The sequence below is a fragment of the Ruditapes philippinarum genome, unplaced genomic scaffold (genome assembly GCF_026571515.1).
Source record: "Ruditapes philippinarum isolate M1 unplaced genomic scaffold, ASM2657151v2 ctg3670_1_1_1_1, whole genome shotgun sequence".
NCBI classification, from domain to species: domain Eukaryota; kingdom Metazoa; phylum Mollusca; class Bivalvia; order Venerida; family Veneridae; genus Ruditapes; species Ruditapes philippinarum.
Window position 1 is genome coordinate 1 of NW_026864417.1, and position 72,089 is coordinate 72,089.

General features: G+C 33.2%; 3 protein-coding genes and 1 pseudogene across 3 annotated transcripts; 1 reads left to right on the forward strand and 3 right to left on the reverse strand.

Moving 5' to 3' along the window:
* Positions 1–524: 524 nt before the first annotated feature.
* Positions 525–8,025, forward strand: LOC132725496 (DNA polymerase alpha catalytic subunit-like; the record flags this gene model as incomplete). Its single annotated transcript, XM_060710633.1, has 10 exons — positions 525–730; positions 1,157–1,289; positions 2,202–2,333; positions 2,926–3,001; positions 3,375–3,473; positions 4,396–4,580; positions 5,044–5,175; positions 5,873–5,989; positions 6,728–6,821; positions 7,532–8,025. Coding segments are annotated over 10 exons (1,320 nt in total), but the record flags the coding sequence as incomplete, so codon positions are not given.
* Positions 8,026–11,094: 3,069 nt separating this feature from the next.
* LOC132725495 (uncharacterized) lies at positions 11,095–13,567 on the reverse strand. Its single transcript, XM_060710632.1, has 3 exons — positions 13,545–13,567; positions 12,931–13,067; positions 11,095–11,899 (listed from the first exon to the last, which is right to left on the reverse strand). The coding sequence occupies exons 2-3, from the start codon at positions 13,044–13,046 to the stop codon at positions 11,638–11,640; spliced, it is 378 nt and encodes a 125-aa protein (XP_060566615.1). The 5' UTR covers positions 13,047–13,067; positions 13,545–13,567; the 3' UTR covers positions 11,095–11,637.
* A 2,941-nt stretch (positions 13,568–16,508) lies between these two features.
* On the reverse strand, positions 16,509–17,904 carry LOC132725493 (la-related protein 6-like; annotated as a pseudogene).
* Positions 17,905–22,490: 4,586 nt separating this feature from the next.
* On the reverse strand, positions 22,491–52,033 carry LOC132725494 (elongation factor G, mitochondrial-like). Its single transcript, XM_060710631.1, has 17 exons — positions 51,867–52,033; positions 50,493–50,537; positions 45,842–45,964; positions 45,322–45,454; positions 41,303–41,421; positions 38,558–38,715; positions 37,786–37,861; positions 35,739–35,876; positions 35,225–35,326; positions 34,243–34,437; positions 33,860–33,942; positions 33,137–33,206; positions 32,245–32,337; positions 30,581–30,656; positions 28,558–28,626; positions 27,835–27,995; positions 22,491–23,188 (listed from the first exon to the last, which is right to left on the reverse strand). The coding sequence occupies exons 1-17, from the start codon at positions 51,924–51,926 to the stop codon at positions 23,000–23,002; spliced, it is 1,890 nt and encodes a 629-aa protein (XP_060566614.1). The 5' UTR covers positions 51,927–52,033; the 3' UTR covers positions 22,491–22,999.
* Positions 52,034–72,089: the final 20,056 nt, after the last annotated feature.

Genomic DNA, 72,089 nt, shown 5'->3' on the forward strand with positions numbered 1-72,089 from the left:
AAATAAGGTATGTTACTTTTCGTTGGCTGCCAAATTCTTCATCTTGAAACTATAATTTCAGTACTGGTCTGTTCAATGAAATTTCAAGCTTTTTTTGCATTTCAATAATGAGTAAATTATAGTGATTTAATATTTTGTATGAAATTCAAAATACTACTTTATTTACATTATCCTACCTTTAGGACAAATTATTTCAACCCATTATTTAACTATGACCGGATGTTTAATTTTGAATCAATTTTAATTTAGATTTATCACACAATAATGGAATGACAAAATCAACATAATGGGTTTGCGACCAGCATGGATCCAGACCAGCCTGCCCATCCGCGCAGTCTGATCAGGATCCATGCTGTTCGCTTACAAACCCTATTACAAGTAGAGAAACTGATAGCGAACAGCATGGATCCTGATCAGACTGGGCGGATGCGCAGGCTGGTCTGGATCCATGCTGGTCGTAAACCCATTATGTTGGTTTTTGTCATGACGCGGCTCATTTTGAATGTATCTTTTTGCTATTATAGATAAAGACTGAAGTAAACAAACTGTACAAGTTATTAGAGATCGACATTGATGGTATATACAAGAGCATGTTACTGTTGAAGAAGAAGAAGTACGCAGCACTGAGTGTACACAAGACGTCAGATGGGAAATATGTGACACAGGAAGAGAAAAAAGGGTTGGATATTGTTCGTAGAGATTGGTCTGGACTGTCTAAAAATGTTGGAGAGTAAGTTGAATATGGTATCTTGTCCTTATTTTACCCCTGACAAACAAAGTATACCAGAGAGTCAGCTGGTGGTCTGTTGGTTGAGCGGTCTGTTGCAGGCTTCTTGTCTGGGACATAACTCGGGTCCGTTCGTGCCTGAAATAATGCACGGAAGGGCACCTTAGGTCTTCCTCCACCAGTAAAGCTGGAACGTCGCGATATGACCTATACTGTGTCGATGTGATGTAAAACCCAAAACAAACAAACATATCTTGGAATGTACAAGAGATATCAACATCAAATTTAGCATGTCAATAGATCTCATTGAGTAGAAGTAAAACATTATAAAAAGTGAACCACTCAGAGGTCAGTAAATGGATAAAAAATAAAAACAAAGTTTATATCATTTGTGATTTGTATGATAATATTGTTAATTCTTATTTTCAGTTTTGTTGTATCAACAATTTTGTCTGGTGAATCTAGAGAGACTGTTGTGGAGACGATACATGCTAAACTTAATGAGGTCGGTGACCAGGTCAGAGACTGCAAAATACCTCAAGAGCAATACCTCATTACTAAGGTAAATTTGATCAACTCTTTGAATTCATTTGGCAGTAATGACCTTTTTTGTACCATTGGTATGTAACTTGGCCAACCTTCACATCAACCTGTCTGATCACATATACCCAGAGTATGCCTGATAAAAAACCTTTTTGGTTTCAAACTAGTTGATCACCGTAATATTGATCCACAATTTTTTTATATATATACCTCTATGTTGTTGACTGGGTACTTAAGCTCCCCTAAGGGAGAGCATATATCGCTGCTTTGTCTGAATGTCCGTCTGCATTTTCTTGACCGGGACATAACTCTGAAAGTTCATGAGATATCAACAAGAAACTACTCTGTGTCCAAGACCTATTCAGGGAGCATCAGCCAGTTTGACCAGCTCTTATTATGTTTGATATTCAATCTCATTGCACTTGCAGAATGGAAAGCTTTAAAGCAGCATGCCTCCAGATTCATGATATTTTCTTGAAAATTTTGAAAATGTATTAAAAAGCATAATGCTTTGAGGTATTTTTACCAAAAGGAAGCAATTAACACATTATCGATTGCACTTGCAACCAACGTGAATTATCAAAAAAAAAGAGGTTACAATATGCAAAAATAATCCTTATTGTATGAATATTGTCGTAAAAATTAAAAAATTAGTCATTAATCGCACAAAACATGTAAATTTTACTTGAATCTTGAATTGTTTTATTTTTTTCTAAAATATAAGTACATTTTTCTCAAGTTTGATTTTGATCGACATACTTGGGCTCATCTGAAGGCATGCTGCTTTAATAATTATGATTTATTACATGATAGGTAAGTTATTTTAGGCGGAGAGATTCTACAAATGTCTACACATTCTGAACCCAGTTTGTTTTACTTTACAAACTTGCACTAAAACCAAAATCAAAGGAAGTAATTGATTTGATTTCAGCAATTGACAAAGAATCCGGAGGACTATCCGGACAAGAAGAGTTTACCACATGTACAGGTGGCTTTACGACTGAATAGTAAAGGTGGCAAGAGGTTAAAAGGTGGAGATACAGTCTCTTATATTGTCTGTGAGGTAAGATTTAAGCTATGTAGTGTAGTATTATTGTCGAGCTAGGTTAGGGTGGTTTGTGGTTCTACTCTGATGTCAGCACTTACCTGAAAATATGTACAGAGTGGCACTTTAGCTCTCCCTCCCATTTATAAATCTAGAAAATGTTCATTTGACATAAACAGTGTTGTTTGACATTACACTCAGGATTATTCATGTGAGGAAGCTATTCAGCTAGCTTATGGAATGTCAGTTGTTTGACTCGGGTGCCCATTCATTCCTGACAAAATGTACAGAAGGGCATCTGAGATCTTCTTACTTCAGTAAAGCTGGTAAGTTGCCATATGACCTAAAATGTGTTGGTGCAACCAATCCATCCGCCCCCCTAAAAAAATCAATTTCAGAGATTAACATAAGCTTCAATTTATGTTGAATACACATTGTTGCAAAGGAAACTTTAAACCAATAATTGGATATTGTACTTTATTTGAGTATAAGCCTCGTGTCTGTAAACTTACTATTGCATCAGAAATATATTTTAAAAGATTTTCACTACCCTAAAGTTGCATAATGGTGATGTATGACCAGAATTAAAGTCTATGGTTGTAAATTTTAGGATGGATCTAATCTACCAGCATCACAGCGAGCCTATCATCCAGACGAACTGGCTAAATCAGAGTCACTTGTTATAGGTATGATTATTATAATAAAATTATTATTTCAGTAAAATATTTGATTATTCCCATAGGTATGATTATTATTTTACCATTCAATAAAAATATTTGATTATTCTAATAGGTATGAATATCATTTGACCAATTAATAAAATAAATTATTTTGAACAATGGGTGAGTGTTTAAAGTTTTTCTGTCATGTGAGTCTATCGAGTCAGCTTGAAATATTTATTAAATCTAACCAGGAGCCTGTTCATGCCTAAACTAATGCATTGTGAGGTCTTAACATATATTTTTTAGAACTAACTAGGGAATATAAGACTGGTTTAGAAATGAATTTTCACCTTTTGAATTTAATTGACTTTCTATATAATTTGTGTTTGTTATACAGATGTGAAGTACTACCTGGCACATCAGATACATCCGGTAGTGTCAAGGTTGTGTGATCCCATAGAGGGAACAGATGCTGCCCATATTGCTGAATGTCTAGGTAAAATAATTCTATAATACATTTTAGTTACATGAAGTTAAAGTGAATTAGTCTTTAGTATAAGTTCCATTATAAAATTGATAATAATTGTAATGATAGTATTTAGTATCAGATATAAAACAAATAACGAAATAATTATATGTGGATGTTGTATGAGATACATAGTCCAATATGACATATATTTGTATAGAACAAAATATGAGCCGCATCACGACAAAAACAAAATAGTGGGTTTGCGACCAGCATGGATCCAGACCAGCCTGCGCATCCGCGTAGTCTGATCAGGATCCATGCTGTTCGCTTACCAACTCTATTACAAGTAGAGAAACTGATAGCGAACAGCATGGATCCTGATCAGACTGCGTGGATGCGCAGGCGGTTCTGGATCCATGCTGGTGGCAAACCCATTATGTTGGTTTTGTCGTGACGCGGCTCATATTACTTATCATCATATAAATATTCATACTAAATCACTTAGAATTTTTCAACATTTTTTTTTATGCCACCAAAGGGTGGCATATGGTAATCGCACTGTCCGTTCGATAATCATGACGCGCTTCGTCACCAAATCTGATGGGGGAAATTTCAGTGGAACTATACAGGATTGTTTGTCATCATGCCTAATTATGCATACTACCTTGATTTTCAGCTTGAATTTTTTTTGAAACCATATCTAAGCTTTCTTTCGTTGTCTTAAGTCACTTTCCAGTGACAGCTCTTGTTTTTCAAGAAATATTTTATGAGAATATTGTATTGATTTTTATAAATATTTGAAACACTTAGGGAAATATGTTACCATTTTAGACCAATCCACTTCAAATTATAGAATATGGCTTCTTTTTTTTTCTGAAATAGAATGTTGTTTTAAGGGGAAAGGGATAGAAAAAGTGTTCCGATGATTATGATAGATATTATTTTACAGGATTAGATGCATCCGGGTATCGTCATGCCGCACAACAACGAGACGAGAATGATGACGACGCCCTGTTGGGGGGAGTTAGCATCACAGATGAGGAGAAATACAAAGATTGTGAAAGACTGAAGATTATCTGCCCGTCAGAAACATGTGGAAGGGAAGTTGTCCTCGATGCTCCATTGACTGGTGCTGTAAGTTGTTTTACTATTCTTACTTTCTGAAAATCTTCACACTTTAGGTAGACACAGTATGATTACATTGTGTCATTTAAAAAAAAAACTAGCAGTTGTTTTAAGAAAGGATCACATTAAGTCCACCAATAATAGGGAATGCAGCTTCGAAAACATAGTTTGTGCATTCTCCTGTTTAAAATTAGAATCTCCTAGATTTAAATAAATTTCTGCAGTAAAAGTAGTTTACCCAAAGGTGAGCATAGTATATCTTTAAATACTCCACAGAAGGGGATTTTTGTGATTTTTAAAATTACTGACCCAGGAATAGAAAAGATAGTTAATTTTTGAGAGAGAAAAATAGGGAATAATGTCTTTGGTAAATGTGATTTAATGCAAAACAGGCTCCAATAGTTTGCTTTATAGCAAATCCTCAAGTTTGAATCAGTGCTGTTGATTTTCATTCAAATTTATATTGTAACAGGACATATATATGGAGGCTGCTCTTGGAAAATGCCCCAACAACCAGTGTAATTACAAATTGTATGAGAACAGTGCTGCTATAGCCAATAAAGTCACGTCAGAAATTCGACAGAAAATTAAAACATACTATCAGGTAGGTGTTGCTCTGATACATCCTGGCTTGTTGTCTTGTTACGATGCAAGCAGCATCACAACAGCACCAGTATAGAGCCAGGCCAGCCTGTATTTCCTTGTAGTCTGATAAGGTGCCGTACTGTTGTCTGATTTATATCTATATATTTGCACTGTGTTTTCCGATGATCATGTTCTAGCAATAAGATCATTATCAATTGCTGTTTTAATGAAAAAATGTGAAAATTTACAGCAAATTTGAAATTTCTTACTGAAATTTATTTGAAATGTCTTACTATGAACATTATTGTATGGTGAAATTTCAGGCTAACAATGTTGATTTATTTAGATTTAAAGATAATATGATAATTTCAAGGTGATTTTCATTAATTTGAGAGCCTTATGCCTTACCCTTACGAATATGTAGTATTAAATGCTCTGCTCTGAAGTTGAAATACTTTATTATACAACAGAACCTGAGCATCAGACACTTGAATGTTTAATAGAATGTTCAGACTGGATTGACTCAACACTGGTGGCCTTTGCTTTCATAATTGTAGCTTACACTTCTCCATAAGATGGGACTTATTTGGAAAATGCCCATTTTGAAGTAAATGTATTTGTAAGTGTAGTTGTATTTTCTTATCTATTGCTCACATATTAGCATAATTATTTTCAAAGAAATTTTTTATAAAATGTTCAATGTATTTCATTTACAGGGTTGGTTAAAATGTGAAGACTCAGCTTGCCATGCACGATTACAGAAGCTTCCATTGATGTTTCAGAGAGGGCGACCCATGTGTCCTATATGTAATAGAGGGTTTATGCAACTAGAGGTATGTACATTTAGTTTGCTATTATAATACTGATTATTTGTACATTTAGCTGGCATATTCAATATTGTATTGAACTGTTATAAGGGCCGAATGACTGAAGCTGGTTTACACCGCTTACAGGAATGTCAGGGTTCTTTGTTAGAAAACCAGCTAATGTTAGGCTGGTTGTTCTACCTAGTTAATTCAAATAGGGTATCTACCTGCAACAACAACTTAAGTTGCTATATTGATAAATGTGGCTGTCACTGAAAACCCACCCCTCAATAAAAAATACTGGATATGTTGAAATAAAAATGCATTACGTTAATCTGTACAGTCTTTATCTGTATACATTTGAATTAAATTTTCATACTAAATTTTGAAGTACACATCTTTCTCTTCATGTCCCCACTTGGAGGGAGTGGAAATATAAATTTGCTGTTGTTCATTTGTCATGCTTTCCATCCATAGTCTTGACAAAATAGTTGAATGTTTGGACATCTGTGTTCTTTGGACACATCTGAGATGCGCCATGACAAAACCAACATAATGGGTTTGCGACCAGCATGGATGCAGACCAGACTGCACGGATGCGCAGGCTGGTCTGGATCTATGCTGGTCGCAAAGGCATTATGTTGGTTTTGTCGTGACACGGCTCATTTCTATTTTCATAAATATTATACTTATTGAAAACTTCATTGAACTGTTTTGTTGCAGCACATAATGTTTTACTGATATTTTTGTTGTTTATTATTTCAGTATACAGACAATATGTTGTACACACAGATGTGTTTCTACCAGTATCTCTTTGATCTTGATAGAGCTACCCAACAACTCACTGGAAAGGAAAAAGGTTGCTATTTTTCTTCAAGAAATTTCTAGCTTAAATTTTGACATAGTTGAGCTTGAAGAAACAAATTCTTCAAGAGAGTTAAATGGGATACTAACTGAAGCTTTAGATTAAAACATGCCCACTTTATGTTTAGAGGACTATCAAACTAGATTTGTAAAAAAATACATATTTGCCTTAGAAATATTTGGGTTAAATATGATTTTATTAATAGAAGTCAACTTGACCAAGTGCTCTAGATTTTGGGTAAGTTCGAGATATCAGATTATTCATGTGGTCGAGGGGTTAGAGTCGATGACTTCTAATCCAGTTACCTCTCTGACGTGGGTTGGGTTGGTTGGGTCTCCCCAGGAGATGCTTTGGTAGTTTAGCGCGGGGAAGGTAGTCTAGAACTGGTGTAACTCTCCAGGAACGATGGTTAGGAAACTACCAGCCTATATGACTGAAATACTGTTAGGTAAAGGCTTAAAATGAAACAAAGAAACAAACAAATCATGTGGATGAATTATATTCAGAGGCCAAAGTAGAAAATTCTTGCATTTAATTGTCAAAATGTTTAAATTTGAAAATTTAATTTAATTTTACTTTTTCATATAAATCAAGTCTTATAGTCACTTTTATATAGCTGTGCAAAATATGATTGATGTTTTGATTGATTTTGGGATACCCAAGATTCTTTCAGGAATATATGTTATTTTTATTGTCATCTGCAGAGAAAATGTTTGAAGTGAGGAGAGATACAGAACTATGCAATGCTTACTCTAATCTGAAAAAAGTAGTCGACAGATGGGTGAAGAAAAATGCCTACTCTGAGGTCAACTTGGACAAACTGTTTGAGGGACTTTTTACACTCAAGTAACCCAGAGTTTGGAGGGAAAATATTGTGTCTAAATGGATTTATAGGACTTCAAATTTAAGCTGCTATTTTTCCTTGTGACTTAAAAATGATGCTCACGGAGATGACCGGAGAGTGTTTGAATTAATACTTTTCTGATCAATACTTATTTATTAGTGCTAAATTTATATGGGATTATATTCTGGTACTGAAGTTAACTTGTACATATATTGTATAGAAAATGTAATCCCTGTCTTATTCTTATGTATACTGTATATCAGTATGGTCTTCTCTAGAGAATATATAAGAGCCGCGTCATGACAAAACATAATGGGTTTGCGACCAGCATGGATCCAGACCAGCCTGCGCATCCGCGCAGTCTGATCAGGATCCATGCTGTGCGCTATCAGGTTTTATACTTGTTATAGGGTTTGTAAGCGAACAGCATGAATCCTGATCATGATCTGGATTCATGCTGGTCGCAAACGCATTATGTTGGTTTTGTCATTGCGTGGCTCATGTATTTCTAAGACAACACACGTGTCTTTAGTATTGTTAACGTTTTTAGTCTCTGTCATATGACTTGTTGATAAATCTGTATTTTGGAATTAGGTCCCTTTCATGTTCTGACTGGTATATGCTTGAAAATTATGTTTAAAGATATATATGAATTGATATATACTCTTTGTGGGGGTGGGGGCGATGAACACCTTGGTATGTGCTACCTTTTGTGTTCAAATATAAATGTATCAATTACATGTACATTGTATCATGTAAATTCATTTAATTGTGAGTACGAAATTTCGAGGTTTTGTCACAAATGACACATTTATGGGTTCTTGAGTTCATAGATTGTCTATTTTTGCACACAAAAAAAGTAAAATGATAACCAAAATAATGTTACAGCAGATAGAAATGAAATTGTGTTGGATCCACAAAAACCATGAAAATAAGTGCAACACGAATTATAATGATTTTACAGTAATTATATTCATGGTGTGATTACTAGAAAGTGATATTTAATTTTGTAACATTTACCTTGAATTCTTACAAGCATGGTAACAGATGGAAGTGAAGTATTTTATAGTGTTTGAGTGATGAACTGTTTCTGTATTTATTAAAATCTTTAATAACTCTGTCATACACTTGTGTATGCATGAAATGTTTAAATTTTTACTTTGTTTTCTATGCAATAATTTGAAATAATGGGCTTATACATAGTTATTATGTAATTGCAGGAAGAAAATGTATATTCTTTTCTGTACAAATTGATATTTTGACATGATTTTGAAGTATACATGAGAGTTCTAAAGGGAGTGGAGGTATTGATGTACATTGTCATTTCAAATACATGTAAACAGAAAATAATATCTTGTTATTTATTATTAAAGCATCCATTACATAAAGCAGATCATAATGAAACTTCACAGGGATGTTCCTTGTGTGAAGCCTTAACTAAGTTGTTCAAAGAATTCCATTCCATGCAGAACTCTGGTTGCCATGGCAACCAAAAGAAAAAACTTTAAACATCTTCTAAAATGTCCAAAGGGCTAGAGCTTAGATTTTTGGCATGAAACATCTTCTAGTGAGTGTCTACCAAAATTGTTCAAATAAAAGCCCTGGGGTCAAAATTGGCCCAGCCCGAGGGGGTCATTGATTTCCCTATATGCATGTAGTAAAAACTTAAAAAGATCTTCTTTTAAAGAACCCAAAGAGCTAGAGCTAAGATGTTAAGCATGAAACATCTTCTAATGAGTGTCTACCAAGATTGTTCAAATAAAAGCCCTGGGGTCAAAATTGGCCCGGCCCCAGGGGGTCATTGATTTTCCCTATATGCATATAGTAAAAACTTTAAAAATCTTATTATAAAGAACCCAAGGAGCTAGAGCTAAGATATTTTGCATGAAACATCTTCTAATGGGTTTCTACCAAGTTTGTTCTAATAAAAGCCCTGGGATCAAAATTGGCCCTGCCCCAGGGGGTCATTGATTTTCTCTATATGCATATAGTAAAAACTTTAAAAAAATCTTTTAAAGAACCCAAAGAGCTAGAGCTAAGATATTTAGCATGAAACATCTTCTAATGGGTGTCTACCAAGTTTGTTCAAATAAAAGCCCTGGGGTCAAAATTGGCCCCGCCCCAGGGGGTCATTGATTTTTCCTATATGCATATAGTTAAAACTTAAAAAATCTTTTAAAGAGCTAGAGCTAAGATATTTAGCATGAAACATCTTCTAATGGATGATTACCAAGTTTGCTCAAATAAGTGCCGTGGGGTCAAAATTGGCCCGGGGGGGGGGGTCATTGATTTTCCTTGTATGTGTATAGCAAAAACTTAAAAAATCTATGAAAAAAAACAAATAGCTAGAGTTTAGATACTAAGCATGAAACATCTTCTAGTGAGTGTCTACCAAGTTTGTTCAAATAAAAGCCCTGTGGTCAAAATAGGCCCGCCCTAGGGGTCATTCCTTTCCTTATATGTGTTATACAAAAACTTTAAAAATCTTCTTTGAAAATATTTGAATATTTTTAGTTCAGATATTAAACACGAAGCATCTTCTAGTGTGTTTCTAGACTTTGGATGTTAAGCATGAAATATCTTCTAATGGGTGTCTACCAAGTTTGTTCAAATCAAAGCCCTAGGGTTTAAACTGGCCCCGCTCCGGGGGCCTATATACAGGTGAGCGACTTCAGGGCCATCATGACCCTCTTGTTTACCTCGACTTTTCGATAAGAATATAAAGTAAAAAGCTATTGTAGTCACCCGAGCGTCCGCGTCGGCATTACCACTTATATTTAAGTTTTTGTAATACCTCAAATATTTTCAAAGTCCATTGACATATGGCTTTGAAACTTTGCACACTTGTTCACCATCATGACCCAAACCTGCATCAAGCATTTTAAGAGAAATATGCCCCTTTTTCGACATAAAATTTACGTTAAAGTTGTTGTACTACCTAAAAAAAGTCCATTGACATACGGCTTTGAAACAAGATGAAATTTTATACTCTTTGAGAGCATAATAGGACTCTGTCCAAGGCTTATAACTGTAACATGGATTTAAAGAAAAAGAATTCCCTCTTGTTAATTGAAGAAATTTTACATTATCAAGGCTTACTTACTATCAAGCACTAAGAATAGTCGAGCGTTGCTGTCCTACTGACAGCTCTTGTTTAACTGCACAGTCACGTAACCCCTTGCCACGTTTGCGACAAATAAAATTGTAATGTGAATTATGTGATTAACATTTCTGGCATTTGGGTCCGTACTGTGCCTCTGTGCCTGAATGGGTGGATTGATTCCTATTTAGCTTAGAAAACACATTTCTGTCATTATAAAATGCTCGACTCTGCAGATACTAGCATTGTGGTCTCTATGTTACAAAAACAATAATTTCAAAATAAAAATAACATTAAACACAATAAAAAATGACAAATGCACATCTTGATGCAGTATATTTATTTCAAACGAAAACGTCGATTAATAAACTATTAAGGGAAAATTTAACAAACTTGCATACTTCAAAGAAAAAGATACATGTAAGCACCACTATTATGTGTAGATTTAATAAAAAGAAACAAAAAGGGGTTCATGGTGAACAAAGTTCAAAATGTGCAAGAATGTATCATTTACCTTAACAAAATCATGTGACTTTAGTACTTAAAAATTTTAGAGTTTTTTTTTCAAACACGGATAGATATATATATATATTTTTATTTATCAGCCAGGTTTTCAGCCACCAATAGCTCGTACATATTCGGTCATTTTCGTTAATATCCGTATCTTATGATGAAGCTTTTAGATGATAAGATTTCTTTGTTGCTTCCTGTAATTCAGTCTTTTATGTTTTATCAGATACGGAAAGTCACGAAATATACCGAATTTTCACGAGTTAATGGTGGATGAAAATCTTTAAAAAATCATGTCCGTAACTTAAATGTGTTATCTCTAAGCTATAGTAGGTTGACTTTTCATGTCCGTATTTTTAATGTGTTGTTTTAAAGCTGTAGTAGATTGATCTATGGATGAGGTCGTAAGTCTTGCATCGCATCTTTGGCGTCTGTAGATTATCACCTACCCATTGCAGATCAGCAGAGCTCCAGCTGTTCCGCCCACATCCTATATATCTCATGTTGCACGAATATCTAGTGCACGTGAGAGCCTCGCAACAGATCTCCCCGGGTCCTTGTACTTTTATCAGATACTGTAGGGTAGCCCCTGGACGTGGAACACTGCTCGTATCGGAGCTTATGTAAATAAAATGTAAAATAAGTTTAAATTGATATTAGCAAGAGCATCGAAACGCGGGGCTACCTGGTTTGTACAATGGGCCGTAGCCTCCGCGAGTTCAAATCAGATTGCCTAGTGTTTGATATTCTCTTTCTCTTTTGTATAATAGGCTAAAATAAAAACATGCTCCCTGTCGTCACAATATAAAACCCCAGAAAAAAGTAACCAATGTACGAGTATCTGAATATGACTTTTCTAATCGTTATCCCTTTCCTTGTCGTCACAATAAACAAAACCCAGAAAATTATGAGCCAATCAACGAGCATTCTCTATTTTTGTCTCCAACAGACAGCGCTGTATTTGGAGTGCAGGTAACTAGAAAAGTCTTAAAACTATCATTCAATTACTATAAAAACTTAAGTGTTAAAGCAATAGTGTTAACATTTTGGTTAAAGAAAATATAGAATTATGCTACATTTTATCAAAACATGACTGCATTTGGTTCCCTGGACATGTAATCTTTAGCCATTCGTAAATGCGCAGTTAATATGCCACGACTAGGAATGACATATTCATAAATTTTACATGATTCTTTACCATCAAATGAGCGATAGAAAAAAAAATGCAAAAGATATCAAAACTGAAAAAAACACTATATGTTATTGTTAAATACATCTGTAGTTTATTACACTATAATTTATATCGCGCTTCAATAAATGCCTCGAAAGTTCATCCAGTTGCAACTACTGTCACTAAAAAAGGTTGGTAATTCAAATTAATGGCTAGGTGTTCCAATGGTATTAATTTTAGCAACCAATGTCCTATCTGTCGCTCCACTACCCTTATCGAAGAGTAACGGAGCGAAAATGATTATCTGATTTTAATGAGATTGATTTTGTAACCAATTAGCAATTTTTCGGTCATTTGTGGCACTTATGGGGTGGAAAGAACAAAACGTTTCGACAGCAGGAGAATAAAGGTTGGTTTAAGCAAGTATATCGCCGACGTGAAACAATGGTACCAGATACTGAAAAAACTGACTACTTACTAACAGAGGTTTCCGTATCTCCTATAATATGCAACACAACCAGTGCCTCCTTTTAATTTCGCTTCAGACACAGATAGCACTGCCGCCATCAGGAATACCAACCACAACTTTGCCATGGTAACGATAGAACTCGATCACTGCAATTCGATGAAATATTCAATATCTATTGCCAAGGAAAATAAATCCCAAAACGATCTAAAACATAAACATGATAAAATGAGCTTATTCTACAATAGAAATAACATTTCTGTACTGTTCATAATCATCAAATTATAAACAAATTAAAAACAAACAAAAATAAGGAAAATTGAATTCAGTTTTCAATTACATGTATGCCATCTCTATATATATACTTAATATTTTCAAACAATATAATGTGAAAAATCTGTGTTTTTAACAACATAAATTTTTTACACTACATTGATAAAGAATCACACATGACAATAAATACACAATAAGTTTTTTAATTTGTCGTCGCAGCAGCCAATTTTGTAGATGGCTTAACCAATTAATATTTGGAAAGTAATCACCGATTTTATTAAATAAAATAAATATTGATAAATCAGCAAGCATTTTACTGAGCGTAGAGTAAATTCAACAAAACTTGGACTTACCTGCTTAGAAATTAAAGCACCGTATGAATTTTAATTTTGGGCATGTTCATTTGAACCCTTATATACTTTCCGTAACAGGATTTGCCGACGAAAAAAAGAGAGAGGTTTTTTTGTGTGTTGAGATACTTGTACCGTTTTTTTTTAATTTGTAATATTTTTAATGCGCGTTTCTAGCGTGTTTGCGCATGTCAACTTCATTTGAAGGTGACATTGCGTTAATATTTGTTTTTTCCTCGGAGATATACAGTATTTTTGGACAACATTTGCGCTTGTAACTAATACTACATGAAGCAATATACGAGAAATTTGGCCTTTCAATTTGCATTTTATTTCTTCTATTTTTTAAGTAATAATTACGAACATGTAGCTAGCTTACGGAACGTCGGTGGTTCTACTCAGGTGCCCGTTCGTTCCAGAAATAATGCTTGGAAGGACACCTGAGGTCTTCGTCCACCAGTAAAGTTGGAACGTCACCATATGACCTATACTGTGTCGGTGTGACGTAAACCCCAAACAAACAAACGTGTGTCTGATTTCATTATATACCTATAAATGAAATAGTGTGATTTTTTTTTTTATTTTCACTGTAAAAATTTGTTGTTGTTTTTTTTTACTGCAGTGAAACGTATTTTCCGTATTTTCACTAGTATCTTGCTGAACTACTTTGTTCTGCCAGCACAAAAAATTAAAGGAGGAGTCTTTCGAATCTTAGGGTCAAAAATGGAGGAGAAAAAGTATATAATGAACCGAAAATACAAGTTTTTTATATACAATGTAGATGCTGGATTTATTTTCACCTCGTGCAGGTACGTATATTATTTTTTTTTATATTTTTTTAATTTTTATAGAAAAAATGAATATCCTTTATAAATAATACAACCATAAATTTATCAAAAAATTCAATACAGAATTGAGTGAACTAAAATGTATTGACCAATTATTAATAGCAGACTTATGGTACCAGTATAGACACAGGCCGGTTTGGAAGTTCATGCAGTAAGAGTAGTCACTTAAATTATATTCTTGTATATTAGCCTGGTGTCCCCGTTTGTTTCACGCATGTTTGACATTGTGGTACAAGATGAAATGAGTTGCTTGGTCCAAAATGACTCGATTTCGACGGCTCCACATGTTAACATTTTGAGTTTGAAAATTGACCTGTTTCAAGTTCTTATCACAGTAAGTTTTATGTACAAAGGAAAGTGCTTCTACGGACCAACTTGATATAAATTCACTGTGATAATCTTGTAGGGCCTACAATATTTGACTGACACGATTTTCAAAGAAATCAAATCTTTGCTTTATATAACAAACAAAAAATGATAATAAAATCACTAAGACGAAAGATAAACATAACTATCTTTAAAGTTTTCAACGATGGCCTGTTTTATTGAAATGAACATTTCACAAGATGTGACCATGAACCTTTTGTTCAAATTTCGTCATAATACACACTGTCCTTCACAATCAAATGTGGTAGGTTAAAAAATCCCTTACATCCTGGTAAAATCGCCTTGAAAATAACACTTGTATAATGTCCAACAGCCAGAAGCTTATTATTTTGATTAATTGTGGTTATTTTACATTTTTTTTATTTGTTAATAGCATTGTAAAATATATAGCATGTTATAATTTCACGTATTTCGTAATGCATGTTCCTTGTTTGTTTTCCTGGACATTGCATTCTTTGTGCCGTGGTGTGACTTGCACAATTTCATAATAAATGACCGTTGTTGTTGACAAAGTTTTTTCTCTCTGAATGTTGACGTAATTTCTGTGTGCAAATTAGTAAACATGTTATGTTTGTGTGTGTTTGAATAACGTATTTTTCATGTTATCTGTAATCGGCAAGTTTCTAATTGTTGGTGATATTTTTTTTCTCCATAATGTACGGTCAAAACGAAGAACGCTTTTTACAACAACATTTCAATAAAGATAAGCAAAGGGTGTAAAATCACACTAGTTTATTATAATCACAATTCACAGCCTTGTTAAGATGGCAACTAATTGGTGATCAGTGTGGGGTTTTAGGATGGAATTCTTAATGCAAAATTTGCCTTAACTACCGAATTTCATAAAAAAAAAATCTCGAAAGCAGAGGGACTTCAAACCTATCTATGTAAAAAAACAATGATACATTTTGGCAAATGACGAGTGATGTGCCAAATACTCAAAATCATTGTGACAAAAAACCCACAAAATATGATAACATTCATTTTTCTGTTACGCTTAAAAAACAACATAAAACAATTGAGCCTTATTTTTAATAGGTAACTGAATTTAGATTTAAACAATTCAATATACAATTCTGTTTATGAAATTGCTATAAAATGTCAAAAAAATTAACTGGTGCCATTTCACAGGCAACTTTAATAATTAGTAATTGATGATCCAAATACTTTTAAAAAAATTATTATTATTATCTCATACAGCCTGACCATGCCCCTGTTCATTAGGGGGAAAACCAACAGGAAAATATTGCTGTCAAAACAAAACAGTCATGATCTGTGGCTATCAAAATTTTCATTTACAACTTATGTCCTTCATATAAGGATACTGTAACTATATTACTATAAGCTTTAAATCGCTTTAAAATGGCACAACAACTATTTTTCAGGAAATTGAATCAAACAAATTTACTTTAATCATTTAAGGAAATAAAAATAATTCTTTTTTGAAAAATATGTTGCGTTGAGACGCTGCACGACATAACCAACAAAGTGCGTTTGCGACCAGCATGGATCCAGAACAGCCTGAGCATCCGCGCAGTCTGATCAGGATCCATGCTGTTCGCTATCAATTTCTCTACTTGTTATAAGGTTGGTAAGCGAACAGCATGGATCCTGATGCGCAGGCTGGTCTGGATCCATGCTGGTCGCAAACCCATTATGTTGGTTTTGTCATGACGTGGATCATATATTTTGAGATAACAAACTAAAGCCATCATGTCAATAATAGAATGATTCAAGAGAAAGTACTTGCTCATGGGTTTTTCCCACGTCCAAGATAGAAACCTCGAGTACTATCAGGTCCTTTTGGCTGCCTTATCACACCGTCTAACTCCGCCTTCTTCTTCGTTCCTGATGATGGGCTACCGACTGGACTGTTACCTAATAAGGGGCTCTTACTAATTTCCTGGGCAGCATTCAAGCGTCTCCAAGGATTTGATGGTGTACTATCACCACCTGAAGAATAGTCATCACGTCTCCTGCTGCTTTCGGCACTACTTCTAGGACTTGGTTTCGGACTACTTCCAGGGCTATGCTCTGCCAAAGGTGACTTTCCGTGAGGACCTAATCTTCTACATTGACTTCTTGGACTGGTCATAGGACTTGAACTTGGATTAGATCTGGGGCTATTTGTAGGACTCAATACATTTTCATCAAAATGATTCGGACTCAGTGAAGCATTTTGCCTACTTGGCGGATCATGTTCTGAACCACTGCTATAACTTGCAGAATCCTCACGATGGGCATAATTTAAATGTCTATTTTCATTCCTTCTACCACCTCTTCCTTGATGAACATCACGTTTTTTATTCTGATATTTATCTTTCACTTTCTCAGCCTTTTTCTTGTTTTCAGATAACAGCACAACTCGCAAACCTTTCCTCCAATCACACATTGCATCTACAGCTTTCTTAGCATGCTCGTGTTTTTCAAACTCAATTACAGCACAAGTAGTTGTACCAATTTCAGGATGTTTATTAGAATACTTTTTAATATCTTGAGGAACAGACTTATTTGGTTTAAGAATGCGTATCATTGCTACTTCACCACATTTCGAAAACATTTCAGCAATATTATCAAACGATGGGGTCTCCATTGGCAAGTTTATTGCGAGCACTGTTCCTGATGGCGTTGTTTCATCATATTTTAGTACTGGGTTTTTCCTTCTAACTGTCTTGCCTTCCTCATTTACTTCAGGCTGATCTGACTGCCTCAGACTGGTAGCTACTACACGATCTTTAGTCCAACTTTTCATTTTCTTGAATGATGTGATCAATTTTATACTCACATAACCAAGTTTATTTCGTCTCACATGTTTATGCAACAAAGAATCTTTTAAGATATTCGCATCAGAGAAGTCAAACTCCACCTGTTGGATTATTTTATCTTTAAGTTTATCAGTTGGAGGAACAAAATCTTCCTCCTGGTTGTCTTTCCTCTCTGGGTCATCTGACACGTTTGGACTGTGGTCCTCTTCAATTTATAACTACACGATTTTTCAAGTTTTATTTTAAAAAACAGGTTTTGATTCTAAGGAGTCAATTTGAATATTACAATCCACTTACACTCAACTTTTCTGCATTTCTTCTACAACAGTACATACTACATGGAATATCTTCTAAAACTTCCATAGATAAATACCTATAACTTATGAAAATAGGCAGACATAACTTTGAACACTCCTTCTTTTAAGATAAGTATGTGTTTGAAGTGTTTTCTTTTCCCTTTCTTCTTTTCTTTTTAATAATTTACTTACTGAAGGAAAACCACTTTAAAATTGCATTATTTATATGAGAAGGTATTTTGTTTTTATTTTCCTTGCTAATAAGGAGTAGTATGAAAGACTGTGTTCAATGGACACAAGTCTTTGAAGTTCAAAGTCTTCCTTTTACACTTAAATGATGATTCTTATGTTTTAGTATTATGTGGCAATGCCTGGGTAGAATCTAATCTTATCACTGTCAAGCTGTCAGTGTTTATTTAACCGATTAGGTGCTTGTATATCACCTTTTGGCAACTTACACCATGGACATTTGGGAAAGTCATAACCTAAAATACTAGCAAAATTGTTTAATATACAAACGGCTCATCAAATTATTTTATGATTTCAAAAGGGGTGGCGTCCGTGGCCAAGTGGTTAAGGTCGTAACTTCAAACCACTTGCCCCTCACCGCTGTGGGTTCGAATCCCGATAGGAACTTTGGATTCTTTCATGTGAGGAAGCTATCCAGCTAGCTTAAGGAAAGTCGGTGGTTCTACTCAGGTGCCGACAGGAACTTTGGATTTTTTCATGTGAGGAAGCTATCCAGCTAGCTTACGGAACGTCGGTGGTTCTACTCAGGTGCCCGTTCGTGCCTGAAAAAATGCACGGAAGGACACCTGAGGTCTTCCTCCACCAGTTAAAGCTGGAACGTCGCCAAATGACCTATACTGTGATGCTGTAACGTAAAACCTCAGCAAAAAGAAAATGATTGCAAAAAAGAAACAAAATCGTTTTTATCCTACCATTAACATATATCTAATATGTCATTGTCAATCTCAGTTAATTATCTATAGTTATCAAGTATTGTAATTTAAAAAGTAAAGGACCAACTATTAAAATGTAATTACCAGAACAGAATAGAACATTCTTTTATTTGTACATAGCACATCATCATTATTTTCCATACACTTTCCAAGCACATAATGATCATACTAAATATTTTCTAAAATTATTGTTAACTATTTTCACTTTATTCATAAAAAGTAGATCAACAATTTTGTAAAATAAGTTAAAATATTTACTACTGTCCATTAGTATTTCAGTTAATTTACCTGGTTATTATAATAACATCAATGAAATATTTTTATTTCTAACATTTTCAACGTAAAACGAATAATGATATTAAATTGATAGAAATAATTATTTTTACAAAGTACAAAAAGTAAAAATAAAACATTAATAATTAAATTAATAAAATGCTATTTAAATCATTCCTAAAAAAGCCTACACAATGATATTATCAACAGAAATTATAAACAGTAACAAAATCTGATATACATTACATCTTTTTTCTTGGTGAATCTATTTTTGAGTCATAAAGATATTTGTTGAAATTAAAGGTAACTGCTATACAAATTGAAACATTGCCCAGTGCATAACTGGTCTAGTGCACAAGGAGTGAACTTGAAGTGCCTTTCTTGTAACCTTTAGTGTGAACTCAACTGTATTTGTTTTTTTTCTTTACTATAAACTATGGTATGGGTACTTTTTTTGCTAATATGATGTTTTTTTTTATCAGATATAACTTTAAGGACAACAAAGACACGTATCCTTCCATTTTTTACAATGTTTTATGCTCCCCGAAAAATTTCGGGGGAGCAGAAAGTCGCCGCCTTGTCCGTCCGTCCATCCGTCCGTCCCCTTTTCATGTCCGGGACATAACTTTGAAACAACAAGAGGTATCAACATGAAACTTTGTAGGTAGATAGATCTCATTGAGTAGGTGTGCAGTGCACAAGAACCGTAACTCTGCCTTGCCTATTTTTTTTAATAACCCCCTTTGTTTATGTTTACACTTTGAACTTTTTTCAGGACATAACTGTAAAACTATAAGAGGTATCAACATGAAACTTTGTAGGTAGATAGATCTCATTAAGTAGGTTTGCAGTGCACAAGAACTGTAACACTGTCTTGTCTACTTTTGGAGTCATTGCCCTTTGTTCATTTTGACACTTTGAACTTTGTCCGGGACATTACTCTAAAATTGTAAGAGATATCAACATAAAAACTTTGTAGATAGATAGGTCTCATTGGGCGGAAGTGCAGTGCTTAAGAATCATTACTCTGCCTTGCCTTATTTTGAAGTTATTGCCCTTTGTTTATTTCTACTTTTTGACTTTTGTCTGGGACATAACTTTAAAACTATTAGAGATATCAACATGAAACTTTGTAGGTAGCTAGATATAATTGGATAGAACTGCAATGCTTAAAGAACCAAACAAAGCCTGGTATAATTTTGGAGTTATTGCCCTTTGTTCATTTTTACACTTTGAACTTTACCCGGGACATAACTCTGATATCATCAGGAAACTTTATAGATAGATAGATCTCATTGAATAGAAGTGCAGTGCAAAAAACATAACTCCGCCTTGCCAAATTTTGGAGCTTTTGCCCTTTGTTCATTTTTTTATACTTTCCTGTGTCCAGAACCTTCTCGGGGAGCATCACCCGGTTCAACCGGTTCTTGTTTGTCATTGTCATTCAAGGAAAAAATACACAACAATTCAGATAAGTTTTAAAATAATTTAATTTTATACAACTGTACATTTTGACAAGGAAAATACTCGTATTACAATGCATCAACTGTACTACAAGCCTCAGCAATGTAACTACCTAATTTGTTATTTTAAATTACATGCTAAAATTACAGATAATTCAAAGACCTGTAGCAGTAACAATAGAGTAAATTTCGTGTTTCCCTGCTCCCCCTATACCCTTTAATTATGTTTATGATTCGAGCATAACTGAGGCTCCCTGATATGTCTTTCAAACTTCTATATGCCACTTGAATAGCTCTCTCATATCGGAAAGTCCTTTCACTTCAACAGGAATTGAATAACAGTGGCTACATGTTTTCAGTTTGACTGACTGAGCCATCCTGGTTAAATCTAATGATAGAGTCTGACATCAATTAATGATATAATCATTAAAATATTGTTTCAAATCATGATCAGTAAAAAAGTTAACAAGAGCTGTCGGTAGGACAGCATGCTCGACTATTCTAAGTGCTTGATAGTAAAAGAGCCTTGATATTGTTATATTTTTTAAGTTCACAAAAGGGCTAATTTTTTTTTATAAATTCATGTTATAGGCCTTAGAGAGAGTCTAATTATACAGAATTGGCTTGACTATTCGGAAGGTAATGTCACAAGGGTTTTTTATTGAGTATAATAATACTAATTACCTATGAATACATAAATTTGACAGAAAAGGTACAAAGGTTTGTTATTAAGATGTTTTATCAAGTAAATCACTGCTTTATTATTATGAATGCATAAAATTGTCCCAAAAAAGGCACAAACCCTTCAGTAGTTATTGAGATAAAAGCTTACAAGCAAAACTTTACCATGAATTTCTAAGTTGAAAAAGGGGAGAAAAATCAGCCTAAATGCAAAATAGAATTATGGATCTTTGTCAGTGACCTACAATTATGACCCTAAATGCATATATGAAGTTTTAAATAAATATCTTTAATAGTTATTGAGATATGTAAAACTTGCATGTAAACATTAACCAAGAAACTAAGTAGAAAAGGGGATATGAATCAGCCTTAATGCAAGATAGAGTTATGGAACTTGGTCAGTGACATACAATTATGACCCTCCAATTATGACCCTAAGTGCATATGTAAAGTTTCAAGTAAATATCTTTGAAGACCGTTAACCTTTAACCAAAATTTCTAAGTTTCAAAGGGGCAAATAATTCTGCAAATATTGCAGACAGAGTTATGCAATTTTGCAAACTGATGTACATTGTTACTATAAATAAGTATTTTAAATTTCAATTGAATATCTTAAGCAATAATTGAGATATTTGACTTTACAAAAAAACTTTAACCAAAATTTTTAAGTTCCAAAGGGGCATAATTCTATCAATATTGTAGGCAGAGTTATCCAACTTGTCAATGTGATGTACATTGTTACTATAAATAAGTATTGTAAGTTTCACTTGAATATCTCAAGCAATAATTGAGATATTTGACTTTACAAAAAACTTTAACCAAAATTTCTAAGTTAAAAAGGGGCATTATTCTGTCAATATTGTAGGCAGAGTTATCCAACTTGTCAATCTGATGTACCTTGTTACTATAAATAAGTATTGTAAGTTTCAATTGAATATCTCAAGCAATAATTGAGATATTTGACTTTACAAAAAACTTTAACCAAAATTTCTAAGTTCCAAAGGGGCATAATTCTATCAATATTGTAGGCAGAGTTATCCAACTTGTCAATGTGATGTACATTGTTACTATAAATAAGTATTGTAAGTTTCAATTGAATATCTCAAGTAATAATTGAAATATTTGACTTTACAAAAAACTTTAACCAACGCAGACGCCGACGCGGACGCCGACGCCGGGGCGACTACAATAGCTCTCATATTCTTCGAATAGTCGAGCTAAAAATGATTTTTTCCAAAAAAAATACAAAATATCTTATTAACAAAAAAAACACAGTTTTGCCTTGATAAACATTGTAACATAATCATTTTCACTAGGTCATCATAAATATCTAAGACTGAAATAAAAACAGCATCATATTGGCAATCTTTACAAAGCTGATTTAAGCAAAGTGAAAACATTTGCTTGACAAACAAAAATTTAATATAATCATCAGACTTTGTGAAAACTGACGAAAATACATGTATCACATAGTGTATGGATATAAGTTTTTATGTCATCTATTGTCATATTGTGGGACCACTATGGGAGATAATATTGAGCTTTTGACACAAAAAAATGACACTTCTCCACACATTTATGCAATATGAATCATATAAATTAAAAGTGGTCCATCCAAAATTCTAAGCAAGTTAACGATGACACCAATAAGGAGAAAGTATTGAAGGTTTAGTCAAGTTTGTACATAAAAACCCAACACTAAATGTAAACTCATCATTCTGTTATCACATTCATTTGGTTTGGACTTAGTTGTGAATTTTTTTTTCTACAAATTAAATCATCATCAATTTTTCTTTTTCTTCTTTTTCTGATGTGTGTTTTCCTGTTGCTCCAACTCGTATTGTGCGATAAGTTCTTGTTGTGTGGCTGGAAGTGCTGGACAGTACTGACTGTACTCCATCGTATATTCACCTTTACCTTGTGTCTGTGACCGCAACTCCGAGGAATATCCAAACATGTTATTAAGTGGTACCTTTTAAAAGTAACAAAAAATTTAACTATACTAGAGGTAAACAATATAATTATGTACCTGTTGATATTATACAACAATAATACAAAAGGAACGGATTTGAGTGTTTCAATAAGCTTATAGCTTCCAACACAATCAAATCAAAATAAATTTGTATAAACTAAACTGTAAACATTTAAATAATATTTAATTTATAAAAAGTAGTGAAATTACAAGTTACAGAAGTATGACAAAAAGTACACGTCTGTTAGCCAATTTTATATCAGAGTTATATTTCTATTACTTTTACTAACTCTTTAATTTCATCAAATTTTGCTAATAAAGAAGTAATTTATTGAAAAAAAAACCCAAAACAAGAGGGCCATGATGGCCCTGAATCGCTCACCAGAAACAACTGTTTTTCAGTGATTATAGAAATATTTTTTTTCAAATAAACTTGTAGAAAGAGAAGTCCAGGTCAACTTCAACTCACCTCTCTAGTTATAAGGTTTTATGATTGTTTTTTTCTTTAAAGTAAAAATGATAGGAACCAAGTTTGGTGATCATCCATCCATTAATTTGTGATAAAATTTGCCTATGACTGTTTTTCAAAATTGGGATCTTTCTTCTTTTTTTCTAATTATTTAAAAAATTAGATAATTATATAATCTCAGTATTTAGATATACATGTATACTGTTTGTCAGGATGACACCATCGGTCAATATTTATTTAAGATAACATAGGTATACTAGTCAACTTGACCAGAAAGTTAACATTTAACAAATAAAACATGGGCTTGAGGGCAAACTGTATAAATATAATCTATAATTAAATTAAAGACAAATCATGACTTTTGATCAACATGTAATAAATTTATGTCTCTGATAAAAAGGCAAATCGCCTGGCCATTTTGACAGTTATCGTCTGTTTGTGTCGTCATGAAATTCGCACGTCGTGAAAGTTACGTTTAAACGGTCTTCATAAGAATTATGGACCGCCCCCGGTCTGTATGCGGTTTATGGACCGGATGACGTCAAATTAAATATAGAAGAGCATATGCAAATGAGGTATAATATTTCTGGTTAATTATCTTACTCTCTAATAGAAATGAGAAAAATTGTATCTTTAACTACATAGAGGAAAAAGGCAAAAGGTTGTTTTGATGAAATGTATTCAGTGAACATGAAAACAACTTTACATACATTGTATGAAACAGTGCAAAATTACTTTCAACAAGTGATAACCAAGTTTGCAAAATGTGATTCTGAATAGAAATAATTGAAACTGATACTTAAAAAGCACAAAGATTAAACAAGAGCCACCGCCAGGTGGGGGCAACGCTCGACTCTTTACTTTTTCTTTAAGCAAACAAAGAAATGTTTGAACAAATCTTAACGTTTCCTTTTTATAAATTTAATCCGTCTGTCTGGTCACATTAGTTTTGTCTATATATTTTGAATATCTAAAACTTTATACTTTATATATATATATAAATAAATGCGTATGGTGGTGGTGGTCCGCATGGTAGCGGTGGTGATCCGCATGGTAGCGGTGGTGATCCCCATGGTGGTTGCGGTCCGCACGGTGGTGGTCCGCATGTTGGCGGCGGTCCGCATGTTGGTGGTGATGGTCCGCATGTTGGTGGTTGTGGTCTACATGCTGGTGGTGGTCCGCATATTGATGGTGGTCCATATGTTGGTGGTGGGCCGCATGACGGTTGTGGTCCGCATGGTAGTGGTGGTCCGCATGGTGGCGGTGGTCAGCATTGTGGTTGGGGTTCGCATGGTAGTGGCGGTCCGCATGTTGGTGGTAGTCCGCTGGCCGTGGTGGTCCGCATGCTGGTGGTGGTCCGCATATTGATGGTGGTCCGCATGTTGGCGGTGGTCCGCATGGTGGTGGTCCGCATGCTAGTGGTGGCCGGCATATTGATGGGGTGGCGGAGGACAGCATTGTGGTTGCGGTCTGCATAGTAGTGGTGGTCCGCATGTTGGTGGTGGTCTGCTGGTGGTGGTGGTCGTCCGCATATTGATGGTGGTCCACATGGTGGTGGTGGCCCCCATGGTGGCTGTGGTCAGCATTGTGGTGGTGGTCCACATGGTGGTGGTCTGCATTATGGTGGTGGTCCATATGCTGGTGGTGGGCCGCATGGCAGTTGCGGTCCGCATGGTAGTGGTGGTCCACATGGTGGTGTTGGTCCGCATGTTTGCGTTGGTCCGCATGTTGGCAGTGGTCCGCATAGTGGTGATGATCCGCATAGTGGCGTTGGTCCACATGTTGGTGGTGGTCCGCATGGTGGTGATGCTCCGCATGGTGGTGGTGGCCCGCATGCTGGTGGTGGTCAGCATGCTGGTGGTGGTCCGCATGGTGGTGGTGGTCTGCATGCTGGTGGTGGTCTGCATGCTGGTGGTGGTCAGCATGCTGGTGGTGGTCCGCATGCTGGTGGTGGTACGCATGGTGGTGGTGGTCTGCATGCTGGTGGTGGTCTGCGTGCTGGTGGTGGTCTGCATGCTGGTGGTGGTACGCATGGTGGTGGTGGTCCAAAAATTTGGACTTTTGACCTTAAAGGTCTTTGACATTTTCAGAAACAAATGAAACATTTTTTTAGGCCTTAAGGAAAATTCTCTAGATTGACCTACAAATAAACCTTAGAATGATGTAATGGCCATCTGAATTCTAGGGCACAAACAGAAAGATAAAAAGCACATTGACCTCAGATCTCTGTAAAGCAAACAGGTCATGACATTAAGACATTCAATCTTTTTTTTATGCATAACATGTACATGAGTTATTTTCCTTTCATTATTAAACTATAATTTGAAGAAATGCCATCGCCCAGGGCATTTTAGCTATAGTTGCTCCTAATATATTTAGCTATAGCGGCCCCTAAAAGGGACCAATCAAATTAATATGAGCACACTTGATAAAAGACTACTTAAGAATGCTACAGACAAAGTTTGGTGATCATCCATCAAATAGTTCTGTAGAAGCAGAAATTTCTATTTTTAGCGATAGCGGCCCCTATAAGGGGCCAATCAAATTAATATGAGCACACTTGATAAAAGACTACCTAAGAATGCTACAGACAAAGTTTGGTGATCATCCATCAATTAGTTCTGTAGAAGAAGATATCTAAAGGTTTTTCTATTTTTAGCTTTTGAGACCCCTAAAGGGTCTAAGCAAATAAATATGAGCAAATTTGATAAAAGACTACCAAAGAATGCTACAGACAAAATTTGGTGATCATCCATCAATTAGTTCTGCAGAAGCAGACGCTTAAATATATTTCTATTTTTAGCTATAGCGGCCCCTAAAAGGGACCAATCAAATTAATATGAGCACACTTGATAAAAGACTTCTTAGGAATGCTACAGACAAAGTTTGGTGATCATCCATCAAATAGTTCTGCAGAAGCAGACGTTAAAATGTATTTCTATTTTTAGCTATAGCAGCCCCTAAAAGGGACCAATCAAATTAATATGAGCAAACTTGATAAAAGACTACCTAAGAATGCTACAGACAAAGTTTGGTGATCATCCATCAATTAGTTCTGAAGAAGAAGATGTCTAAAGGTTTATCTATTTTAAGCCCTAGAGACCCCTAAAAGGGGCCAATAAAATTAATATGAGCAAACTTGATAAAAGACTACCTAAGAATGCTACAGACAAAGTTTGGTGATCATCCACCAATTAGTGCTGTAGAAGAAGACATTAAAAGGTATTTCTACTTTTAGCTTTAGAAATCCCTTAAAGGGGCCAATGAAAATAATATGAGCAAACTTGATAAATGACTACCAAAGAATGCTACAGACAAAGTTTGGTGATCATCCATCAAGCAGTTCTATAGAAACAGACGTTTAAAGGTATTTCTATTTTTAGCTATAGTGGCCCCTAAAAATGGCCAATCAAATTAATATGAGCAAACTTGATAAAAGACTACCCAAGAATGCTACAGACAAAGTTTAGTGATCATCCATCTATTAGTTCTGTAGAAGATGTCTAAAGGTTTTTCTATTTTTAGCCCTAGAGACCCCTAAAAGGGGCCAATCAAATTAATATGAGCAAACTTGATAAAAGACTACCAAAGAATGCTACAGACAAAGTTTGGTGATCATCCATCAATTAGTTCTATAGAAACAGACGTTTAAAGATATTTCTATTTTTAGCTATAGCGGCCCCTAAAAGGGGCCAATGAAATTCATATGAGCAAACTTGATAAAAGACTACCCAAGAATGCTACAAACAAAGTTTGGTGATAATCCATCCATTAGTTCTGTAGAAGAAGATGTTTAAAGGTTTTTTTTATTTTTAGCTCTGATGACCCCTAAAAGGGGCCAATTGGAATGACATGAACAAATTCAAGTGTGACTGTCACAAGGATGCTACAGACCAAATTTGAAGAAAATCTGCCCAGTAGTTTTAGAGAAGAAGACGATTGTTGACGCATGACGACGGACGCCGGAGCATCCCCCTTTGATACTAATAGCTCACACTGAGCCTTCGGCTCTGGTGAGCTAAAAAAACATTTTATCAATCTTTACAATATCATTTTTGCAAAAAGGTATATACAAAATTTACATATAAATTTATAGTCTCAAAATTTAGAAGCAAACACCAATTATTAGTAGTATTTTATATATAGTATTTTTAAGTCTTAAAATTTCTTTCCTTACCTCACAATACACTGTGAAATATCCATCACTACTATCAGTTCCCAGCACAATACCATTACGGTTAGACAACCCTTGCATTACTGCACTTTGAAATTCTTCAGGGGCATTTGCCTCCACATTCATTATTGGTTCCAAGATCTGCCAGTGTCCATTATCAAATGCTAAAAGAAACATGACAATGTTTAACATACTACATCATATCTACAAATTTTTTTGGGGTGGGGGAGCGGAGGAACAGGGGGGGGGGGGATTGTATGTCACACCAACACAGTACATGTCATATGGCAACTTTCCAGCTTTACTGGTGGAAGAAGGGCTTTGGTATCCTTCCAAGCATTATTTCAGACACAAATAGGCACCAGAGTAGAACCACCAATGTTTAGTAAACTAGCTGGATAGTTTCCACACATGAAAGATTCCAAAGTCCCTGCTGAGATTTGGAACCCACAGTGGTTTGGGGCAAGTGGATTGAAGTGAACAACCATAACCACTCGGCCACAAATGCCCCTATATCTTCATCTGAACTGTAAAGTTTTATGAAACATACATCATGACATTAAATAATAACATTTAAACTATATTCAAATATTGATTCCATATTTGATATTCATTTGTCTTGAGCAAGAATTTTTACATTCATTGCTTAGTACTGGTTGGCTCCAGGAACAGATTCGAGAGTGTTTCAATAAGCTTATAGCTTCCATCACAATAAAACTACATTACCTTGCTTCATTGCTCCATGTGCTGCCTGCTGGAAAGCCCAGTCACTAGAATCTACCGTATGGTGATCACCTTAAATACAAGAGCAAATGTATCATACATACATGTATATAATGTAAGTCTTATCTATCTAGAAAGACATGCCTAGAAATTTAGAACAAGAGTTGGGAGTTGGATAGTACACAAGACTGTTCCCTGTGCTTGATAGTAAAACAGAAACTTGGGTAAAGCTGTAATGTTTTAGGTTAACAATGGAAAATTACTGTTCAGAGTTAAAGGTTCTAGTAAGTAAGCTTCAATTATGATAAATACCATCTGTCGTTGTGAAGATAGACCTTGGATGAAATTTTTTTTAAGAGACATTTCTTTGTACACCAAGTGGTATAATTCAGTTTATAAATCTATGCTAGAGGTATGGGTCTTTTACTGTGACGTACAATTATGATCCGGATGATATATGCCTTCACCCCTCGCCATTTCATTTTCTTCGTTTCAAATGTTTCTGTTATCACATTCAAAGATCTAAGTTTAAATAAAGATTATAACACAGTTGGCATTATGCTTATATAATACTGCATGTTTGTAATGTTGCATTTCATTGGACAATTGTGACGTTTAAATACATTAAATTTATATACACGACTGATGTCAATTAATAAAGAAATCTCACTTTTTTCTCTAAACAAGATTGCATTTGTAAAAAATGCTATGCCACCGCATAAATACAACACTAAAATAGTAATGTAGGAACAATTTTTTTTTTTTTTTGACCCAAGGGCTTTAATTTGAATAATCTTGCTAAAGTTTCACTACACAATGTTTACTGCAAAATGTCTCACCTCTAGCCTTTGTCAATTCGAGAAGGTGATTTTTTAAAGTTTTTACTATATACATGTAAAGAAAACCTATGACCCCGGGGCAGGGCTAGTTTTGAAACTAGAGGCAAAATTTGAACAACTTTGGTAGAGTACCTATAGATGATATCATATACCAAATATCAAACCTCTAAGCCTGGTACCTTCAGACAAGAAGGTATTTTAATTTTTTACTATATGTACATAGTGAAAATCAATGACCCCTGGGGGTGGGGCCAATTTTGACCCCAGGGCTATAATTTGTTCAATCTTGCTAGAGGTTCACTACACAATGTTTCATGCAAAATATCTAACCTCTAGCCTCTGTCAATTTAGAGAAGATGATTTTTTAAGTTTTTACTATATACATATGAGGAAAACCTATGGCCCCTGGGGCAGGGCTAATTTTGACACTAGAGGCAAAATTTGAACAACTTTGGTAGAGTACCTATAGATAATAACACATACCAAATATCAAACCTCTAAGCCTGGTACCTTCAGACAAGAAGGTATTTCAAGTTTTTACTATATGTACATATAGTGAAAATCAATGACCCCCGGGCGGGGCCGATTTGGACCCCAGGGCTATAATTTGAACAATCTTGGTAGAGGTCTACCAGACAATGCCTTATGCAAAATATCTAAGCTCTATGCCTTTTGGGTCTTTACAAGAAGATTTTTTTAATTTATTCTTATAATTCCTTTTGGTTGCCATGGCAACCAGAATTCTGCATGGAATGAAATTCTTTGAACAACTTTGGAAGGCCTTCACCCAAGGATCAATCCTGCCAAGTTTGGTTGAAATTGGACTAGTGGTTTTTCACAAGAAGATTTTTTAAGTTCACTATATAATCTATATAACACACACACACACAAACAAACACACACACAGGTGAATCGCTATATGCCACCGCATCGCAGATGCTGCGGTGGCATAAAAAGGAAGTTTGCAGTATTATAAATTTGTTTTAAAGATTCCTGACAGGCTATATGGCCAAAAATAAACAGCTGTTTGCAATATAACCCTTGCCTACTGGCTCATGTTATATATGCAAAGAACCGTTTATATAGGGGCATAAAACCTGTCAAAAATCTCTATAACTAATAAAATCATATGTCTACATGAAACTGTGGCATACATCATTAAAGTAAGAAGTTAGATTTTAACATACCATCTTTTAATACAAACAATGTTCCTGATACTTTCTGTCCAGCTAGGGGACCCTTCCCACAATAATCTCTGTATCCCTATAACAATCATACATAACTAGTATAAACTTTTTAACGAACATAGATAACTAGTATAAACTTTTTAACGAACATAGATAACTAGTATAAACTTTCAAACATGAAAAGGAACTCCACTGAGGTTCAATAGCCTAAAATAATCAATTTTGATTTTTTTTTTCTCAAATCGACAAATACACTTAAATTTGAAACCCGGCAATAGATGATTATATAAATACATTTGTATACAAGGTATTAATTGATAATCAATTTTTATGCAATTTTTGGCCGATTTGAGTGAAAAGCGTTGTAAGGGTTATCATTTTTTGGGCCAATTTGTACAATAAAAATGATTATGTCTGGGAAACGGAGTGAGCAAATGATCTGAAAATTTGTACATGAATTATTGATCTAGACATACATCAAGTTATACAAAAATCTTGAAAAAATATTTTCAGCTCTTCACGTCAAAAAACCTCAGTGAAGTCCCTTTAATCTTTTTTACTTGCATATTAAACTCTAAATTCACATTTCAATATAAAGCAACATTTAAAAATCATTTTCAAATGATCCTACTAATCATTACAATTTCATAGTACTCTACCTATTTTATTTGCATGTTCACATTCACATTTGTTTATCGTCGTCACCGCAAAACAGTATTGTAATTACAAACATTATTATACTGTTTTCTTGCAAACAATATAATGCGCAACAATAGAAAGGTATGCATCTTTTGATCAGCTTGAAATGACATGTGAAAAATATACCCCGGTAGCATCTTTAATGTAATAAAATTGATAGAATTTTACCGTAAATCTGATGACAATTAATGTATATGAAGATTATTTAGCAGTATAAGGGTTGAGATGGTTTGAAATATCTTTATTCTTAAAATAGCATAATTAATAATAAGTACATCCTTACAAACACAGTTTACATACTTAGCCAACAGCAATTGTATACAACTTGAAAACCCGCTAACTTTATAATCTGTTAGTCGTTACTTTAGATGAAACAGGTCTTAATGTAGGATATATACCGTAACAGGTTAGATAAATATTCTGCAGTTTTTATTTCTGCGGTGCTGAAACTGACTGCAGAAATAAAGTCACCACAGAAAAAACCACTTATACGGTACCACAATCATGCATTAAATTGAGACAGATACTTGGTTAGAAACAACCTTGGCTGCTTATCTCTTGTGAATAAATTCAATTAACACCAAACAATTCAAACTCACAAATGTGAGCTGTAAGTACAGACTTTACAGCAACCTTTGCCACTTAGTTAACCTGACTCATACACAAACATTTCTTTGATCTATCTTTAGTTTATACTTATTCATTTGTTTGATTGTGTTGAAAGCTATAAGCTTATTGAAACAGTCTTAAATCCGTTCCTGTCTCCACTCGCCAATCTCTAACCTTATTAGTTCAGCTCTCTGAAAGTTAGCTGCAAAAAATGTCTATGCTACCTGTATAGAACCAAGTCAACCTTCCGAAAACATTATACTACCATGAATGACCTGTTTCAAAAATGAAACAACTTGGCCTCTGAGGATCATTTTGTAAGTGAAAATATTCCATAAAATACATGATATACTTACAGTTTCAATTGAAGGTATGTAATTCTTAGGTACATTAGTTCCCACTGTTTTATCTTTAAATTCAATCTTTGTATTATTCTCTACAGGTAAAGGCTGAAATTCAATAATAAATGAAATGTGTAAATTATTGAATGGCAATTAATGCCCTTTGTTTTTAGACTAGAGTATATATGTATTATTGTACAGTATATCATTATCAAAATGTAAAATATTTTTGTGATCCTATTTGTAAATTAATGTTATTTTTGTTGAGTTTTTCACAATTTTCAACAGAAAACCAGATCCGTGAAATTGATCATCATAATTGATAGTCTCTTTGTGAGACAAGTTTCTGTGGCTGGACAAATCAGTAAGAGATGTAAGAGAAATATCATATCTAAAAGATAGTCATCTTGTGTTGCAATACACCAACAGTATAACATTTATGTTCTGTCGGTTACAAATAATAATTATGGCCAACATCTTACTAAGTATTACTTCATGACATGACATTTAATATCATTTGAATTCAAGTCTCAAACACAATGTCATGGTCATATGACAATTTTCCAGCTTCAACCCATGAAACAGAATCAAGGTGAGTATATGTGCATTATTTCAGACATTTGGTAAAAGCCACCCACTTCCCTTTTGCCAAATTCCTCTCATGAAAGATTTCAAAGTTACAGACAGGTTTCCAATCAACCACAGCAAGCCTTGATACAAAAATTAAATATAACAAGAGAAATAAACTATGGCTAATTAACACACAGAAGAGACCTCAAATGAATAAGCCTCAAGCTGGCTGATAGCAAGGTCACTAGAATGTCTGGAAATTCACTTTGATGAGGGGTTGTTGCCACAAATAACGGCCTCTTGCCAAGAAAGATAGTTTTCTAAATGTTAAACTTACCTCCACTGTCCCAATAACTTTAGCATATTCACCACGACCACCAGACTGTTTCTTGTGTTGATACTCAACACTGAAAGGGAACATCAACATGACTTTTAAAGGGACTCCACTGAGGTTCAAAAGCCTAAAGCTTTAGAATTTATTTTTTTACTGAGGCACGCAAAACTGGAAGACATACAAAAAATAATTAAGAAATATACTCAGACATGAATTGAAAAGCATATTTTGTGCTATTTTTAATATGATTGAAGTGAAAAGCGTTTAAACGCTTTTCAATGTTGGGTCATTTTTCACTATTTGAATAATCATCCTGGATAAACCGCAAGACTGAATGATCTAAAATTTTGCATACAAGTTACTGATCTAGACCTACATAGAACTGAGCATTAATCTCAAAAAATTATTTCCAGTCTTGTGATGTAAAAAACCTCAGTGGAGTCCCTTTAATTCACCTTTTCACCTGCTATAACTAGTAATGTGTCCAAATAACACTTATGCCCCCACTCCATTTGCAGATTGGCATATCTAACTAACCAGGCTTATTAAATAAGTTTAAGAAACCTATTGTGGAAGAAAATCTAGTTATTGATTAGAAAAGAATTTAAAACTGAATATTTTTGCCTTCATAAATTTTAGAGATTATTTTCACACAGAGTTATAGTTAAGTTGGGATAAAATTTTCCTAGAGGATTTTGGGGATGATACATAATGTAACATACTTACTCTACAGGTGAAACTATACATTCTCTAAATGACACTTTAGGTTTTCCCATTATCACTTTACAGTTGAACTCCCTTTCAAGCCTCTGAATAAAAGAATATGTTTTATTTTTCACTTTTTCCTTACAAGTGACCAGAAAAAATCATAGTAATATTAAGCAGCTTATCCTGAAAAACAAATCTGATGCTCACCCTTTGAGCTAATTAAGTAGACATAACTTTAATTTACTTATTTATGCCACTACTATAAAGCTAGTAATATCTTGTAACACTGCATTCAACTTAGCTATCTGTTTTATAGAAATAATGTGAAGGGTATTAAAATTCATCATAGCTAACTTAACAATATCATAGCTACACAGATCATTCATAAAAAATTTCCATACCTGGCCATAAATATCCAGATGTAATTCTCCCATTCCTGATGCAATAGTTTCTTTTATATCATCATCCCAGTGAACTTTAAATGTCGGATCTTCTTTTGTAAATCTTGCTATTCCTTTTGAAAAGTTCTCTATATGTTCATTCTTGGCCGGTTTAATTGACATAGATATCACAGGTTCTGCTACATACATAGATTCCTGAATATATAAATAGTTTTTGAATTAGTCAAAGTCATATGGTGATAGCCTGTAAGCTTTTCCACAAGAAAAGATTGCAAATACAACTTTGGCATAATCTAAGGCTTTTAAGAAGCCACTTAGATTAAATACCAACCCTCCACAAATAGATGAAACAGATCTGCAATATGAATTGTCATGTATCATATCAAACATATCTTTATCAACTTTGTAAGCATTTCACCCAAGTAAATAAATACACACTTGGTTTCCATAATCCATGATACACAAAAGTGTGCATTTTGAACCACAAAACAGGCATTTTATTAAAAAGGTTGGAAAACAGATCGAAATATGAAATTTGTTTCCATACAAAACTGTAAGGAAGATTTCAATTATTCTAATTCTTGAAGTTTCTTATATAACAATGTTGTATGTACAATACAGTTCAAAAATCAACATCTCAAAAGCAACACACTCAATAATCAACTTGTAATTCTTTCATTGTTTAAATATTGATCTAAAATATAACAGTTTGGTTTTAAAGCAGAAAATTTAAAACTTCTTTCATTCTAATTAATGCTTGTAATCAAAATATTATCATTTCAACTTAAAGTAAAATCACATGCTAAACATCACTTATTTATATACATATTTATCAACTTATTTTGCTCTATTCACCTATCTTACAAGCAGTATATCACACCTTAGTGCAATAACAGGCTAACTTCTGTTGAATTTAATATGAGTTAACCCGTTACTGCATTTCCATGACAATATTATGTATTAAGATGAGTATGTGACTTACCATAGATAAGTTCATATTTCCCTTAGTAACAAAAGTATCACCACTGGCACAATCCATTCCAAATAGAGCGCATATATCGCCAGCATAAACCTCTGGTATATCCTGAACAATATCAAGTTAACAACACAAAATAAGTAAGTAGCCTTAATAATACTAAACAAAATGGTTCAAAATCAAAAATCAAGAAACAGCCTAATAAGGAAACTTCTTAATTCATTTCACTTCACACAACATAAATCTTTATAATCTTTTATGGTTCTTTTGAAACTCAAAATAAGTGCTCACATAAGCATAAGAAGTAATTATGTATTTATTTTTCTGACTGCAATGTTTCAAAGGGACACAATCTCAAGGATACAAGATTGCACATTTTTCTGGATACAGGGTTACACATTTGTGGGGATACACTTGGTGGGATAAGAAAAAGAGACAATGAAGCTGACAATGTGATCAATCATGCTTTTTCCATTACATTACAAAAAGGCTGAAAAATATCAAGAAAAGAAGAAAATACCTGCATCTCATCAGCATGCATTCTGACAAGTCTCGAGACTTTAGTTTTCTTGCCAGTCCTTGTATTGAAAATCACATCACCTCTTTGCATTCCACCCTGGTACACACGCATATAAGTTAGCTGACCAAATCTTCCAGCCTGTATAATTAAACAGCACATTTTCAGATTAATGTCATGTCATAGTTTATAGCAAATGACACATTGTGTTAAATGGCAGGACAAATTTAACATGAGAGAATCTATCAAAGCCCATAACAAAATTTGACATGTGAACAGTGTTGTTGGGGTTGGGAGTAGAATGATTCATGATCTGCTTCCATAACCTTTAGGACACAGAAGTCAGATTAAGTTTCACATTGCTTGATTCTTGTCATATTTTTCACTACTTAACAATGCTTAAGGATTAAACATGTAATTGGGATAAGGTATATAATACAAGAGCTGTCCGTAAGACAGCGCGCTCGACTTTTTTATTGCTTGCCAATAAAAAAAGTTTTTGCAGTAAAAGGCAATACAAGAATCTCTGTATTTTTAAAGTGAACAATGGCCATGAGCATTAAGATATTTAGTGAAGAATTATTTTATTATGACATAATTTATGGTAAAGTGAACAAGTGGATAGGAATGAATTTTTTTAGATTTTTTAAGTTTTTTAGTGCTTGCCTATAATACAAAACATTGACAGTTAAGGGCCATAATTCAAATAAAATCTTTGACAGAATTACCTTCTCCTGGACATGTTTGGGAATCATGATTGTAAACAAGTATTCCAACTTTCAAATTAATATCTCAAACAGTTCAGTCAAAAAAGTGGACTGGTACTAAAAAACTTAACCAAGATTCTAAGTCGATAAAAGGCCTTAATTTTTAAAACAAATCCTTGACAGAGGTTACCTTCTCTTGCGTACAGATGGGGGTAATGATGTGAAATAGCATTAAAAGTTTCAAAGCAATATCTCAAAGGGTTAAGGCAATAAGTGGATTTTACCCATATTCAATGTATTTTCTAAGTCAAAAAGGGGCATAATTCTGTCAAAAACTCTTGTCTGTTGATGAAGGTCGTGATGGTAAACAAGTATGGTCAGTTTCAAAGCAATACCTCCAATGGTTTTGAAATAAAGTGAGGTGGTACAAAAAACTTAACCAAGCTCAATACACTTTCTAAGTCAAAAAAGGGCCATAATTCTGTCAAAAACCTTGACAGAGTTATGTACTCTTGTCTGTAGATGGAGGTTATGATGGTGAACAAGTATGGTAAGTTTCAAAGCCATACTTGTAATACTTCTGAAATAAAGTGGGGTGGTACGAAAAACTTAACCAAGGTGTGACGCCGACGCCGACGCCGGGGCGAGTAGGATAGCTCCCCTTTTCATAGAAAAGTCGAGCTAAAAACGGTCATTAAAAGAGTATGGTTCACCTAGAACTTGTACTTAGTTCACATAAATATTTTCTAAGAAGGATAATACTTTCTAAGGCTTTCTAAGTATTCTATGTGTAACCTTGGCCTTTCACAATCTATTCAACCAGTTACAAATATCAGCTCTACATACATGTACTCTTAGAGTCAAGTTTCAACCTTTAATATAAAAATACCACGTATGATAAAATGAATTGCAAAATATTTCATGCTATATTGTCAACCTTTAATTGTTATGTTAAATAACAACACCGTCTGCTGTTCATTTGGTTTTTTATGCCGATTAAAACATACATACATTTCTTTATAAAATCTTAGCTGTCAGCCCACCTAAATGGTTTTCCAGGATAACTAACCAGTGATTAGTAATAACCACTTTCCCAGCAAAATTAATGACTGACTACTAAAACCCACATGATGTTTTCATCAGCGATGGGATTCAAATGACCGTTACAATCAACGTCCAAGAACAATAGTCACAGATATATATGCCTCAATTTCAAACTAGCAATCGCTAGATTTCAAGTCCCATCCTGTCCCTATTGAGGTAAGCAGGCAGATATGATATTACAATCTTAATTATAATAACAATCTGTAATTTCATTACAAATTTTCCACAAAAAAAATCACCTCCAATTTAAATGCAAGTCCAATAAATGGATGCTCTAAAGTTCTGTCAGAATCCATGACAGTTTTCACTTCTTCTCTGAAAATAAAAACAATACAATTTCATATCTTGCTATTAAAAAAAGAAAGGAATACAAAAATACATCTTTCTGGATTTTATAAACCTAAACGCCATCAAATTTGTAAAATTGACATATCTAGATTTAAACAGTAAAAGTGTTGTGTTAATATGTGATATATCCATGTACAATATGTGTAATAGTAATATTTTACTTACAATTCTCACATAATACAAACATTGTGGATAACAACAGACACTATGTTATAACATCTCTTATTACTTTGTTATTTTTCTATCAATTTGAATAGGACAATCTCTTAAAGTGACCTTCGGCTTTTATTTCTTGTTGGAAAGACAATTCTGTGTTGTTTCAAACTAAGTATTTAAGTAACTTTATCTTAGAAAAGTACATCATATCACTGTTTAACCTTCAACACAGTGTCCCGAGAGCTATTTATAACACAACAGTGTTGTTCGTTTCTAAAAATAGAAGAGCAGAAAATGAAGCGTCCGCTTTACTTACTTACATATAGAGAGTGGACTGGTAGATAAGAGGTATCGAGGGTTTCCTTATTATTTATGTATTTAAAAAAACGGCATATTTTCCACCTTAATTCTTTTGGTTTGACAAATATATGAAACGATTTATCTAAAAATAAGATATTTAACCTTAAGAAAAACTGAAAGCTGCTTAAATTGTAGCACAAAACTTACCCAGAACTATTGTCCAAACAATAATTGGTGACCTCTGATGGATTAGGTAAAAAGTCTAGAATTCCATTCAAGAGTGGCTGCACCCCTTTGTTCTTTAATGCTGTCCCTAACATAACTGGTGTAAACTCTCTCTTTAAAGTCGCTCGTCGTATTGCGTCCTGCAAATTGAAAACATAAAAATTGCTAACAGCAGGCTTTCAAGTGGCCAATAACAAAAAAGTAGGGATAAAAGTAGGATTTTTTTTGTTAAAAAGTAGGGAAAAGTAGGGATTTTCAGAGCCTAAAAGTAGGGAAAGTAGGACTCTCTACTCACCTTTTTTCCAAAGTTGATACAAAAACAAATACAGACCCTTATCAACTAGTATCCATGGCATTTTCTTCATTTAGGAAACCAGTCACCAGTGTCTAAATAGGGATTCCACAACAGGATGGATCTGGGCATGAACCTGGAATTGATATTTTTTCATTAGATCCAATTCCAAATAATAACAGAAAACTATTAACAATGAATATGTCAGAACACAAACTATTAGCAACATTAAACATTAAGTAAGCATGTTTTTTTGTACACAGACTAAAAACAGGAAATGTGTTAAAACCTTGTTTAAGATAACATGGTTGTTACAAAATACAATCTAGAAAAATGTTATGTGCAAAAAATATGGTTTTAGCTAGCATAATATGTGAAACACAGACTAGAACAAGGATAGGTGTTAAAACATGATTTTTTAACTAGCATTATAACACAATAGAAAATGAAAAGGAGTAAATGTAAAAAAAAGCAAAGCGTTTACTAGCATCCTAGTTTTATGCATGGAGTTTACATGGGCATGCAAAATAGATACTTGTAACAATCAAAAGTAAATTTTTAAGATATATACAAGTACAGAACAGTTTAGTATGCAAAGTTAGTACATGCAAAACTGACAAATCAAAGCAAGGATTTACAGTTCATAATGTATTAATTAATCCCCCAACATATTAAAGCTATCAAATTCTATCTAATTAAGGCATACATATTTTTCAGAAACACTCACTACATATTTTTCCAGTATCTTTCATTCAATGAAAAGTTCAGGACAAAATGATCACAGTGAGCAAACTTCAATACTTGCCAATATGCCAAACATTGCCTAAAATCTATATAATGCTCTCAAAGATGTTGGCAAGTATTGTCCTCAGCAAAGCATCATTGGGAAACATTGAGAAGCTAGTCTGTGTACAAAAACATAATAATAATTTTGAAATGAAACAATTGAGGAGCTAGTCTTCTGTACAAAACAGGGCTGCAGATAACATGCGTATTGCGTAATTACCCAATTAAAATGTCAAAAAAAAGCAATAGAAATAATAATAAGGGTAAGAAAAGTAAATAAACTTCTTATTATGCAAACTACATTGGAACTGGTGGGTAAAGACATAAGTTATACTTAATGCTGTACATCAGGCAGATCATACTGTTTCAGTCTGTTTTAACCTTTTAAATCATATCAGGCAGCTTGGAAATCTCCTAGGCCAATAAACCATAAAGCATAGCAGTAAGTAGCTTTTTTATTACCATACAAAACCTACAACAGTACTACAATGAAGGTCAGAAATTTTGGGTAATATACATGAACATTTGCTTTAAAACCCAAATTGGTTAGAGAGGGTAGGGTAAAAAATACAGAAATAACTCTAAGAAAATAGAAAAAACCCAAAAGATCACAAAACAAGAGGTGATCACCCAATATACACAAAATGTTATCTGTAGCCCTGACAAAACATATTATAATTTTGAAATGAAACAATTGAGAAGCTAGTCTGTGTACAAAAACATATTATGATTTTGAAATGAAACAATTGAGAAGCTAGTCTGTGTACAAAAACATATTATGATTTTGAAATGAAACAATTGAGAAGCTAGTCTGTGTACAAAAACATATTATAATTTTGAAAATGAAACAATTGAGAAGCTAGTCTTTGTACACAATCATTTTATAATTTTGAAAATGAAACAATTGAGAAGCTAGTCTGTGTACAAAAACATATCATGATTTTGAAATGAAACAATTGAGAAGCTAGTCTGTGTACAAAAACATATTATGATTTTGAAATGAAACAATTGAGAAGCTAGTCTGTGTACAAAAACATATTAAATAATTTTGAAAATGAAACAATTGAGAAGCTAGTCTTTGTACAAATCATTTTTATAAATTTTGAAATGAAACAATTGAGAAGCTAGTCTGTGTACAAAAACATATCATTTGATTTTGAAATGAAACAATTGAGAAGCTAGTCTGTGTACAAAAACATATTATGATTTTGAAATGAAACAATTGAGAAGCTAGTCTGTGTACAAAAACATATCATGATTTTGAAATGAAACAATTGAGAAGCTAGTCTGTGTACAAAAACATATTATAATTTTGAAATGAAACAATTGAGAAGCTAGTCTGTGTACAAAAACATATTATAATTTTGAAATGAAACAATGAGAAGCTAGTCTTTGGTACAAATCATTTATATATTTTGAAATGAAACAATTGAGAAGGTAGTCTGTGTACCCAAAAACATATCATGATTTTGAAATGAAACAATTGAGAAACTAGTCTGTGTACAAAAACATATTTTATAATTTTTGAAATGAAAACAATTGAGAGGCTAGCTGTGTATACAAAAACATATTTTATAGAAATTTTGAAAATTGAAACATAAAAAATAATTTGAACACTAAGGTAATATTTTCTATTAGAAGCAACTCACACCTAAAGTCGCTGATTCTGCCATGTCAGCTTTCCAACCATCCTCATCATGGAACCCATCTTGCACCACCTGATTGTGACCTACTTCCATCAACTTTTTCCTACAATTAAAATCTGATTCTAATAAATTTGAGATAAGATTATCAAAATCAATGCTAATACTAACTTATACTGGAGTTTTTATCAATTACCTCGAGCTTTTTTTTTAAAAAAGTAGGATATAGGATTTCAAGAAAAAAAGTAGGGGAAAAGTAGGGTCAAACAAAAAAAAGTTAGGGAAAATAAGAAAAATAAGGAAAAGTAGGGCCGCTTTGAAAGCCTGTAACAGAGAGAGAACATAATACAATGTTATTTTTGGGGATTATATCAGTGAATTGGGAAAATCCTCAAATCCAGGGTGATTCATTCCAAATGAACTAAACAAAGATGTTTAAAAAATAGAATGAATCTGTATTCGATTTCCAGTGTAGTGACCAAACTTGCTGTTAAAGACCACCTCTGAACAAAAATGGACCCTGACAATTATAAAACTAATCATTGATTTAATAAACAGATAGTTACTCCAAAAATTAAAGGCCAGTTGTCTAAAAAGACTTTTTTTTGGTTCTCCTTTTAGGTGGACCTTTGATCACAGGTTTAACTACCAGCAACGCATCTTGTTAAAAAACTTAACCATTGTGACATGGGACGCCTACACCAGGGTGAGTAACAATAAGTATATCCCTATTCTTCGATTAGTCAAGAGATAAAAAGAGTTGCAAGCTATTCACCTACCATTGTCTGTACCTGATACTATTGTAACTTTAAAGTTAATAAAGACTCACAAGCACTATCATTTTGAGGCGGTATTTTGGGTTTTTATTCCACACAACAAAGGGTTTACTAAAGTTTTACAGCGAAAAAATGATTTAAGTCAGTCATATTGGGCCTACAGACCTCCCTAAGACACCATGCAAAGATTGTTTTTGTGCTGCAGTTTTGTGAAAGTATCAATATCTTAAGGCGTTAAATTAAGTTTTTTATGGAGACATAAAAAAAGATACTTTCACATACTGTATACATGTAAGAATGTATCTGTATAGCATGTGAACAAGTCCAAAGAATTGGGCTTGATGATAAGTGATTTTCCCATTTGCTTACCATAATGTCTTGCGTTTGTGGCTCCTGTCCCTCAAGAAACATCTCTCCAGGTTTCATCAGCATTTGCAAATGCATTTTCTGTTACAAAAAGGTAAATTACAGAAATATTTATCCAAAAATTTTTCACAAATTAATTCATTTGTTAGCTTATTATTCTACTGTTTTGAAAGAAAGAAGTATTCTGCCATATACTATTGTAGTGTAAAGCAACAGGCCAATTACCTTCCGAATGAGCTTTTCTCAAAATCCCATGAATAATATACTAATCCAATATTGTCTAATAGGTTACTGAAAGCATTCCATCGTTAAAGAAGACAGTGCCAGAGACATGGTTTTTAGACTTATTGCCTTTTAACAAATCAAATACTTGTTACTGAATTTTTCTTTCAAATATTTCAAATGACAATAATATCTATTGGCGACAAGAATTTCAATACCATGTGACTCTAAGCACTATTGCTTGTTAAATTTACCAAATAAATACATGTAATATAATCTTGATTTTATTGGGTCAGAAAGAAAAAAAAACCAAGAGCTGGCAATAGGACAGCGTGATCCAGTTTTTGATAGTAGAGCAAGAGCCTGAATAATTTTGACTCTTTTAAGTCCAAAAAGGGTTATAACTCTGCCAAAACCCAGTTTGAGTAATGGGTTTTGGTCTTAAATAAGTGTCTGAAGTTTTAACCAATTCCCTTCTGTAATTTTTGAGACACTAGAACATCCCTGTATGCAAAAACTTAACCAAAGTATGATAACAACGGTGACACCTGGGTGAGTACAATAGCTCTGCTAATTCTTTGAATAGTTGTCCAGCTAAAAAATAAATCCTTACCTATCAGTTTTCTGTGTCTTTTGCTCACAGAAATTTCTTGCAGGTATTACTGGAATTGTCATCCATCCACTAACATTCATACCGATGTGGGTCTTTAAAAAGTACACTGCGTTTGCATTTTACCTAAGTCAACAAATGCCTGATCATGTTTGTCTTCTAGTCCGATAGGTAGATCGTAGAGAATGCTGCATTGATGGTTTAACTTAGATCTAATCTGTATGTAGAAACACGTATTTGGAGTAATTGCGTCCCCCCTCTGTCTAGTTTGTTAATGAATGCTATAACAATGGTACTATTTATATCGCTTCATCTTGTCTATTCACAGTACAGTGTTGATCTCTTGTAACCCCGACCCACCCCACATAAAACTAGCACTGCACCATCTAAAACTCTCAATGCACGCTCACCTCTAGCTGTAAAAAAATCCCACATGATCCTGAAATGATGCAATTAAGCGTGATGGACATTAACATAACATTCAAGACAGTTTTTAATGAAACTTTTTATTTATTATATATATATAGTTAAATACATGATTAAACATGTTATCAAAACTTCTTCTGAAAATAAGGAAATAAGTTATTTGGCTTTTTTACTACATTTATATTTCAGGCATACAGTAACCCCAAGCACTAACCTGCTCTCAGTAAGTGACACTGTCCTTTCCTCATAAACTAGAAATGTGTCCATAGGACACTGATGCCCCCACACGCCACTGTTCTGTCAATCTTATGACTCAAGGTCAAATATTTTTTGGACTACATGTGCCACAAGTTGAAAACTAAAAATCAACAAAGGGCCATAATTCTGTTAAATTTGGTCGCAGCAAAAAATCCTTCCTTTACTATGATCTACACATTAAGGTTGTTAATCCCTGGAAGTTTAAGCAAAATCTGCCATCCGGTTTAAGAGGAGTTGCGTTCACAAAAATTTCTAATATAGTATATAATGAAAAAAAAGTGCCATAATTCTGTTAAATTTGGTGTGCAGCAAAAATTCCTTCCGTTACTACCATCTACACATTAAAGTTGTTCATCCCTGGAAGTTAAGCAAAATCTGCCATCCGGTTTAAGAGGAGTTGCATTCACAAAATTTTCTACATAGTATATAGTGAAAAAATCAACAAAGGGCCATAATTCTGTAAAATTTGGTCGCAGCGAAAATTCCTTCCTTTACTACCATCTACACCTTAAGGTTGTTCATCCCTGGTAAGTTTAAGCAAATCTGCCATCCAGTTTAAGAGAGTTGCGTTCACAAAATTTCTACATAGTATAAGAGTGAAAAAATCATCAAAGGGCCATAATTCTGTTAAATTTGGTCGCAGCAAAAATTCCTTCCTTTACTGCCATCTACACCTTAAGGGTTGTTTATCCCTGTAAGTTTAAGCAAAATCTGCCATCCGGTTTAAGAGGAGTTGTGTTCACAAATTTTCTTTCATAGTATCTAGTGAAAAATCAACAAAGGGCCATAATTCTGTTAAATTTGGTCGCAGCGAAAATTCCTTCCTTTACTACCATCTACACATTAAGGTTGTTCATCCCTGTAAGTTTAAGCAAATCTGCCATCTGGTTTAAGAAGGAGTTGCGTTCACAAGATTTCGGGACGTACGGACGGACTGACGGACGGACGGACGGACAAGTGCAACGCTATAAGCTCCCACATTGTGGGGGCATAAAAAGTTAATGTTCTATAGTCTCCCCTATTTATGTACATGTCAAACTAAACCTCCCTTTTTGGGGACCTAGAAATGTGCTTAAAGTTATACAAGATGACTGCTTCCTTGACATTGTGACTGTTATCACAGTTGCAGATTCGGTTGTACTAGGTCTGCTCATGAAAGGTAATAGTTGACAATTGCAAACTCAGTTCACTGAACATGCATCTGTTCATTAAATATAATGTAATGTGCAAACATTTCTCAAGCAACCTAGCATAGGCTTAAGAAGTATTCAATCTTTAAAAGTATTGGGAAGGATAAGAAAAATAAAATATATAATTTACAATGAAGCAACTGGGGATCAAACTTGAATAAGAAAGTTGTCACATACCAGGTGTGTCAATTATGTTAATATTGACATCTTTCCACATGACAAATGTCGCGGCAGACTGTATGGTTATCCCACGTTGTCGCTCTAATTCCATGAAGTCCATCTTAGCACCTACTTGATCCTTACCTTTCACCTTTATAAGAGACAGATTCTTTATCAAAATTTTGTAAGGTCAAAGACTGTATGTTATTACATGATTTCCTCTCTTATAATAAAAAGATAGAAAGTAATCTTGTCGGAATCTTGTCATATGTCTTGGATTTTTAAGAGTGATGTCACTCTTCTATAACATATGAAATAACATATCTTAGGCCAAATGTGGTTTTAATATTATGGTTTTCTTCTTGTTATGTAAAACACATTTTGATAATATTTATTAACTATACACTGTATAATGAAAACAAAATCATAAAAACTCTCAAAAGGTCAATTCTTCAAACATTTATCATTCGTTTTTCCAGGAAGCATAACAATATATTGCAAATGAAAAAAAAATAACAACGTTACTCTAATGACATACCTCATGCATTTCATCGACCTGCCCTGTGTAAAATAGAAGTCGCTCGGTAAGAGTTGTCTTTCCTGAGTCAATGTGAGCAGATATACCAATATTCCGGATTCTGTTTACATCTTTTATCACTTCCTATTATCAGATAACATTTAAAACAGGTTATTTACTTGTCTATTAGACGGACCACTTCTAAGACAGGGGTCTCACATTTATGTCTAAATCAGTAGCATTTAACTTCATCTCTTTAATGAAATAAATATGATTTTTAAATAAAGTTAAACTTTATCTATTTCTTCATAATGCAAATTATTCTGAACACCCCTCAAAGAAGAAAACTTAAAACCAGTATAGATAAATCTGTTAAATAACATTTCATTAAAATTTACGAACAAAATAATTATAGTTCATACCCATTGCATATCAAAAAATATATTTTCCTCTTCAACATCATATCATTATGACATAAATTTAAAATAAAACATAACCTATCCCCAGACAGCAAGCTCAACTTTTCTCAGTGCTGGATAGCATAATTAAAGCATATTGGAAAAGGGGCATCACTTTGTAAAAATATTTTTTTTAAATTAACTGCCCTTTTTGAAATGATGCCACACTTTGAAAGTGACAGTGAACATGTATTATGTATATCAAGTTTGAAGTGAATAACTTTGTTTTTGAGAAAACAAACTTAAATGTAATGCACTGCTAATACTGACAATACTGACAATACTTGCAGGTTTTTATTTCCAGGATTTTGGGAACATGACACATACATTTCAGCCATGTTTTGTTAAAAATTGGGAAAATGCATGACTTAAATTTTGTAGTGATTAACTTTTTACCCCATGGGCATATTGTGTTTTCATTGAAAAGCCTCCTGTTACAAGTTCAAACTGCTTTGAAACTATGAAAAATGCTTCAATACTATGAAACTTGGCACAAATGTTGACTGAACCATAGCCTCTGTAACAGCAAGTGCAGTCGTAAATTCCCTGTTACCATGGCAACGGGGGGACGTCTCAAAATTGCGAAAAATCACTATTTTGCATTGTTTTTTTCCGTCAAAACTGATTTTAAAGTGCTGCAACTTCTCAATGAATTGAGAAAGGGTAAAGGGCTTTTCAACGTCAGTTACTAGTTACCCTAAGATCCACCTGAGGCCATTTTTAGACTGTCACATGTCCAAAATTTTCTTAGCGATGAAGGGGACTACCGCCCACCTTCAAACCCCCCAAAACAGAAAGGGGCACATCCCCCTTCTGGCAACCCCCTAATGTACCATAACATGGAGGCGGCGCCGAAACAGTAGTCACTTTTTTTAACAACTTTTCGCAAACGAAAAACTGTGTTTGGGGTCCAAATAGGGCATTTTTTCACTGTTTGAGGCCTCAAAAAAGGGGGGGGGGGGTAAAAAGCCGTCAAAACATGTCTATATAAGAGAAAAGGCTACATAAATTCAAAGAATCACACTTTAGGAAATAATATATTATTTTCAACTGGGAACATGACCGAATATCGGCTATAAAACAAGCCAAAAAAAAATTCCCTGACTTGTAGCTGCACTATTTCTTTGAAAGATACATAACGTTGTAAAAACTGAATGAAAACAAACTGTTATGCATGACCGGTATGCCTAAAATACGAAAGTGAGATTTTTGACGAAAGTGAGCGAAAGTGACTTTTAAAACAAACTTGCATTTTGTAGATTATATTATTAGAAAATAATTATATTTATTAACAGAAATAATCATAATGATGATTTAATCGCTACTAATTTGCATAATTTCTATTTACACAAGTTTCTTATATCTTCCTTTCGCTCACATTGAAAAAATACGAAAGTGACTTATAAAATATTAAATATTCTGTTTTTAATTGAAATTTTCTAAAATTACAATTTTTGTAGACGTATATTATCAGGAAACTTGATGATACTTATTTTTAAAAAATAATCATTATGATGATTTAAATCCGCTATTTATTTGCCATTATTTTTGTACACAAGTTCAGAAATCTTCCTTTCGCTCACATTGAAAAAAATACTAAAGTGACGTATATTATCAGAAATTGAATAATATTCATTTTCAAAATAATCATTATATATGGATGATTTAATCGCCTATTTATTTGCACAACTATACATAGATCTTCCTTTCGCTCACATCTGAAAAATACGAAAGTGACTTATAAAACATTCAATATACCGTTTATTTTGCAAATTTATATTAAATATAACAGTTTTGTAGACGCATTAGTTTCAAAATGAATAAAAAATACTTAAAAATCATTATGAGGTTTTAAAATATTCATGCATTTTCATTTTTCTATATAGCAATTTTAGAGATCTTACTTTTTTGCACTTTCGTATTTTCAATGTTTAGGGAGAGGAAAGCGAAAGTGATTTTAAAAAAATATCAAATATAGTGTTTTAAATTACATTTAATATTAATAATGCAGTTTGTAGACGTATATTATCAAAACTAGTATCTTTAATCAATATGATTTGATCTTCATTTATTAGCATAATATTTATACAAGATCAGACATTGATCTTTCCTTTCGCTTACTGTGAGCCTGACGAAATTGGGACTTTCAGAATATCAAATATAGCGTTGAAATAGAATTTCATGATAATATTGCAGTTTGTAGACGTATGTTATAAGCTATAGTAACTATCATTTTTATAAAACTTTATATGTTAAGATGAAAAATTAAATGTATTATGGAAACTATAATTGGCAAAAACATGAATTATACAATTTATGCGTTAGGGCTCTGATTTAAGTACAGTTCTCAATTTCTTACATCGTCTTTTTCGGGCAGTTTTTAATTTTTGATTAACGATGGTGTTACCTAACATTTAATATTCTGTTTATATATTATATTGTAATTATACTGTTTGATTCTAATCTAACAGTAATAGGTCTTGAATGTGTTTCTCATTATTATAATGTCTCTTGAAATTCTTAAATGGAATGGTCTTATGTAGGTTTTATATGAATAGTTGTATATATGTTTAAAAATGCATGTATACGAATAAGACAAAATAAAGTATGAATACGTTTACGTGCAAACACGTGTTGTCATATCATTTTCGCATCCACTTTAATTGATAGTAATCACGACGGTTACCGCATGACGCTTTAATCCCACTAAAGTATTATTATAATCCAATCATAGGTATGTAACTGATGACACTTGCCCGGTTGTTTATTGAGTGGACAATTGAATTAACCTTTCTTCTGCACCACCATTGATATCTTGCACGGATTAAAGTGGCAGTTATTATATATATATGCTCATCCAGGTGTAGATGAGCAATGTACATGTTAATTTTAAAAATAATTTGGAATTTCCCATCATTGTTAAAATAATATTTCACTATGAAAAAAGGAAATAAGTAATCCACGGAAATTTCTATAAATATCGTATTATATATATCGGTAAAGTTCAATCTTTTTATAAGTTAGGATTTTTTTTTATATATTTTGTGCTAGTCATTTTCATCATCAGTTATAGGTCAATTACCATGAAAACATGAATAATAATGAAAATGACTCATTTATTTTTTTATTATAAAAACATTTATATCGTGAATATTGACATTGACTTTCGTCCGATTAAGTCACTTTCGTATTGTTCAATGTGGACAAAAGTAAGATATCAGAACAGGTATACAGCAATTATGAAAATACATGGATATTAAATCATTATAATGATTTTTTTTTAAAATATATTTTATTCATTTCTGAAAACATGCGTCTTTCAGCGCTATATTTGAATTTTTGAAGTCACTTTCGTATTTTTCAATGTGAGGGAAAGGAAGATCTTTTAACTTGTGTAATGCAAATAAAGGGCGAATAAATCATCATAATGATTATTTTCAAAAATAAATATAATTGACTTCTGATATTGTACGTCTACAAATTAATTGCAATTTTAGTAATAAATTCAATTTAAACAGTATATTTGATATTTTGTAAGCCACTTTCGTATTTTTCAATGCGAGCGAAAGGAAGATCTCTGTATATAACTTGTGTATAGAGATTATGTAAAATAAATGGCGATTAAATCATCATAATGATTATCTTTGAAAGTAAATATTATCATTTTCTGATATTATACGTCCACTTTGTGCAATATTAGTAAAAATAATTTCAATTTAAACGGTATATTTTATATTTTATAAGTCACTTTCGTATTTTTCAAAGTAAGCGAAAGGAAGATATAAGAATTTGTGTATATAAATTATGCAAATAAAAACCGAATAAATCATCATTATGATTATTTTTTATAATAAATATAAGTAATTTCTAATAATATACGTCTACAAACTGCAATTTTATTGTAAAAGTCTATTAAAAGGTTACAATTAATATTTTTAAAGTCACTTTCGCTCACTTTCGTCAAAAATCTCACTTTCGTATTTTAGGCAAACCCATGCATGACACTGGGTGAGTAGGATAGGCTAGATAGCTCCATTATTCATCAAAAAGTCTATCTAAAAATCTTTAAGTAGTACTTGTATTCATGGTGCGACTGAATGTCACATATATATATATCTTTAGGATTACATATACATGTAATTTTAATTATATGCGTACCATTCTTCAAATAGACAAGTTATAATCAACAAAACATTAAAGTGTCCCAGACTTACCCCAACTTTTTTAGTTGAATACAAGGCTGTTTGGTAAACATAATTCTGCAATGAAAAATAATTATATTTATAATAAATCATAAATAAATTAGATAAAAAAGTTTGGAGCAGTTCATCAGATAAAACTACAAATATAGGATCATACTGAAAATGATGGTAGTTTCAGAGGCACAAAATTTCAACAGACTGTTAAGTTGTATCCCAGTGAAACTTATACTCTGTTCATGTGATATCACGGGTTCTATGATATCACGGTATTTACATTTTCTGTGACTGCGAATATAAGAAACACACGATGATGCTAATATTTTTAAAACTGGCACACTCAATTCACTTTCATCTGCCAATAAATTTAATTTTGTGAATTATGAATATATTTGAGGAAAGACAACATTTTTATAAAATCTTCATATTTGACTACTATTTCCCTTAATTGTATTTACACAGTCTATTAAAATATGTTACAATCACACATACTCAGGCCTTTCCCCAGGAATTTTGCAAGGCAAAGGGCAAGTTTTCGCAAAAATGGTGAGTAGGTGTGGGAGGGGGTAGGCCCCCGTCCCATGTTCGAAATTTTTTGCTATTTTTATGTTTGCTACATCAAAATCTAAGTACTGTATTAAAGACATAGAGTCATCATAAACAAAAAAGACGCCAATTCGTGCTATACAAATTTGTAAACAGGGATTGGAAAAATCAAGTCCCACGGTGACTTTCATGGCACACCTGTGAGATTGATTTGGAGATTAAGGTACAGCTGGATCGCGGTGCTTAAAGCACCTGGGGAAAGATCTGATATTGACATATCATCTCTTCATATAGTTTGAATGTTATAGCAAGAAAACTGTTGGAAGTTTTTCGCTTAACTTGAAGATTTTGACCCATCTATCCTTCCATACATGCATTTTTGGGGATTACCGTGATACTGTAGTTACTTACCTCCTCTGATATAAGTTATTACCCAAATTGGCAGACATTGTAAATAGTTTATAAAGACACTTTTGAAATAATTTTTTGACAAACAGTTTTGGAAAAGATTCACTTATTAAATAGAAGGAAAATCTTATTCATGTATGATATTTATAATTAAATATTTTCCATTAAAATTTAAGTACCGTGATATCATAGAACACCGGGCTAAATAATAATATGATTAGATAGGTGAAATCTGATCAATGTAAACACCCGAAACATGGAAATTTTGTCAGTTACGTTTAATAAGTGATGACGCAAATTTTGTGTTATAGATTAATTACTAGATACTTTATAATAGAGATGTAAATTATCTGAAATTCTTGAAATTGTGGCTACGAACATAATTGAGAACGAATGCAATTTACGTAATTTTATCTTCTTCAATTTACGATTTACCTTGCGGAAAATAAATGATCCATGTTGTAACAGATGTTTTGAATGTAAAAGAATCTTCATTGTGTATTACTTCATACAAATATACAGAAAATTATTGCAATAAAGTTTTTTTCATAATCGGTGCATGAAACGCATGTTGTGATGATCAAGGTTATCGCCTGAAACGCTTGAAATCTTATGTGCAATAGGAAGCTTTTTCACGAAATGAATCAATACGACCAGTTCGTTAATAAATATCAGTATCCCTTTTGAAATCCGAAATAGCAAAAAGCCCGTAGAATTATGTTCTATAAAATAATTTACAATCATAAAAATTGGCTAATAGGTCTCATACCATCTGTTAACAGAACAAGAAAAAAAAGAACAACAGCCAAAATAGCTATTAAAACATATTTCTGCATCTAAAGGTTCGTACAATTTTACCCGAGAACAACCGGTCAATGAAACAGTATATTTACAGTAGGTGCTAAAATTATAATATTGTCAAATTTAAAACCTCAAATAGTGAAAATAAGAATCCATATCCTAGCTAAACACACTATGCTTTTCATATTCAATCATGGTTACAAATCCTTAATTATGCCAGAGACATAGATAACTTAATTCCTAGCCAGTTAAAATATCACGCGTGCCTGCTAAAGCAAGTAAAACTTATTAACCAGATATCAAAATCAGTAAAATATTATGTTTTCTGAAAGCTTATGCATTTGTCTATGGCTGCAGGTAAAAATATATATAGTTCCTATTTAAATAAATGTTACATCATCTTTTAAAGAGAACTACTATAATAATTTTTGTTACAAAACTATTCATATGACAAGAAACTGGCTCTGTGGGTATGTTCTGCCATGTTTTTCTAAGTGAAAGGCATGGGAAGTTATCAATATTTTGACATGCAGTAATAGATAAAAGATTTACCTTTCAAATGGTATATAATATTGAAGGATCAAATGTCCATCCATTAAGTTTTATTTGCTACAAAATGCCTAATTTTTCACTTTTTGATAGGCAGAAGTGATATTTCAATGGAGTTTATAGGAGCTGCTTATCTCTGTTATCTATGTCTCTGATTATGCGCAGTGCTCGGGGTCTTTCAAATAGAATTCTATTTGAAAGACCCTGTTCGCAAACAGCAGTCAAAGTAGAAACATTCAAATCAATTGTAAGTGTGTCTTTCACATTAAGTACTGGTATCAATATTGATGAATTAATTCAACAATCATTCTATATATACATGCATGTACAAAGTTTTAAATATTCCGCTTTTGTAAAACAATATAAAAATAACCAGTGCCCACGCATTACCTTCACACAGAATTAAAGGAGTGTGGCATGCAGAAGAAGATTCGGATTTGAAATGTATTTTGTTAAAATAAATGTCGATCCATGCCTGTTTATCATTTGATACAACTTACATAAAAAATAAATATGCAAACAATGAGCATACTGTATACCTTAAATGTACATTTTCAACGTTTTTTTTATAAGTTTTTTATTTTTGTTTTCTTCAGGCCGAGTGGTTTTGGTCGTTGGCTTCAAACTACTTTCCCGTCACTGCTGTTGATTACAATCCTGCATGACTTTGGTTTCTTTCAATTGAGGTAGCTATCGAGCTAGCTTACGGAACGTCTGTGGTTCTATACAGGTGCCATGCAGTTCGTGCATGAAATAATGCACGGAAGGACACCTGGTATATTCCTCCAACATTAAGCTGGAAAGTTGCCATATGGCATACTTTGTTGTTGCAACGTAAATCCAAACAAAAAACGAAAACAAACCAATAATATCGATTTTCCCAGACATTTGAAAACTTGGAATTATACTTGTATCATCATTGTACAAAAATATAGGTGATAAAGACAGTCCAATAATTATATGACTAACCATTTTAAGGTTCAGAATGTCATGAATTCTCTAAACAAGGAAAAATATGCATTTCAAAATAGACAAAACAAGAGCCTGGTTGAACCAGGTGATGCTCCCCGACTAGGTTTTGGACACAGAAAAGTATATCTTTTGTAGTTTCTGAGTTATGTCCCAGACAAAGTTCAAAGTGTGATAATTTCAAACTTAGACAAGACAGAGTTACTGTTCTTCTACTCAATGAGATCTAACTTCCGACTTGCGCGCGACACGTCGTCTCAATATGGTGATCATTTCTGTGAAATAGTTGTAAAATCTGACTTCAAATAACGAAGTTATGGGCCGGACACGATTTTGCTGCAAGGTCATGCTGTGACCTTGACCTTCAAGGTAGCGACCCAAATGTTGCGCGCGACACGTCGTCTCAATATGGTGATCATTTCTGTGAAATAGTTGTAAAATCCGACTTCAAATAACGAAGTTATGGGCCGGACACGATTTTGCTGCAAGGTCATGCTGTGACCTTGACCTTCAAGGTAGCGACCCAAATGTTGCGCGCGACACGTCGTCTCAATATGGTGATCATTTCTGTGAAATAGTTGTAAAATCCGACTTCAAATAACGAAGTTATGGGCCGGACACGATTTTTTTGTAAGGTCATCGTGTTGCGCACGACACGTCGTCTCAATATTGTGATCATTTCTGTGAAATAGTTGTGATTAACAATGTTATGGGATGGACACGAATTCGGGACGTATTGACGGACTGACGGACGGACGTACAACCCGATGACTACATGCTTCCCCGAAATTTTTCGGGGAGCATAAAAATCACTAAAGAACGCCCAAAACAGCTAGATTAAAATTGTGCAGGCTACCCGGTTTGACTGAGCCTGTTTATGGACGGTAGTGGTATTTGCAAACAACCGTTCATGCCCACCAGCAAGGGCTTATGCAGAATTCAACCTTAAACCAAAAATGGTGAAATTTTGAATTTAGAAACATCTACAGATGTGTCCATACGGCGGTAAACATGAAACTTTCAATGTGACACTTCCGTGTCATTCCATGATAAGCAGCGAATGGTCCCCAAGTAAAAGAAAACGTCTGCCCTAAACGAGAAAACAAAATCTTACAGCAAAGCTATTTAATTTTAATCGAAGCATTGTTAATTTTTAAATTTATTAAAAATACTGTTAAACAATTTCTTAGTGGTATTTAATACTCTTACTCTCGATACCCATGTTATAAGTAGCAACAGTAACTACAAAGCTCTTTAGTTTTTCAAATCTTCAACACTTGATTCCATTGAAAAGAAATTCGACAAAGTTCAATATCTTGGGATCTAGTAAAATATTACAATTTATTTATCCTACCACTTATTTGGTAACCAGTTACAAGCAAGAAAAAGGAGAGGCGATGAAATTGAGGTATATCAATTTATTATAGGATATATACTGAACCAAAAAAGAAACTTTCGCAAAGTATGTGCCAGTTGTTCAAGGGTACCACTTAGATGTACACACTTATATACATGTAGTAGCTTGTAAAACTCGTTTTGTTTGCAAAATCGGTCAGCTAATCCCCGTATAAAAGCCCGATATGTTTATTCAACGTAAAAAGCTAGTTTCAAAAGGATTGAAAAACTGTACTCACATATCTAGAAAGTTTTTTTTTTGTTTCAGTATATTGTACGTGATAAGATACAGGCAATTCATACATAAATGCGGAGTTACTTGCATAACATTATACAAAACCCCTCTTCATGTTCATATCATGTTCATATCAATTGACACCTATGTTGTATTACTACAACACCGTACCAATAATCATTTTTTGTTCGAAATTATTATTATTACATGTATTGATTACTAGGAAAAAAATAGAAATTATCATTGATTCAATTTTTGAACAAATCGTAATAGGAATTGAAAAATTACAAAAACGTTATGTTAAATAGGATTTTAGATAGGATTTTAGAAGTAGAACGAGACGTGGGTTTTATTTTTTTAAATTTTTGATAGATTTTTGGATTGCAGTTCGGATTAAGGAAGAATTTTTAAAAATGTACACAGAACTAAGTATTAGATATACAATTTTCCAATCATAGCATGTTACATTTTCATTAATGAAGTTGAAGCAACTACACATGTAGTCGACTATTTGCATTGTTTCAATTGCCCTCGATGGAACCTTTTTAAACAATTGTTTACATTCAAAAATATATGTGTGGTATAAGTAAATTTTGTCAACCACTTTTAATAAATTACCACCTTTAATTAAATGAAGATATAGCTCAATCAAATGCTTTCTCACTAAAACCATTATCTAGGTCAGTTCATCACAATGTTTAAGTTAAAATCAGTTGTTTTTTTACATTTTCAGTAGATAAAATGCTACGACTTGTAAGAAAATCTTTAGAATGTTTTGATAATACACTCTTTGCTTAATGTGCCTCTTTTTTTTCTTCAACATTTTAATTTCAGACCATTTTTGACTGCTTCTCAGTTTAAAAATTCTTGAGATCGAGCGATCTCTCGAATGCTTTAAAACAACAAAATGACATGAAAATTGCAGACTCGGTTTGGTTGAGTTTATACATAACCAGTTTCATATCCATATCGGTACCATCTTTGCGGAATCTACTAAAACGGTACCATCTTTGCGGAATCTACTAAAACGGTACCCTCTTTGCTCACGCACAGGCCATTCTCTGCTGAAAACAATTAGGTGACATACAATGCAATGAATGTTCATGCTAATTATAAAAAGTGGTATTTCGCATGACAAAGAAGTATACCATGGCGGAACATTAAAATGTTTTAACAATGTCTTTCCATGTTTCAATTTCTGCAACTCAACAATGAGCGATGTTTCACCACGCCCACCGCCTAAGTATGAACCAGTGATTTGGTTATGTACACACCATAATTATACTACATGTATATGTTTACATTTTTATAAAGACATGCACCGTGTTAAACTTTTTTCTAAAATTATAAGGCATGATCTGAAGAAAGGGGTTTCTAATAATGAGCTTGATATCATATTTTCTAAATAGAATATTTAATCTAAAATGAGCCGCGTCACGACAAAACCAACATAGTGCGTTTGCGACCAGCATCTGCGCAGTCTGATCAGGATCCATGCTGTTCGCTATCAGTTTCTCTACTTGTTAAATTATAGGGTCTGTAAGCGAACAGCATGGATCCTGATCAGACTGCTTGGATGCGTAGGCTGGTCTGGATCCATGCTGGTCGCAAACCCATTATGTTGGTTTTGTCGTGACGCGGCTCAAATGTTAAAATGATTCGTATGAGATTGGTTCTCATGATTGGGCTGCAAATAATTTTTCGAGATAAATGAACCATTTGATGTAGGTCCAGATCAATAACATATGTGCAAATTTCAGATCGTTCGCAAAAACAATTATTCAGCTGTGAAAAATCATTCAAAATTGAAGAGTTGCAAACTCAATTTGGGCTGAAATAGCATAAAATACGATTTCCAATTTATTGTGAGTATATTTCTCAAACTTCTTTTGGATATCTTTCTGTACCCAAGTTAATCTATGTCAGATATTCAAATTTAAGTTTTAGTCTAACTGTAAAGCTGTCCCGCCAAGAAAATCTACATCGGCCAATATCGTAGCAAATCGGTTATTTCCGGAACGTTATTAAGAATATATTAATATGTCAGTCATCTTTTATCGCCATGTACTAAATTCCGATAATAAGCGGTTAAAAATGATTGAGTACCGAAGAAAAATTACGTTCCGGAAATGACCGATTTATTACGTTTTGGCCGATGTTAGAATTTATTTGACGGGAAAGCATTGCAGTAAGTGCTCTCGTTAGCAGCAGTGTTATCGGTTCTTATTCATATATCATATAAATGAACATTTTATGATCATAATAATCTACATAAATTATCATTTTATAATCATTTCATATATGATGGGTATACATTTATTTAGTTTTCATTAAATCCAAATAGGATAATAGTTTTAATTTGCAAGAGGTTATTAAATAAAGTGGGAAGTTTCGTTTGTATACTAATCGTTTATTACAAATTGATTAATTTTACTTATATAATTAGGACACATTTAAACATTTGGTGGTATATAGTTATTGTTTTAATATGCATGTATTTGCACAAAACACACTTCGCTTTATCGTCAAAAAGAGTATCATGAGTCTCCTCGGCCTTTTCCGTCAAATTTCTGATGAACCGAGGTGTGCCGATTGAGAGTATCACAATCGAACTAAAAGTGATTCTTTTTTAACTAAAGCTGAAATCATTTCCTAATAACTCAACAAGTCGTTGGTTATATGGTCTATAAAAGGCATCTAGAAGTGCTCGTGTTTTTGGCCACATGTTACCCATTTTTCTTTTCTTCTGAAAGTTTGAGTTGGCCTCAGTCTTTTGTACAATTCTGTCCATGATACTCGGCGGCGGCATTCCTGTAAATCAGTCAAATCAGACTATCAATGAACATTTTCGCCAAAAAAATCTCTGTCTTACCATTCGTTTTTGTGTGTGGATATTTGTTTATGTATTTGTCATGCAGTTGTAGATGTATTTACTTGTATGTTATTGCATAGATGCAATAAAAATTACTTCTTGAAAAGATAGATTAACGAAAATTTAGGTCAAATAGCTCTCAATGTTTAACAATGATTTAAAACAGTCGTTCATAAAGGTATTTATATTTACATGTACTGAATGTGAAACTGAACTTAAATTGATATTGTAGAAATCGCTGCAGTTCATTATGAAATGTATTAATCAAATACAGACGAGTATAATGTGGAATAACGCTAGAACTTTTGATTTGAAAAGGATTTGAAGTACATGTATAATAATTTTGATTTTGATATAATTTTATTGCCCCTCTATTTCACTAAAGCTTTTTTTGTCAAGGTAAACGAATTATATTAATCTGATATATCATTTATTTACAGAGTATGTGGTTGAGAACGCCAATTTTCGTACCATGTTTTATAATATTTAATTAACTGGTTAGTGTTCATGTTTAATGGCACAAAATACAAAAGTTCATATACAGACTAGTCTTGCAGCTTTTGGGTGAGTGAAAGAAGATCTAATATGTCCCTCTCAATATTTTAGGAAAATCAACAGACAATTGCCAGCTACACAGCAGTGTAGTTTACTAACATAAAAAATCGATCCACTGAGGATTCGAACCAATGTGAGCTTCTATCAATTAAAATTCAGCAATATAAATTTTTAGCACTAATAACGATATTGCATGACCGGTATTGCTGTTATCGTATCATTGAACCACTGTTAAATAAATAGGGATAAAATGAAACCGTTTTAAAATTAAAAGAAATGTAGCAGATACATGTACACTCATTTCTATGTGTACAACTCTTGCATAATGCCGATATATTGTCGATTGAGTCCAGTGATATTGTTTCCGGAAAGCTACTTCATTACGAAAGAGCTTGCAGAAAACAATGCAACTACGAGAACAATAATACAATAAGGAATATTATGATGCTGGTATGAATGCTAGATGTCCTGACAAATAAAAAAACAATTCTTTTTTTTGTAACATAAAAAAAAATGTCATCATAAATGAAATGTTCTTCATGGACGTGATATTATATTTTTACATATTTTCCAGGCATCTCATAACATTTTGCTTGTAGAATTACTGAATGATTTAAACTTTTTTTTCTAGTTTCTTTGGTCGCATCATACTTATCTGAGTAATTTAATACAAGAATGATCACTGCCAAATTGAACAAAATATAATATTACGTAACCAATTAAGTGTACATCTAGTAAAGTTATTTATAATAAAAGCTTTAAAGACTTGTCAAAATGATAAGAAACATTCTTTAATCTAATCCGGTTTCTCTTATAAAAGTTCAAAATAAAATATATGTATAAGTAAGAAATAAAATGTCTATATGTATAAGGAATAGTTTTGAAGCCTAGAGCTATATATTTTATCGTCAAACAATTATAATTTCATCCTATAAAATGCCCATCATAGAACGATTATTTCGTTTTCATTTTCTGTGTAAGATTCAATAACAAAGATTTATATCTGTAGTACTTTGTTGTTTTACTATTTAGTTCCATTCAACCTGTCTAGTAAAGGTGTGACGCATTGGAAATTCCAAGTTTTGTTTTCGTATTGTACTTTACGCTTTTCCCCCAACAGTATTTCAGTCATATAGGCGGACAGTTTCAATCACGGATTTATATTAATATAAATCCTTGTTTCAATTAAAGGTAAATATATAACTTTATTTCCCTTTTTTATTTGAAATGATGAGCTTGTATAAATAGTTAAATCATTTATAAAATTTACACTGTTTAAATGTGTCACTTCCGTGTTTTACAAGGATTCATTTCAAAGTATTAATTGTTGTTTATTTATCGTGAAGACATTTTTCTAATGTTTTGTATTAAAAAAAAAACAGAACTTTTTATGAATTAAATGAATTTCTGTTTTATTTCAGCATGTCGAGGATACCAGATTTCGCTCACAATTTATCACTTAAAATGTCTCAAGTGATTGGTGTAAACGAGAAGATAGTGGTGAAAAGAAGGAGATCAATGCAACTGGGTGAATCAATGTATACGTTAACTCAACAGCTACTCGGTAAAGATGTGAATGTGTTCATTTTCGGTAGTCAAATAGAAGGTACAACAACTCTAGGAGTAAATTCTGACGTAGATTGTCTTATATCTATGTACAATAATAATATGATACAAGACTTGGGTGAATGGGAATATGGTAAACGTAATTTGTTGATGATACAAGATGAAAATGTCTCACCAGGATATTGTTTGTTACAAATATTAAGACATGATGCTCCACTACCGCACGTAGTTGGTGTTGATGACTATTCGTTTAGAGACAGAATGGGGAGACTATTGTTAAAAAATACATTTATTCATGCTTTGGGAAATAATGAACTAGAGAGGCACGGCCCCGCTCGTTCTATACAAGATGTTCCTGGGACCACTGCTAGTGATTTAGTTCCTGCATTTTCATGTTCTTTAAGGCCAGTTCAAGCACGGCATTGGTTAAATCAGCAAAGAGAAGAGCATTGGCCTACAAATGATATGATACAGTACTGTAAGAACACGGGGTGTTTTGTCGTAGGCGTTGGAAAAACAGGGAGTGTAGATGAAATACTTGAATGGAGAATATCTACATCATTTTCAGAGAGATGTTTAATGTTTAATCTTAATATAACACAAATCAGATGTTATGTTTTGATGAAAATGATTTTGAAAACATTTATAACTCAAAGATTTCCCGACAGCATTTCAAGTTTTATGTGTAAAACAGTTTTGTTACATTGTATTTCATATACAAGACATGATGCATGGACGGAAAATACCCTCTTTACTTGCCTATCATTTTGTTTATCAACACTTTACAACTGTGTTCAAAATGAATACTGTCCTCATTTCTTCATTACAGAAAATAACTTGATGAGCAGGCAATTCACTCCGGAAACAAAGCCGTTAATACTTGAAACTCTTCGTTATGTAATCGAAAGTAATGGGAGGGCATTACTCGAAATTGAATGTGACTACCTTGGTTTATTTCTTCAGTTAAGTTTTTACGATATTAACGTACTAGATGCACATTTTGTATCAACAGTGATTGCCGGACAGTTACTTAAAGATACAGCCCATACTAAAAGCGTGCACTTCCAATGTCTGTTACTAGATATGTACAATTTATCACCAATACTTACGATTCAAAAACTTTTAACATTAATGTCAAATCACCATAATGAGAATTTCTCAAACATAGATAGAAAAGCTTACTGTTTGTTAACACAATATTTATGTTGTACACTTGGATCAATTTTAGCATCTTTAAACATTAACCAACAAGAACATTTTACATACAAGAAGGCGCTTTAATTCATGTCATTAGGACTTGACTCTGATGTAGCATCTGGTAAACTGAAACTAGCATCAGTTTTCTATTGTATCGGGGATATTGAGAGGACTGAACTTATCCTGAAAAATATTGAGGAGTGTTATGATCTAAGTGTTGTTGATCCAGTGTGTGTGTGTTACGATTTCAAACACGGTGCAAGAAGGGAAAGATTCAACAGATTGTGTTATGAATCAAATGAAGAATGCACACTGCTTAAACAAATAACAGCATCATGTGTCCGTTTTATACGATGTGAAATTAACTGTTGTCCATTAGAACTCCAACATGAAATGTTTAGATCAACACAGGAAGAATTTGTTTACAGAAGTGAAGATGATAATTGGATGGATTTCGCTGTAGTTGATTCTCTCCCTTACCTTTATTTCTTGCAGTACAAGACATATTCCCGTCTAGGAAAACAAGATGATAAACAGAGGGCTCTCTCTAACATTGCCAGAACCATTGATGTTGAATCAGATCTTGGACATAAAGAAACAGCACTCAATCTTCTAGGACAGTGTATGGAACAAGAGAATTATTTAGAAAATGCTTTCAAATGTTATGCACTTTCCCTTCAGATAAGAGGACGAAATAATGCAGCAAAATTTCAAATTTGTAAGCTGTTACACAAATTGATCAATCGCTAGTATTCACATACTTTGCAAGAAAAAGATGTATAGTGTCATCATCAATCAAAAACGTATTTAAGAAAATAAAGAAAATAAATTTTTACACCTTTTTTACCCAGTTGAATGGCCAGAACCATGAACGCGAACAAAGTTTTGAACATAGTAGGAATGCAGCACTTTAGATTCTAAACAGGGTTTCGATAATGAAATACATGTAAATATTACTACGCTACTCCTTCAGTTAGAAGACGGAATGATACACAATACCATGATAATCGTATTAAATATCTTTATGTCAGTGTTATGTGTATATTCTGTATACTGTGTAAATATTACGGTATAATATTGATACTTTTATATATGATATGAACTGTGTCTTCTTGCTTTACAAAATGTACAAAGGGGTTACAATACTTAAATCGTTTGTGATAAAAACATTCGATTTTTATTCGTTCATCTATTTGGAAAGAACCTGTTTATGCTTAATAAAAACGTTTTTCTTAATGTGTTGACATTTCTTCTTATTAAAGGGGTTTGCTATTATTTGCTTGAATTTATAGAATTTTGAATATGTCTGATACTTTTGTTTAATTATTTTTATTTTCAGTTAAAAAATGTATCCTAAATAATTAGGTAAAAGGCATTTCTGACATCATTCTATGAATGGGAGAGAATCAAAATCATTAAAACATCAATCAGATTGGAAAATGCCAATACATATATTATTTTTACTCCCGTCCCGACAAGCCACCCTTTTGTAGTTTCATGACGTCTTTTTATCACAAATAAATTTAAATCATCGAAAGTATCAATTATCTACGGGTATTCTTTTACAGCGACATAATACATAATTTCTATTTTTTTTACATTTTATGCTTATATAGATATTTATCTGTGTACTTTGTCTCAATTAATTTATTAAATATCCCGGTAGGATAAAGGGGGTGTAATGGTAATTAAGATCATAAGGTATAAACGAATAAGTTGTTTCCCTTTAAATTATTTGATTTCCTCATTTTAGCAAAATTTCGTACTTTTTGTTTCCTATTTTATTGGTCGATAAAGATATACGCATTGTCCTTATTTTTCTCTCTGGATTTTGTGAATAATCACAATTGAACATGAAGATGTTATTCCATCCACATGTATTTATTTTAAATTCTAAAAAATATAAATACAAGAGCTAATGCACGGAAGGAAATTATTTTACCTACTTCCCTATCATTTCATTTTCAATAATTTACAATTACACACAAATGTAATTGGAATCGGTCCTCATTATATTTAATCTAACTCATTTACTACAGAACGGCCTACCAGAATCTAGAAGCAATTATTAATCATGATTTAGCTTTGAATAACTTATGGTCTAAAAATGGCTTGAAGATTTTAATCCTAACAAAACAGAAGCGATTGTTTTTACTTTTCAACCCAACGTTTACAAACCAAAATTACAATTTGATGGCACACCAGTAAAATTTGTTGAAAGTCATAAACATTTAGGTTTAACTTTTAGTTCTAATGGAAAATGGCACGATCATATTAAAAACATAACATTATCGGCTTCTAAATTACTAGGTACAATGAGAAAACTGAAATATTCCCTTAATAGGGAAACCCTAAACCAAATTTATATTTCATTTCTTAGACCTCTTTTAGAATATGCCTCTGTAGTCTGGGACGGGTGTACAAATTACGAAAAAGATACGTTAGATAAAATACAGCATGCATGAGGCAGCCAGAATCGTAAGCGGTCTAACCCGTTCAGTTTCTCTCCAAAATTTATATTAAGAAATTAATTGGCTCTCACTATCTGATAGAAGAACGTACCAAAAACTTATTTTAACAGATAGAATTCATAATGAAGACGTTCCTGATTATTTAAGTAATATTTTTCCAGAAAGGGTTCATAATACAACACCATACAATCTTAGAAACTCGGAAGACTTTGCAACTTTAAACAGACGAACTCATATATTTTCTTCTTCTTTTGTGCCTTCGTCCGTGATGCTATTGAACAATTTACAACCTGAAACAAGATCTGTAGAAACTCTGTCATCTTTTAAATCTCTATTAAAGAAATCAACCTTTCGATCTACAGACACTCCAAAATGGTACCTAACAGGTGAAACAAAACTCTCTGTTTTACATTGCAGACTGAGAAATGCATGCAGCAACTTAAATTGACACTTATTCTGCAATCATTTGTCACAGGATGCAAATTGTTTATGCGGTTATGAGATAGAAGATGTTAACCATTTTTTGTTTACTTGTCCGAAATATCGAAATGAGAGAATTAACCTTTTAACGAATTAAGACAATTTCACCCTTTAAATGTCCAATTACTTATAATTGGTAACAAAGACTTGTCTTTAGAAAATAATAATAAAATATTTTTGACTGTTCAACATTTCATAAAAGTAAGCAAACGCTCTTGATTTTGAAATCAAACCAGCACAATCTCAATAAATATTAATGTATTTTTCCTTCATTTTTGCACAACAGCAGACAAGTTTCTTTCCTTTCTTCTTCTTTTTTCCTTCTATATTTCATTTTCTCAAAATCTATTTGCATTCTGTTTGTTTTTGTTATATTTGGCAAATGCACATGTTTTCTAAGTCATAGTAACGTAAATTATATAGAAATCAGTTAACAACGTTAAATACTATTCAAGCTAGAGAAAATATACACCCAATCATTTTATTGTTCTTTCTTACCTAAATCATTTTTTAAAGCCAAGTATTATATATGTGTGAGTTTTGTTACTTCTATCTAACTGATAGTCATTCTTGTAAAATATGTTATTGTAATTTATTGCATCAGGGAAGACCCGTTGCTAATGTTGAGAGAACTTGTGGGTCAACCCTTTTGCCAAATATGTCATTTTCATTGATTGTAACTGTTCACATGTATGTATATGTCTTATTTTTGGCAATAAAATATGTTTAAATCAAAACTACAACACCGTACCAATAATATTTTGTTAGAAATTATTACATGTATTGATTACTAGTAAAAAATAGAAATTATCATTGATTCAATTTTTGAACAAATCGTAATAGGAATTGAAAAGTTACAAAAACGTTATGTTAAGTAGAATTTTAGAAATAGAACGGGACGTGGGTTTTATTTTTTTTTAATTTGTGATAGATTTTTGGATTGTAGTTCAGATTGAGGAACACGTTTTTAAAATGTTCACAGAACAATATATTAGATATACAATTTTCCAATCACAGCATGTTACATTTTCATAAATGAAGTTGAAGCAGCTACAGATGTAGTCGACTATTTGCTTTGTTTTCAGTGCCCTCTAGGAACCTTTTTAAACATTTGTTTACATTCAAAAATATATGTGTGGTATTAGTAACTTTTGTCAAACACTTTTAATAAATTACCACCTTTAATTAAATGAAGATATATATATAGCTCAATCAAATGCTTTCTCACTAAAATCATTATCTAGTTTAATCACAATGTTTGAGTTAAAATCAGTTATTTTTTACATTTTGAGCAATTAAAAATGCCACGACTTGTAAGAAAATCTTTAGTATGTTTTGATAATACACCCTTTGCTTAACGTGCCACTGTTTTTCTTTTTTTAAGTTCAGATCTTTTTTTATGCTGCTTCTTAGTTTAAAAAGTCTGGAAATCGAGTGATGTCTCGAATGCATTAAAACAACGAAATGACATAAAAATTGCAGACTCGGGTTGGTTGAGTTTATACATAACCAGTTTCATGTCCATATCGGTGCCCTCTTTGCGATATGTACCAAAACGGTACCCTCTTTGCTCACGCACAGGTCATTCTCTGCTGAAAACAATTTGGCGACATACAATGCAATAAATGTTCATTCTAATTATAAAAAGTGGTATGTCGTGTGACAAAACAGTATACCATGGCGGAACATTAAAATGTTCTAACGATGTCTTTCCATGTTTCAATTTCTGCAACTCAACAATAAACGATGTTTCACCACGCCTACCGCCTAAGCATGTATGAACCAGTGATTTGGTTATGTACACACCATAATTATACTACATGTTTCCATTTTTATGAAAACATGCACCGTGTAAAACGTTTTTTCTAAAATTATAATGAATGATCTGAAGAAAGGGTTTTCTAAAAATGTGCTTGATATCATATTTTCTAAATAGAATATTTAATCCAAAATGTGGACTGGCCGATGCTTATCGTTCAGATAACAAAATGTTAAAATGATTCGTATGAGATTGCTTCTCATGATTGGGCTGCAAACAATTTTTCGAGATAAATGAACCATTTGATGTATGTCCAGATCAATAACATATGTGCAAAATTCAGATCATTCGCTATGTTTTTTCCAAAATAATTATTCAACTGTGTAATGAAGAGTTGCAAACTCAATTTGGGCTGAAATAGCATAAAATACGATTTCCAATTTATTGTGAGTTTAATTCTCAAACATCTTTTGCATATCTTTCTGTACCCAAGTTGATCTATGTCAGATATTCAAATTTATGTTTTAGGTAGTCTAACTGTAATGCTGTCCCGCCAAGAAAATCTACATCGGCCAATATCGTAGCAAATCGGTTATTTCCGGAACGTTATTAAGAATATTTACAGTCACTCATCTTTTATCGCCATGTACTAAATTTCGATAATAAGCGGTTAAAAATAATTGAATAACGAAGATTGTGAAAAATTACGTTCCGGAAATGACCGATTTATTACGATATTGGCCGACGTTAGAATTTATTTGGCGGGAAAGCATTGCAGTAAGACACATATATTTAGCTCCATAAGTAAGACTACCTTGTGCTCGCTCGTTAGTGCAGCAGTGTTATCGGTTCTAATTCATATATTATATAAATGAACATTTCATGATCATAATAACCTACATAAATTATTATTTTATAACCATTTTATATATGAATGGTATACATTTATATAGTTTTCACCAAATTCTCGAAATAGGATAATAGTTTTTATTTGCAAGAGGTTATTAAATAAAGTGGAAAGTTCCGTTTGTATTCTAATCCTTTATTACAATAAATAATTTACTTATATACTTAGGACACATTTAAACATTTGGTGGTATATAATTATGGTTCTAATATACATGTATTTGCACAAACACACTTCGCTTAATCGTCAAAAAGAGTATGATCAATCGGATCTCCTCGGCCCTTTCCATCAAATTTCTGATGAGCCGAGGTGTGCCGATTGAGAGTATCACTATCAAACTAAAATTGATTTTTTTAACTAAAGCTGAAATCTTTTCCTAATAACTCAACAAGTCGTTGGTTATATGGTCTATAAAATGCATCTAGAAGTGCTCGTGTTTTTGGCCACATGTTACCCATTGTTCTTTTCTTCTTCAAGTTTGAGTTGGCCTCGGTCTTTTGTACAATTCTGTCCATGATACTCAGCGGCGGCATTCCTATAAATCAGTCAAATACGACTATTAATGAACATTTAAATCGCTAAAAAAGAATGCTATTCGTGTCTGTCTTTTATCATGTTTATTGAAAGCAGATATTTCGCCTCAATAATTAAGTTATAATTTACTACTACATGTACAATGATAAACGGTATAGGGAGGGCTGTTAAAACCTGTGACTCTGGGTCATTTTTGTGTGTGAATATCTGTTTATGTATTTGTCATGCAGTTTTACATGTATTCACTCGTATGTTTCATAGTTGCAATAAAATTTACTTCTTGAAAAGATATATTAACGAAAATTTAGGAAAAATATTTCAAAGTGTTTAACTATGAACTTAAACAAACTGAACTTAAAATGAAATTTTAACAAACAGAAGCCAAGCCCTGAAGTTCAATATGTAATGTATTAATCAAATACAGACGAGGATAATATGGAATAGCACTAGAACTTTTGATTTGAAAATTGATTTGAAGTACAATAATTTTGATTTTAATATAATATTATAGCCCCTCTATATCACTCACCCTACTCAGTGATGAGAAGTCAGGAAGACTGACAAGCAGCAAAGAGGAAACCGAGGAGTACCTGAGAACCGCACGCGCTGACTCCAAGAGAGAAGAACCATTGGGGGGAAAGCTCATATGATACTGGAACAGGGGAACTCGAGCTACCAGTCTCTTTATTGGTCGAAGAGTTCAAGGTCTCAAAGGCTTGCCTACTGTTGACAGTCAAGGACTATCCTGATGAATGCATTCTAGGAGCCGATATCGAGCTTAGAACTGTTAGAAAGTGGTCAGTCAGCCAAGCAGTAGAGTCAGCAGAGTCACGACTTAGACATGCTGACATTGTTGGTACCACAACTGTAAGGCAACGTTGAATGGTTTAACGTCAGAGGTACTTAACATCATCCAGACAAGACAGAAGACCTATGATCCAGGCCGAGATAAGGAAGGATGAAGAGGAGTAAAGGATGGCACAACTGGTACAGATGGGGAGTCAGGGAGCATCTACCAATTGGAATCTACCAGCGAGAAAACTCACCTAGTCAGATATCTGGCAGATGGAGCCAGTTCGTATAAGCTTTCTTCTCCGCAGCGTGTATTATGTTCTACCGACATCAGCTAACCTCAATCGCTGGAAAACTAACCGATGATTCATCGTGTACACTATGTGGCAAGAGAGAAACACTGGAGCATGTTCTTAGTTCTTGCTCAACAGCGCTGTCACAAGGCCGTTACAGGTAGAGGCACGATAGAGTCTTAGGGGAAGTTAGCAAACAACCTTGAGAGGGAAAGGAAGAAGCATAGAAAACTCCATCAGAAAGAGACAGGAATTCCATTTGTTCGCGAGGGTCAAGCCGGATCTACTTGAGCTCAAAAGAGTGGGGTTCTGCAGTCATCAACGACTTAGGAGATAAAAGTTGACCTGGACTAGAAATGTGTCATCATGCCTCGGATGCCCTCGCATGCAACCAAAATTTCAGATATTATAATATTAAGTTCACAAATTATTTTTTTCATTTTCAGTTCAAAGCCCTTAAAACTATTCAATGTTAACCTTTTGTAAATTTCATATGATGCATATTTGTAGCCAAAATAATTGGTACATACATTTCCACAAAAGTATGAGTGCTTAAACTGAAAATTCAAATTTTTTCCAACTTTCAAGAAAGATAACTTAGTTCAAAATCATTGAACCACGACCAAATTCAAACTTGAACTGCTTACTCCTAAGATGTATCTATATGTCAATTTGAGTTAAATGTGTACAACCATTGGTGAGATAATGAACGGAAAGTTAAAATTTCTGATTTTTTTTTTCAAAGTTCAAGAGGGATAACCAAATTCGAACTTGACCAATGGATTCTTATGTCATATCCATATCTTTAATTTGTTGTTGAATATGTACAACTGTTGGGGAGATAATGAATGTGAACTGAGAATTTCCTTTTTTTCAAAGTTAAAGGGGCATAACTCGCCAAAAATCATCGAACCATGACCAAATTCGAACTTGACCTGTGCATTCCTTTGACATATCCATATGTAAAATTTGAGTTGAGTATGTAACACTGTTGTGGAGATAATGAACAGAAACTGAAAATTTCATATTATTTTCAAAGTGAAATGGACATTACTCTGCAAAAAAATCATTGAACCATGACCCAATTCAAACGTGGCCAGCGCATTCTTTTCACGTATCCATATGTAAAATTTGAGTTGAATGTGTAATACTGTTGGGGAGATAATGAACGAAAACTGAAAATTTCATATTGTTTTCAAAGTGACAGGGGCATAACTCTGCAAAAAAATCATGGAACCATGACTAAATTCGAACTTGACCTGCGCATTCCTTTGATATATCCATATGTCAAGTTTGAGTTGAATGTGTAATACCGTTGTGGAGATAATGAACGGAAACTGAAAATTTCATATTATTTTCAAAGTAAAAGGGGCATAACTCTGCCAAACATCATTGAACCACAACCAAATTCGAACCTGACCTGTATTTTCTCATGACATATCCATTTGTTACGTTTGAGTTGAATGTGTAATACCGTTGGGGAGATAATGAACGGAAACTGAAAATTTCATATTATTAAGATGCTGACCGAGATATGAATAACTGGCCATCAGAAAAAGCAGACCATCCGCTCAGTCAGAAGAGCAGATGAAAAGGCATATTGTTGGTTGTTGCTCAGAAGAGATGAAATGACCTGGTGCTAACTGTCAACACACAGTGGTTTTATCCCCTCAGTGACCCCAACATATTAGAATGTCCTGAGTATAACGGGGCGAAACACTCGATTACGTATGGCACCTACGCTGACGATGTTGACAGTTTGTTTTACAGTACGAAACTTTTTGCAAAACATCATTTATCACTACTCTTCGTTTATATGTAAATTAACGTTACTCACCTACTTTCAAAAGGTCAAAGACGTCTCTCATATAGTTGAATTTATTTCTAGTAAAGTCTTCAAGTTTGATGATCTTTATTTGCTCTCTTGGAAATACTTTTAGGAAGTCCTTTATAAAAATATAGTATAAACCAACATGTAATCTAATCTGAAAAAGATAAAGATATTTAAAATAAGTAAATGGACGTTTATTTTGCTTTTCCAATCAATACATTCTTATTTCAACTATCAAAACAAATAAAAAACATCTTGTAAAAATATGCAGGCATCTATTAACTTTACATTGATACAGAGCTTTTAAATTTATGAAGGTGTGCGTGTATATATGGTTATATTGATTTCAAGAAATCCAATCTCGCACTTTTTGAATTCGCATATTCATAAAAATTGGAATATAGCGAATAAGATGAATCTTCTTGATTTATGCCAAGATATGTAAACCCCATAACATCCAGTTTCAGTTATGTAAAAATAAACTTTACATTTTTACTACAGCCAATACATTCATAACACTCAAATTCAACTTAGAATTGTTCCTACTACTTTAATGTTTCGGTCCGTCTTGTTTATTTCTGCATGTTCTCATGAACTTAAAACCGTCGTTTTGGAACATAAACACATTGCATATCACTGCATTGACGAAACGTTGTAATTGGCACAAAAGAAATCACAATTTCAAATTATAGTGTTTCAAAAGAGTATTTTTCAAGCGCTCAAATAAAAAAATAGATATTTTCAAAGATCCTAAAACGAAACAAACATTCCATTCAGGAACACGTTTCAAAACAAGAGCTCTTTCATTAAAACGGCTCTAAATATTATATTCATGCATGGATGTTTTCGCACAGTTATCTTACGGAGGCGAAATTGATAATTTATACTCATATTTTTGTTGTACGATAACTCTTTAAAAAAGTTAAAAAATGAAAGCAAAAATGTATGGCTGGTGCATACAGATTTCTGTGAAGCACACCATCAACGAAATTGTATATATTTAGAACTACAGTTTTTTTTTTCTGTTCCATTACGTCAACAGGCTGCGAGTAATTTTCTTGCTTTTGAGAAAATCCTTTTGTCGACCACTATCACTGTAACCAAATTTCGCTGGTTCTAGGTGAATACCTGTCCACAAGCCTTGAGACAGAAGATCTGTGCTGCATAAGTGTCATTGGATTCGCAATAAACATGCTGAGAAATGTATAAAAGCGTTGTTGTCGAGACAAAAAGGAAGCTATCACAATGAATGTACTTTTGTACAACATTGGATATAAGCTGTATTAATGGAAAACATACCAAATCATGTCGTGCCAAGAAACTGACAAGGTAGCCGTCGCATATGCATCTTGTGACAAAAATAAAAGCTTTAAAGTTTCGTTTGCATCTTAAATGGTAACAGGATCAGAACATTCTGAGCTGAAAAACCGGCTTAAGCAGAATTCAACATTT

What these genes read in the sequence shown, in the direction of transcription:
- LOC132725495 (XM_060710632.1), bottom strand. Translation starts at nt 13,046, where the DNA reads ATGGCAAAGTTGTGGTTGGTATTCCTGATGGCGGCAGTGCTATCTGTG. An exon ending in AGATACGGAAACCTCTGTTA is followed by an intron (nt 11,900 to 12,930) that starts GTAAGTAGTCAG and finishes TATTTACATAAG; the next exon opens with CTCCGATACGAGCAGTGTTC.
- LOC132725494 (XM_060710631.1), bottom strand. Translation starts at nt 51,926, where the DNA reads ATGAAGATTCTTTTACATTCAAAACATCTGTTACAACATGGATCATTT. An exon ending in GACTTGCATTTAAATTGGAG is followed by an intron (nt 35,877 to 37,785) that starts GTGATTTTTTTT and finishes TTAATTATACAG; the next exon opens with GCTGGAAGATTTGGTCAGCT. An exon ending in ACATACCTTCAATTGAAACT is followed by an intron (nt 30,657 to 32,244) that starts GTAAGTATATCA and finishes TGATTGTTATAG; the next exon opens with GGATACAGAGATTATTGTGG.